The sequence below is a fragment of the Salvelinus alpinus genome, chromosome 8, assembly GCF_045679555.1.
Source record: "Salvelinus alpinus chromosome 8, SLU_Salpinus.1, whole genome shotgun sequence".
In the NCBI taxonomy this organism is placed as follows: Eukaryota; Metazoa; Chordata; class Actinopteri; order Salmoniformes; family Salmonidae; genus Salvelinus; species Salvelinus alpinus.
In genome coordinates, this window is record NC_092093.1 from 50,013,755 (window position 1) to 50,085,843 (window position 72,089).

Genomic DNA, 72,089 nt, shown 5'->3' on the forward strand with positions numbered 1-72,089 from the left:
GTGCATTTATTTCTCATTTGCCTGAACGAGAGCCAGTCAGCCTGAGTATGCGTGTGCAGAGCCTTTCGCCAAATGGAATTCTTGAGGTGGAGTAACTCTGCCAGATAGCGGTCGAACCAGGGGCTGAACCTGTTTTTAATTCTCATTTTCTTTATGGGGGCGTGTTTGTTAACAATACCACTGAAAATATAAAAAACAAGGTCCAAGCGTCTTCGACAGATTCTATACCATTTTACAGAGGCCAGTTCATGAAGGAAGGCTTGCTCATTAAAGTGTTTTATCAAGCGTCTATGACAAAATCAGGATAGGTCAGACTTTGTGGAGACAACCGAGCACTGAAGGTGATCCTTGGTAAAGATTGCCACTCCACCACCTTTGGAAGATCTGTCTTGCCAAAAAAGGTTGTAACCTGAAAGGTTAACATCAATGTTCAAAACTCGCTTTATTAACCACGTCTCAGTAATGACCAACACATCTGGATTGGAGCTGTGAACCCACACTTTCAATTGATCCCTTTTAGGTAGTAGGCTTCTAGTGTTAACGTGCAGAAAACCCAGGCTTTTACGAGAGCAGAAATCAGTGAAACAGATATCAGAGCACAAGTCAGAATTGGGGCTAGCAACAGTAGATGGGCCAGGGTGTACACGCACATTTCCAGATATAATCAGCAGTAATACAATCAGGGCACGGCAGAGGACAGGGAGAGCTCTGCAGTGCTGATTTATGACATCAATGTGCATCAGATGGCAACAAGATCACATTGTACAGCAATTTCATCAGGTTACATGAATACAAAGCCGGCGAGAGGTGGTTAGAATAGGATGGGAGGCCAAGAGTCTGTGTAACCAATAGAGAGTCAGAGTCCCGAGTGTGGGAACAAACATAGTCTGTCCCACGGTTGGGTAAACAAGCAAGTTCATAGTTGATAAAGCATGCAGGAGTCATGAGGCAAATAGCATAAAGCACAAGACAAAAATATAACGACTTCGGGCTTCCATTGTAAGTTCAAAGAGTCAGTCGTCCCAACAACATAAGTTGAGATAGGAACTCTCTATCAGCCCAGTAGGCTATAAAAGTCTGAGATAAAATAAATAAATTGTGGGCCTATACTAGCTAATTAAAGCCTTTCTGAGTAAGCTCACATAATAAGCTTTACAAGTTAATTAGCCTACCTATAATTCAGATCAGTCCAAAGTCTACAGTGCGTGTGTAAGTGCGTGTGTGCTGGAGGGGATCGAAAGCTCGGGAGAGAGAGTGGAGTGTGGCAGGGGTACCTGTACCAGACAGTTTGCTGAGACTCTAGCGATCTCCCTCAGCCATCACACATATTGACATTTCAAAATGCTTAATACACACATTCACCACCCTCTCTCTCCCTCTCTTCCCCTTCTCTCTCTCTCTCTCTCAATTTCAATTCAATTTAAGCTTTATTGGCATGGGAAACATATGTTAACATTGCCAAAGCAAGTGAAGTAGATAAACAAAAGTGAAATAAACAATAAAATATTAACAAACATTACCCTCACAAACGTTCCAAAAGAATAAAGGCATTTCAAATGTCATATTATGTCTAAACAGTGTTGTAATGATATGCAAATAGTTAAAGTACACAATGGAAAATAAATAAACATAAATATGGGTTGTACTTACAATGGTGTTTGTTCTTCACTAGTTGCCCCTTTTCTTGTGGCAACAGGTCACACATCTTGCTGCTGTGATGTCACACTGTGGTATTTCACCCAGTAGATTTGGGAGTTTATCAAAATTGGATTTGTTTTAGAATTCTTTGTGGATCTGTGTAATCTGAGGGGAATATGTGTCTCTAATATGGTCATACATTTGGCAGGAGGTTAGAAAGAGCAGCTCAGTTTCCACCTCATTTTGTGGGCAGGGTGCACATAGCCTGTCTTCTCTTGAGAGCCAGGTCTGTCTACGGCGGCCTTTCTCAATAGCAAGGCTATGCTCACTGAGTCTGTACATAGTCAAAGCTTTCCTTAAGTTTGGGTCAGTCACAGTGGTCAGGTATTCTGCCACTGTGTACTCTCTGTTTAGGGACAAATAGCATTCTAGTTTGCTCGTTTTTTTGTTAATTCTTTACAATGTGTCAAGTAATTGTCTTTATGTTTTCTCCTGATTTGGTTGGGTCTAATCGTGTTGTCCAATTTGGTGTTTGTCCCATTTTGTGAATTCTTGGTTGGTGAGCGGACCCCAGACCTCACAACCATAAAGGGCAATGGGTTCTGTAACTAAGTATTTTTAGCCAAATCCTAATTGGTATGCCGAATTTTATGTTCCTTTTGATGGTGTAGAAGGCCCTTCTTGCCTTGTCTCTCAGCTCGTTCACAGCTTTGTGGAAGTTACCTGTGCTGATGTTTAGGCCGAGGTATGTATTGTTTTTTCTCTTTCTCTCTCTCTATCCTCTCTTTCTCGTCCCTCTTCCCTCTCCCCCTCTCTCTATATCTCCTTCTCTTTTTCCCTCTCTCTCATTTGCTCTCCTCTCTGTCTCTGTCTTCCCCTCTATCTCTGTCTCCCTCTCTCTACTTCTCTCCTCTCTCTCTCTCTCAGGGCTAGATTGATAGGGGCTTTGGTTAGGTACGGGGCTGTGGGATCGTGTGTCTGTCCACCAGCAGCTGCTCTCCCCTGTCATGACCGAGGCTGACAGGCCTGGACAGCAGTACTAGTGCTACATTAGCGTGTTAGCGTAGCCAGACCAAGGCTACGTCCCACGTGACACCCTATTCCTTTTACAGTGCACTACTTTTGACCAGGGTCCATAGGGCTTAGTGCCCTATGTAGGGAATAGGGTGTCATTTGGAATGGACACCAAGCCCTCTCGGAGTATAGCAGCAGCCTAAGGCGCCCCCTGGATAGACGGCAGGATTATCAATCCTACTACTGCACTGCAGCACAGTTTAATTAAATTGTGACATATAGGGGGTACTGAAATGAAACAAACTTGGATAAACCATATTGATGGTCTAATGAAGGACATTTCTTCTAATCATATGGAGACAACTGTTACAGGGAATAACTAGTATACCGTTTCCTGCGGTGTAATACAGTGTTGAAATATTACTTTTGTCCACAAAGAGGCAGTGTTGTCCCATTCTTCATTGCAAAACCATGCAACAGATACTGACTGTATTTTGAAATGAAGTTGAAAAGTGAGACCCTACTTTGTATTGTAATGAAACAGGCAGGGAGCAGGTCTCGAACCCTCGACCTTCTAGCCCGAAGTCCAGCGCGCGATCGACAGTGCCCCAAAAGCATGCTCGAGCGGCAAAGTCGATATCCACGCTTATAAACCCAGGGTCGTTACAGTATGTACATCTCTATTAAAGATATTTCATAAATTCACCACCAGATTAGGTTTATATCAGCCCTCGACAAAAGTCAGACAGGAACTAATGTAAGCGGAACGTCATTACGTACTGTGTGGTATCCTGCGGAAGGGATTACAAACGGCGCACTGCTGTTTGCCAGAACTGTTTCCTGTGTCAACATATCTTGCTAGCCGGAGCGAAAAGTACCCACATTCAACTATTGTATGGTAATGACAATAAGTATCATTTTATGACACTCTCTCAGTAATATTGTGTATGTCACTATATTGTAAGGTGTATTGGTAATCTGATTATGTAGTGGACTGGATTTTTTTTTTGGTACGTTGATTGTTCGTCAAACTGTAAGGCAACGACTGGTTAGCTAGCTAGCTAACAAGCTATTTTAGTGGACAGCTAGCTAGCTAATAGCTTCCGATAGCTTGGTGCTTCAGCTGTTATTTGTACGGTTAGAGACTTGATGATGGGCGCGTTTCTGATTTCAGGGTTTCAAGTACATGTTAAAGATGTATTATAATGTCTAACGCTGTTCCCAATAACTAGTTAGCTAGCTAGTCACCTGACATTAGACATTTAGAATTGTGGCCGAAGTGATTTGAATAAATGTCGCTTTGTTTCAGGGACAAGAGTTTCGGATTTCAAGACAAAATGGGTGAGTGAATGTTAAGCTGACTTTAAAAATGTCACCAACATAATGGCAAAATTACCAATGAATTGAAACGCAGTTTAACAGTCTCACTTTTTCCTCTTCCCATCATCAGATGGTGAAGAGAAGGCCTATGGTGGCTGTGAAGGCCCAGATGCCATGTATGTGAAGCTGATCTCCTCTGATGGCCATGAGTTTATAGTGAAGAGGGAACACGCCTTGACTTCAGGGACCATCAAAGCCATGTTGAGTGGACCAGGTAAGTAGTGTTTGATATAGCAAAGAATCTACTGGTGTCCAGACGTAGAGCTGCTCCCTGGAGGCAGTGGTTCAATCCCCTGGTCTTCCACTCAATTTCTCTCCTGTAACCCTTTCATCCATCTCATATTCTGTTTGGTTGAGAGGGCCAGGAAAGCAGACATTCAAACTGTTGAGGCAGGGCGGGACAACATGTTTGATTTACATAAATAATACAAAAGGGTAATGCGATTGAAAAAGCCCATGATTGAATCAGCTTGCTAGTCCAATGAATCACATACTGTATATCCGTTGAACTAGCTGTATATCCGTTGAACCAGCTGTATATCCGTTGAACCAGCTGTATATCCGTTGAACTAGCTGTACACACATGTTCACTCATGCTCATAATAGGATCCTTTTCCCAACTTGCTCTCAATGCTTGTAGGCAGGAAGTGCCAGCGGTTAATCATTTTGAATAAACAGAAATGTTACTTCTGAACCACATCTCAGATCTATAAATCCTCATTCTGTGTATCAAACTAACAACGTTTCTTTCTTTTCTTCCCCCAGGTCAGTTTGCAGAGAATGAAACCAACGAAGTGAACTTCAGAGAGATCCCTTCCCATGTCCTGTCCAAGGTGTGCATGTACTTCACCTACAAGGTCCGCTACACCAACAGTTCCACAGAAATACCAGAGTTCCCCATCGCCCCTGAGATTGCCCTGGAACTACTCATGGCTGCAAACTTCTTGGATTGTTAACTCAAAGAAATGTAGCTACTGAAACTCTTTTTTAAAAATATTTGTTTTGACTATTTAACTTGTTTGCCATGTTGCTTCAGATATAAAACAAAACCGTGAATGATGAGTACTTTGTCAGTATGCTTTTAAGCTTTTGTTTATTTATATATATTTTTTTGCTACAGGCTTTATGTCCACCTTTTTTATTGGTTAGTAACGACTTTCATTTGAATATAATAAACACATATGGCTGCACCAGTTGCTCCAGAATGTGGCTAGCCCCTGGTAAACAATCGTTCCTTACCTCCCCACCACAATAAAGGATGTTTGAGTGTTTTGGTGCTTAATGGGTCCCTTGTGTGATAAGCATTTACAGGTTTATATTCAATTAGAACAGAATAGCTGTTGGAAGAGTTCATCACATCCATTTATCTTGCCTAATATAACGGTGTTGAATGACAGTTTTGGTCCATTGGGCCAACAACCTTTGTAATTTTTCACCACAGGGAGTTGGGAGTTATCTACTTCTGATGAGATATTCATTAGGTCATACCTGTGAACCTAACTGAATGAACCTACATCAACAGTAAAGTATCATGTCCAATCTCTATTCACAAAGCCTCAGAGTAGAAGTGCTGAGCTGGGAGACTCCAGTGGCGTAGGGGTCTAAGGCTGTGTCACAGCAAGCTGCGACCGGGAGACCAATGAGGTGGCGCGCAATTCACCCAGCGTCGTCCGGGTTAGAGGATGGTTTGGCTGGCCGGGATGTCCTTGTCCCATCGCGTTCTAGCGACTCCTTGTGGCGGGCCGGGCGCAATGCACGCTGACTTCAGTTGCCAGTAGTACTGTGTTTCCTCAGACACGTCGGTGCGGCTGGCTTTCGGGTTAAGCGTGCAGTGTGTCAGGAAGCAGTGCGGCTTGGCAGGGTCATGTTTCTGAGGACGCATGGCTCTCGACATACGGCTCTCCCGAGTCCGTACGGGCGTTGCAGCGATGGGACAAGACTGTGACTACCAATTGGATACCACGAAATTGGGGAGAAAAGGGTGGTATCTAGGATCAGTTTTGCATTTTAGTTCAAAATGAATGTCTGATCATGGATTTGCACGCTCCCTCCTTTTCGTTTTAAAACATGTGGATTTGTTTACAAAGGAGATGATTGTGGACTACAGGAAAAAGAGGACCGAGCATGCCCCCATTCTCATTGATGGGGCTGTAGTGGAGCAGGTTGAGAGCTTCAAGTTCCGGTAAGACGTAGCAGCATAGATGGATCAGTGGGTCTGTGTAAAGACCTGTTTAAAAGCCCCCCCCCCTGTCATCACATGATCACCTGCATTCAAAAGACCACCGACCACAATCTAAATCACAATAAGGTTCAGTTGTGGAACAACAGGGGGTTGGGGGAGGGGGGTGGTCTGCTCAGTGCTGTTTCAATAGGCTAGAATCACATTGTCACTCTTATTTTGTCTTCTAAACCAATCATTTGTCACTTTTTGTGAAGAGCCATTTAGGAGGAGCTGCTTGGCAAATTGAAAGGGGGTGATTATGTGATGACGGTGGGCCTTTAATGAAATAATGTCAAAAGTAAGGCCATGTTTAGTAAAGCTGAGAACATGGTCTGGCTCTGTAGACCTTCTGCATAGCATAAGGATATTTAGATCGATGTTAATTTTGAGGTACTTCTCCTTGGCGTCCCGCCACCAGATTCCAACCCACTTCCTCAAAATCTTGCTTTTGAGGTCCAGGATGTATCCATGTGTATTCTTAGTAGTCTTTAGTGAGTCCACTCCAAATTTCAGCCTTTTTTACACAGTCTTCTGTAGCTATAAACCAACATAATTTGAGAGTATTCATTGTGTTATAAAAAATATTTGTACTTTACAATGGTGTACTTTCAAGGACAATTAGTAAGGTCAAAGATCTTGTAATCTGAGAACATCAGAACAAATAAGGTTGTGTATCACTTCCCTCATTGGTTTAGAGAAAGGAGATATACACTGAGAAGTTCCTGTTTATATTCAATCACTCACAGTTTCTTGAATCCCACGTCCTTGCCTACTTCTCAATCGTATGGTAGAAAAAAGGCCAGGGTCACGCCCCTCGGACCCTCTTCTCCAATAGGTTTTGAGAAGGAGGCAAAAGAGATAGGATGTAAGCAATTCAGGAAATGAATTTAGATAGACCTTGTGTTTGGACAATGTGTGAGTGTGAACAGGTGTGGGTGGGGCAGACTTGAGAAATTCTGTTGTTCAAAACGTCCTTCTCTAACCTCGACTTCAAATAGAGTGGGGACTTACACTATACAACGCCTTCAGGGAGTATTCACACCCCTCGACTTCAAATAGAGTGGGGACTTACACTATACAACGCCTTCAGGGAGTATTCACACCCCTCGACTTCAAATAGAGTGGGGACTTACACTATACAACGCCTTCAGGGAGTATTCACACCCCTCGACTTCAAATAGAGTGGGGACATACACTATACAACGTCTTCAGGGAGTATTCACACCCCTCGACTTCAAATAGAGTGGGGACTTACACTATACACCGTCTTCAGGGAGTATTCACACCCCTCGACTTCAAATAGAGTGGGGACTTACACTATACAACGCCTTCAGGGAGTATTCACACCCCTCGACTTCAAATAGAGTGGGGACTTACACTATACAACGCCTTCAGGGAGTATTCACACCCCTCGACTTCAAATAGAGTGGGGACTTACACTATACAACGCCTTCAGGGAGTATTCACACCCCTCGACTTCAAATAGAGTGGGGACTTACACTATACAACGCCTTCAGGGAGTATTCACACCCCTCGACTTCAAATAGAGTGGGGACTTACACTATACAACGCCTTCAGGGAGTATTCACACCCCTCGACTTCAAATAGAGTGGGGACTTACACTATACAACGCCTTCAGGGAGTATTCACACCCCTCGACTTCAAATAGAGTGGGGACATACACTATACAACGTCTTCAGGGAGTATTCACACCCCTCGACTTCAAATAGAGTGGGGACTTACACTATACACCGTCTTCAGGGAGTATTCACACCCCTCGACTTCAAATAGAGTGGGGACTTACACTATACAACGCCTTCAGGGAGTATTCACACCCCTCGACTTCAAATAGAGTGGGGACTTACACTATACAACGCCTTCAGGGAGTATTCACACCCCTCGACTTCAAATAGAGTGGGGACTTACACTATACAACGCCTTCAGGGAGTATTCACACCCCTCGACTTCAAATAGAGTGGGGACTTACACTATACAACGCCTTCAGGGAGTATTCACACCCCTCGACTTCAAATAGAGTGGGGACTTACACTATACAACGCCTTCAGGGAGTATTCACACCCCTCGACTTCAAATAGAGTGGGGACTTACACTGTACAACGCCTTCAGGGAGTATTCACACCCCTCGACTTCAAATAGAGTGGGGACTTACACTGTACAACGCCTTCAGGAAGTATTCACACCCCTCGACTTCAAATAGAGTGGGGACTTACACTATACAACGCCTTCAGGGAGTATTCACACCCCTCGACTTCAAATAGAGTGGGGACTTACACTATACAACGCCTTCAGGGAGTATTCACACCCCTCGACTTCAAATAGAGTGGGGACTTACACTATACAACGCCTTCAGGGAGTATTCACACCCCTCGACTTCAAATAGAGTGGGGACTTACACTGTACAACGCCTTCAGGGAGTATTCACACCCCTCGACTTCAAATAGAGTGGGGACTTACACTGTACAACGCCTTCAGGAAGTATTCACACCCCTCGACTTCAAATAGAGTGGGGACTTACACTGTACAATGCCTTCAGGAAGTATTCACACCCCTCGACTTCAAATAGAGTGGGGACTTACACTATACAACGCCTTCAGGGAGTATTCAGACCCATTGACTTTCCCCCCCCAAAAAACAATTGTGTTACAGCATGATTTTAGAATGGATTAAATTGAATTTTCATGTCACCGGCCTACACACAATACCCCATAATGACAAAGCGATAACAGGTGTTTAGAATTGTTTGCAAATGTATTAAAAAAAGAAAAACAGAAATGCCTTATTTACATAAGTATTCAGACCCTTTTCTATGAGACTCAAAATTGAGCTCAGGTAAATCATTGATTATCCTTGAGATATTTCTACAACTTGATTGGAATCCACCTGTGATAAATTATATTGATTTGGACATGATTTGGAAAGGCACACACCTGTCGTAATGAGCATCACAAAATCAAGTCGTAATGAGCATCATGAAATCATGTCGTAATGAGCATCATGAAATCAACTAAATTGTAATCCTCCTTTGGCTGTCTGCATGTCAAACAAACCCCTAATGCAGGGTTTCCCAACCCTCTCCTCTGTGACCAATAGACCAATATGTGTAAACATGTTCTGGTGGTCCCTGAGGACAGTACTGGAGTAATGTACAATGGACCATTATCTGTAACCAATTGCTAAATAGGGGGAAGTATCCTTGAGAAAATACGTAACCCTCCTGAAGTTGAGGTATTTACGAAGCTCCTTCAGTCACCTTGTGTTGAGGACGATGTCTGTGAGAGCCCTTTGTGATCCATTCCTTGGTGTGGTTGTCCCCCAGGCAGTCATGTTCACAATGTCCCAGTTGTCCATGTGTGTTCATTCCCCGCATGGTGAGTAACACCCTTCCACAGGTCCTGACACATACAATCGCAATGCATGCATTCCCCACTTTGCCTATTGCAGAAATTATTTCAGCAACTCAGGGACGAGTGCTAGCTTCACAGCTAAGCATAATACAAGAGTAATAAATAAGACAAGATAAATATGACTGACAATAAATAAATAAACTCCTCGTACAACACCACCACAAGTGGTTGACAACCTCATTTGTCCACAGCATGACTTCTGCCTTTAATCTGTGGTTGACAACCTCCTTTGTCCACAGCATGACTTCTGCCTTTAATCTGTGGTTGACAACCTCCTTTGTCCACAGGATGAGTTCTGCCTTTAATCTGTGGTTGACAACCTCCTTTGTCCACAGCATGACTTCTGCCTTTAATCTGTGGTTGACAACCTCCTTTGTCCACAGCATGACTTCTGCCTTTAATCTGTGGTTGACAACCTCCTTTGTCCACAGCATGACTTCTGCCTTTAATCTGTGGTTGACAACCTCCTTTGTCCACAGCATGACTTCTGCCTTTAATCTGTGGTTGACAACCTCCTTTGTCCACAGCATGACTTCTGCCTTTAATCTGTGGTTGACAACCTCCTTTGTCCACAGCATGACTTCTGCCTTTAATCTGTGGTTGACAACCTCCTTTGTCCACAGCATGACTTCTGCCTTTAATCTGTGGTTGACAACCTCCTTTGTCCACAGCATGACTTCTGCCTTTAATCTGTGGTTGACAACCTCCTTTGTCCACAGCATGACTTCTGCCTTTAATCTGTGGTTGACAACCTCCTTTGTCCACAGGATGAACCTGGATGTTAAAAAAATACTATTACCAAATTACAGTTTTTTTTAAACAAATAGATTTGTGTAAGCATGCGTACTTTAGTAGATGCCAACCAATGTCTAAATAACATAAGAAGTTCAAAGATACAAGTCTGTGACATCCTTCATTGCATGTAGAGAAATACAACAAACCCATGATAGGATTGGATTAACTCACACATTCAATGATGCTTGCTGTGCTTCTCAAACTGATTTGGACCTCAAAGGGTGGAAGGACATGGCAATCTTTACATGTTCCCCCCCGGTTGTGGAACGGGCACTGATCCACAGGCAGCACAAGAAAGTTTGTCAGATGTATTAAAATGTCTTCATAAGTGACAGATGCATGCTTGCCAATGATGTCAGCCTCGCAAATCACTTGAAGTGGGTCTGACGTGTCTGTGGATGGAGGTGCGTCTGTGGATGGAGGTGCGTCTGTGGATGGAGGCGCGTCTGTGGATGGAGGTGCGTCTGTGGATGGAGGCGCGTCTGTGAATGGAGGTGCGTCTGTGGATGGAGGCGCGTCTGTGGATGGAGGCGTGTCTGTGGATGGAGGTGTGTCTGTGGATGGAGGCGTGTCTGTGGATGGAGGCGTGTCTGTGGATGGAGGCGTGTCTGTGGATGGAGGTGCGTCTGTGGATGGAGGTGCGTCTGTGGATGGAGGCGTGTCTGTGGATGGAGGCGTGTCTGTGGATGGAGGCGTGTCTGTGGATGGAGGCGTTGTTGGAGGCATTGTTACCATGCACCTGCAGTAAGATAGCAGAAGCAGTGTGTGAGTTATCTCATTGTTACCAGGCACCTGCAGTAAGATAGCAGAAGCAGTGTGTGAGTTCTCTCATTGTTACCAGGCACCTGCAGTAAGATAGCAGAAGCAGTGTGTGAGTTATCTCATTGTTACCATGCACCTGCAGTAAGATAGCAGAAGCAGTGTGTGAGTTATCTCATTGTTACCATGCACCTGCAGTAAGATAGCAGAAGCAGTGTGTGAGTTATCTCATTGTTACCATGCACCTGCAGTAAGATAGCAGAAGCAGTGTGTGAGTTATCTCATTGTTACCATGCACCTGCAGTAAGATAGCAGAAGCAGTGTGTGAGTTATCTCATTGTTACCAGGCACCTGCAGTAAGATAGCAGAAGCAGTGTGTGAGTTATCTCATTGTTACCAGGCACCTGCAGTAAGATAGCAGAAGCAGTGTGTGAGTTATCTCATTGTTACCAGGCACCTGCAGTAAGATAGCAGAAGCAGTGTGTGAGTTATCTCATTGTTACCATGCACCTGCAGTAAGATAGCAGAAGCAGTGTGTGAGTTATCTCATTGTTACCATGCACCTGCAGTAAGATAGCAGAAGCAGTGTGTGAGTTATCTCATTGTTACCATGCACCTGCAGTAAGATAGCAGAAGCAGTGTGTGAGTTATCTCATTGTTACCATGCACCTGCAGTAAGATAGCAGAAGCAGTGTGTGAGTTATCTCATTGTTACCAGGCACCTGCAGTAAGATAGCAGAAGCAGTGTGTGAGTTATCTCATTGTTACCATGCACCTGCAATAAGATAGCTCACATGTGCAGGTGCCTTTTTGAATTTATGAGGCAATGAAAATGTCAAACGGATCATGATAATTCCTTTTATGTGAGAGGAAGAATATGCTATTCGTCGTTGTAGTGATCGGGTAGTGTTTTATCCCTGCACCAATTTCACTGAAGCCTCTCAGGCATCTGGCCAGCTCTCCTGGCTCCCTCCCAGCAGTGGAGAGGCTGTGTCTATGACCTAAAAAGGTTATTTGGGAGTCAGATTACCAGGCGCTCTGCAATAACCCTGCTGACATGGATCCATTTTGCTCACGGGGACATGAATAGGAGGAATAATATCTAAACACACGGGTTCATCCAGAAAATCTATCTGTTCAGAATGAAACAATATAACACCTGGTATGTGTGAATGTCACCCAAAACTGATTTTTTGTTGTTGTGGAAATTGTAATAATAAAAAATGTCTCAGTGTGTGCTGACTGAGGTACAGTGTGACAATGAGTGTGTTGTTGGGCTGGTATTCAACAGCCTGTAATACGAGCATCAATGTTATTCACTTTTCCACACCTAAAAGTGGTTATGATTATCTACAGGAAAATCTGCGGAATTTGAGAAACAGTTTGAAAGGGCCCTTTATCTTGATGCAACTACTAGAGGTCATTGGGCTTTTTTTCAGTACAGTTTCTAGTCCACCAAGTGACATCTCAATTGAATTCACGTTTCCGATTAAATGCGCTGCTCAAGGATTCAATACAAGAGTCGTTGGTTCGCTTTTCTGTTGCCCAGCACAGTACATACTGGGAAGGGAAATAATTGTCTCACTACATTTTCACAACGCTTACCGCAATCAGCGCACTTTTGTTTTGTTTTTGTTCCGTCAACACAACGCTTCCCCCATCCCATGTGATACCCTGACGTAGCGTTTCGTTCTGCGTTGCCCTGATGCAGGGGGTTTCCATCATGGCGTCGATGCAGGTAGGAATTCTACAGACAGTGATCACCTTCTATTGTGTTTATCTTTTCTTCTGTTATTTCAACACATTTTTTAAATCAGTATGTGTATATAACTAACATAAGTCTGTTTAAGATGCGAGTTGTCGTTTTAACCGTTATTTTATAGTTCAACGCCTGCATCTAGTTATCATGAACAGCTAGGAAGAACAGAGTTGCTAACGACGTTAGCAAGCTAACGTTAGCTAGTTAGAACCTTGGAGTTGGACTCTCAGTTTCACGTTTTAAATAGTTAGCTAGCAAACTTAACTGACAAACATAGCAACCGGTAGTTATGGGTACAGTGACATGGCGACGAGCAACATAAGCAGCTAGCTAGCATACTAACGTTAGCTAGCTAAAGTTCGCGATGTCAGGTGGCTGACTGGGTCAGCTTGTCTGAATTCATGAAGTGGATTAGCTAGCTCTGTGTTCTGAGTATCCAGGCAACTGGTTGTCCAAATTTTAGCTAGCTGTTATGATCGTAAACACTTCTAAGCTAATAGCTGTGAAACGTTAGTTATATTACTGCTAGTGTAGACACAGAGTTAATGCTAGTATCAGACGCAAGGTTAAGGCGTCCGTATACATACACTATATATTCAAAAGTATATGGACACGATTTCAAATGAGTGGATTCGGCTATTTCAGCCACAAACGTTGCTGACAGGTATGAAATCAAACACACCGCCATGCAATCTCCATAGACAAACATTGTCAGTAGAATGCCCTTACTGAAGCGCTCAGTGACTTTCAATGTGGCACCGTCATAGGATGCCACCTTTCCAACAAGTCAGTTTATCAAATTTCTGCACTGCTAGAGCTGCACCCAGTGTTGTTATTATTGTGAAGTGGAAACATTAACGAGCAACAACGGCGCAGCCACGAAGTGGTAGGCCACACAAGCTCACAGAACGGAACCGCCGAGTGCTGAAGCCCGTAGCACGTAAAAATCGTCTGTCCTCAGTTGCAACACTCACTACCAAGTTCCAAACTGCCTCTGGAAGCAACGTCAGCACAAGAACTGTTCGTTGAGAGCTTCGGGATATGGGTTTCCATGGCCGAGCAGCCGCACACATGCGCAATGCCAAGCCTTGGCTGTAGTGGTGTAAAGCTCACCTTTATTGGAGCAGTGGAAACACGTTCTCTGAATTACGCTTCTGGCAGTCCGACGAACAAATCTGGGTTTGGCGGACGCCAGGAGAACGCTACTGCCGACTACATAGTGCCAACTATAAAGTTTGGAGGAGGAGGAATAATGGTCTGGGGCTTTTTTTCATGGTTCGGGCCCCTTAGTTCTAGTGAAGGGAAATCTTATCGCTACAGCATACAATGACATTCCAGATGATTCTGTGCTTCCAACTTTACATCAAATGTATTTATAAAGTCCTTTTTACATCAGCAGTGATGTCACAAAGTGCTGAACAGAAACCCAGCCTAAAACCCCCAAACAGCAAGCAATGCAGAGGTAGGAGCACGGTGGCTAGGAAAAACTCCCTAGAAAAGCCAGAACCTAGTGTCATGACGTGGCCCTTTCTGGGTTTAGATTGTGGCTTTCCCCTCTCTCATTCTCTCCTACACCCAGGTTCTGTTATCTCAAGTTGTAAATTCCTGGCAGAGACTGTCTCCCCCTGGCCATGCAGAAAGAGAGAATATGGAGAGAGAACAAGGGATTTCACTTGTCCGAACTCCTAAATCCCCAAAATGGCCGAACTCCTAAATCCCCAAAATGGGAGAATTAAACTATGTGTCCACTTGTGGGAAGGGTCCGTGGACACGTAGGGGATCGATATGATGAGTGTGTTTCATTTGGTGACCTCATGGAAGACAGGAAACACACACAACTATCTCTGAATGTGTACATTTCTCAATTATGGGGTTTGCATCTAATTCTTGTAGAAAATGAATGAGTAAAGATTAAAGTATTTGTGAAATGTAATGTGATTTTAACCTTTTAGAATGAGAGGATTGTATTCCCTGTAAAGTTTAACTAGTCAGCGGCCACGCCCCCGTGAGCACAGACATGATCAGTCGTCATGGAACCGCCCTTTTCTATTGTTACGAATAAACCCCCTCCTGAGGAAATCCTCTTCAGACTTAGCAACCCCCCCCCCCCCAGTGGTTGCAATGGTTGAGTACCAAGACTAGAAAACCATACCACGTGGCGCATTGGCTACACGGCTGGGAATGGTTAAGCTCTGAGACTATCGATCCCTAAGGAATAAGAGCAAATCTTAGATACTAATTACTAGTCTGCAGCTAGAAATGTAAACCTGGGATGCGAATACCGACAACCGCCGAAACATCTACTCTAAGAGCAATGGACACCTGACGTATCCAATACAACAGACACTGTCAGGAGCCGCCGATAGAGCCACCACCATGAGTAGCCAGAGACTCTCTGATGAACTGACTCTCCCGCAGACGGACCCACGATTCCAACAGAGAAGACAACAACGAAAAAATGGGCGTAAATATATTGATTGCAATTATTCCAGAGTGAGCGAGCGTTTATGTTCAAAGGATTAGCATTTCAATGAATATAATTATCCACTGTGTGTAGTGATCCATTTAGTCTTTCCCGCTCATTAATCGGTCCACACCCACTTTTCTTTCTATACCAAGCCGTCATATCGGGAGACTAATTGATCAGATATTAAAGTATCTGAAGAGTTATATTCGGAAAATGATATCTTTGTAACCTGAACATTTTCCATGGTGCCCCGACTTCCTAGTTAATTAAATGTACATGATTAGTTTAATCACGTAATAATAATTACAGAGATTTGATTTGATAAAATAACAGTCTTCACCTTTAATGATACTGAAGACATGACACTATGATGAAACCTAGAGCGGAACCAGGCTCTGAGGGGTGACCAGTCCTCTACTGGCTGTACTGGGTAGACCAGAGGAACCAGGCTCTGAGGGGTGACCAGTCCTCTACTGGCTGTACTGGGTAGAGAGGAACCAGGCTCTGAGGGGTGACCAGTCCTCTACTGGCTGTACTGGGTAGAGAGGAACCAGGCTCTGAGGGGTGACCAGTCCTCTACTGGCTGTACTGGGTAGAGAGGAACCAGGCTCTGAGGGGTGACCAGTCCTCTACTGGCTGTACTGGGTAGAGAGGAACCAGGCTCTGAGGGGTGACCAGTCCTCTACTGGCTGTACTGGGTAGAGAGGACCCAGGCTCTGAGGGGTGACCAGTCCTCTACCGACTGTACTGGGTAGACCAGAGGAACCAGGCTCTGAGGGGTGACCAGTCCTCTACTGGCTGTACTGGGTAGAGAGGAACCAGGCTCTGAGGGGTGACCAGTCCTCTACTGGCTGTACTGGGTAGAGAGGACCCAGGCTCTGAGGGGTGACCAGTCCTCTACCGGCTGTACTGGGTAGACCAGAGGAACCAGGCTCTGAGGGGTGACCAGTCCTCTACTGGCTGTACTGGGTAGACCAGAGGAACCAGGCTCTGAGGGGTGACCAGTCCTCTACTGGCTGTACTGGGTAGAGAGGACCCAGGCTCTGAGGGGTGACCAGTCCTCTACTGGCTGTACTGGGTAGACCAGAGGAACCAGGCTCTGAGGGGTGACCAGTCCTCTACTGGCTGTACTGGGTAGACCAGAGGAACCAGGCTCTGAGGGGTGACCAGTCCTCTACTGGCTGTACTGGGTAGAGAGGAACCAGGCTCTGAGGGGTGACCAGTCCTCTACTGGCTGTACTGGGTAGACCAGAGGAACCAGGCTCTGAGGGGTGACCAGTCCTCTACTGGCTGTACTGGGTAGAGAGGAACCAGGCTCTGAGGGGTGACCAGTCCTCTACTGGCTGTACTGGGTAGAGAGGAACCAGGCTCTGAGGGGTGACCAGTCCTCTACTGGCTGTACTGGGTAGAGAGGAACCAGGCTCTGAGGGGTGACCAGTCCTCTACTGGCTGTACTGGGTAGAGAGGACCCAGGCTCTGAGGGGTGACCAGTCCTCTACCGGCTGTACTGGGTAGACCAGAGGAACCAGGCTCTGAGGGGTGACCAGTCCTCTACTGGCTGTACTGGGTAGACCAGAGGAACCAGGCTCTGAGGGGTGACCAGTCCTCTACTGGCTGTACTGGGTAGACCAGAGGAACCAGGCTCTGAGGGGTGACCAGTCCTCTACTGGCTGTACTGGGTAGAGAGGAACCAGGCTCTGAGGGGTGACCAGTCCTCTACTGGCTGTACTGGGTAGACCAGAGGAACCAGGCTCTGAGGGGTGACCAGTCCTCTACTGTCTGTACTGGTAGACCAGAGGAACCAGGCTCTGAGGGGTGACCAGTCCTCTACTGGCTGTACTGGGTAGAGAGGAACCAGGCTCTGAGGGGTGACCAGTCCTCTACTGGCTGTACTGGGTAGACCAGAGGAACCAGGCTCTGAGGGGTGACCAGTCCTCTACTGTCTGTACTGGTAGACCAGAGGAACCAGGCTCTGAGGGGTGACCAGTCCTCTACTGGCTGTACTGGGTAGAGAGGAACCAGGCTCTGAGGGGTGACCAGTCCTCTACTGGCTGTACTGGGTAGACCAGAGGAACCAGGCTCTGAGGGGTGACCAGTCCTCTACTGGCTGTACTGGGTAGAGAGGAACCAGGCTCTGAGGGGTGACCAGTCCTCTTCTGGCTGTGCCGGGTAGAGATTATAACAGAACATGGCCAAGATGTTCAAATGTTCATAGATGACCAGCAGGGTCAAATAATAATAATAATCATCACAGTGGTTGTAGAGGGTGCAACAAGTCAGCACCTCAGGAGTAAATGTCAGTTGGCTGTTCATAACCGATCATTCAGAGTTAGAGACAGCAGGTGCGGTAGAGAGAGAGTCCAAAACAGCAGGTCTGGGACAGGTAGCACGTCCAGTGAACAGGTCAGGGTTCCATGGCCACAGGCAGAACAGTTGAAACTGGAGCAGCAGCATGACCAGGTGGACTGGGGACAGCACGGAGTCATCAGGCCAGGTAGTCCTGAGGCATGGTCTCAGGTCCTCAGGGAGGGAGGGGGAGAGAGGGAATTAGAGGGAGCATACTTAAATTCACACAGGACACTGGTTAAGACCTGAGACAAACTCCAGATATAACAGACTGACCCTAGCCCCCCGACACACAAACTATTGCAGCGTAAATACTGGAGGCTGAGACAGGAGGGGTCGGAAGACACTGTGGCCCTGTCCGACAATACCCCTGGACAGGGCCAAACAGGCAGGATATAACCTCACCCACTTTGCCAAGGCACAGCCCCCACACCACTAGAGGGATATCTTCAGCCACCAACCTACTACCCTGAGACAAGGCTGAGTATAGCAATACAAGATGGCCTCGCAGTAGGACGTGTGTGTTTTGTCTTTGTCTTATCCCGTGTAAATAGCCGGGCTTTTTCGTATATATCCTCATCTCGCTTTCTATCTACGAACTAAATATACTTTCCTGCAACCCGCCTCACCCAATGTGGTACCGATCTGCTATTTTTATTCTTTATAACAGGAACTTCCATCAGGAGCTAGCCAGCAAACTAGCTACTAGTCTTTGTTAGCCACGGCTAGCGTTCTTCACCTTTTCCTCGGTCACCAGCCAGCCTTAGCCCGGACAACACCTGCCAGTCTGCACAGCGCGATATCAATCCCAGAGCATATCGTACTGCTTCTCTCTACCACATCACCGGATGCCTGCCGCTCTGGATCATTACACCGGATCATCGCAGCTAGCTAGCTGCAAACGAATGGCTACTGTTAGCTAAAGCCTCTGTCCCGAAGCAAGCACCAGCTAGCCTCGAGCTAGGCCCATATACCAGCTAATTCTAGGGCCACAATACCTCCTTTGCCAATTGGCCTGGACCCTTTATTGTCGACACAGAGTCCCGCCGATCCATCACGACTGGTCTGCCGACGTGATCGCCCGATGTGGTCTCAACAGGCTATTCTGTTACGATGTCGCCGAAGAACCATCTACTAGCCCCGGCCCGCTAGCTTTTCTGAACGCTGTGTTCCCTGCTCGCCTAGCGTAGTAGTGACGACCAAACGGCACCCTGTCTCACCTATTGCTGCTCTTTTGACCCTATGATCACTCGGCTACACAGCTGATGCCCCCTGGACTGTTTCAATAACACGGTACTTCATTTTGTTTACCTGTCGGTCCCAGCCTCGTACTCAGGTCCTGTCATTTACCCGTTGTTGTCTTAGCTCTCCTGATCAACACCTGTGATTGCTTTATGCCTCTCTCTAATGTCAATATGCCTTGTCTATTGCTGTCTTGGCTAGTTCTTAATGTTTTATTTCACTGTAGAGCCCTCAGTCCCGCTCAAAATGCCTTAGATAGGTAGGTCTTTCGTCCCACTCCACACACATGCGGGGACCTCACCTGGCTTAACTGGTGCCTCCAGAGACAAAACCTCTCATCACTCAACGCCTAGGTTTACCTCCACTGTACTCACATCCTACCATACCCTTGTCTGTACATTATAAATCTATTCTACCACGCCCAGAAATCTGCTCCTTTTATTCTCTGTCCCCAACGCACTAGACGACCAGTTCTTATAGCCTTTAGCCGTACCCTTATCCTGCTCCTCCTCTGTTTCTCTGATGTAGAGGTTAACCCAGGCCTTGTAGCCCCCAGTTCCACTCCTATTCCCCAGGTGCTCTCATTTGTTGACTTTGGTAACCGTAAAAGACTTGGTTTCATGCATGTTAACATCAGAAGCTTCCTCCCTAAGTTTGTTTTATTCACACCTTTAGCACACTGCCAACCCTGATATCCTAGCCTTGTCTGAATCCTGGCTTAGAAGGCCACCAAAAATTCTGAAATTTCCAACTACAACATTGTCCACCAAGATAGAACTGCCAAAGCGGGTGGAGTTGCAATCTACTGCAGAGATATCCCGCAGAGTTCTGTCATACTATCCAGGTCGGTACCCAAACAGTTCGAGCATCTATTTTTAAAAATCCACCTTTCCAGAAATAAGTCTCTCACTGTTGCCGCTTGTTATAGACCCCCCTCAGCCCCCAGCTGTGCCCTGGACACCTGCCCTGGACACCATATGTGAATTAATTGCCCCCATTTATCTTCAAAGTTTGTACTGTTAGGGGACCTAAACTGGGATATGCTTAACATCCGGCCGTCCTACAATCTAAGTTAGATGCTCTCAATCTCACACAAATTATCAAGGAACCTACCAGGTACAACCCTTAATCCATAAACACGGGCACCTTCATATCATCCTGACCAACCTCCCCTCTAAATACACCTCTGCTGTCTTCAACCAGGATCTCAATGATCACTGCCTGCGTCCGCAATGGATCCGCGGTCAAACGACCACCCCACATCACTGTCAAACGCTCCCTAAAACACTTCAGCGAGCAGGCCTTTTCTAATCAACCTGGCCCGGGTATCCTGGAAGGATTTTGACCTCATTCCGTCAGTAGAGGATGCCTGGTTATTCTTTTAAAAGTGCTTTCCTCACCATCTTAAATAAGCCCCTTTCGAGAAATGTAGAACTAAGGTAAAACAAACGCCAACAAAACAAAAACAGGAACGCCACAAAATGTCGTCATATGAACTGGGAAGCTACAGGCTTTTATTTAGCACTACTCTCCAAGCTAGAGGATATTACGACACATCCAGCTGGCTTGATTTGTATCTAGTCTATGAGCACTGACAGGTCTTTGGAGATTTGTTACATCAGTTTAGCTACACGTTTCATGTTTACAGTTTTAAACATTTTTTTAAATGAAAATCTGAAATTGGACCTCCCAATATTATAATCTGGCTACATCTTAAACATGTTTTTTCTTCTCTTACAGAAAAGGCTACAAAAGGAACTAATGGCTTTGCAAAATGATCCGCCCCCTGGAATGACGCTCAATGAGAAAAGTGTACAGAACACAATCACACAGTGAGTGTACATCAGCTTGCTGACTCTTATGTGTCCTAGTGTGGATATGCATGTCTTGCTTTGTTGCACAGATCTATAACATTTCCCACTGGCTCATTTCATTGTGAAGAAGATGAACACACACCAAGTACCTGCTCAGTACTCAGGGGCGTCAGTATGGATCCATCATGTATAGAAGATAACACAGTACACACCAAGTACCTGCTCAGTACTCAGGGGCGTCAGTATGGATCCATCATGTATAGAAGATAACACAGTACACACCAAGTACCTGCTCAGTACTCAGGGGCGTCAGTATGGATCCATCATGTATAGAAGAAAATACAGTACACACCAAGTACCTGCTCAGTACTCAGGGGCGTCAGTATGGATCCATCATGTATAGAAGATAAAACAGTACACACCAAGTACCTGCTCAGTACTCAGGGGCGTCAGTATGGATCCATCATGTATAGAAGATAACACAGTACACACCAAGTACCTGCTCAGTACTCAGGGGCGTCAGTATGGATCCATCATGTATAGAAGATAACACAGTACACACCAAGTACCTGCTCAGTACTCAGGGGCGTCAGTATGGATCCATCATGTATAGAAGAAAATACAGTACACACCAAGTACCTGCTCAGTACTCAGGGGCGTCAGTATGGATCCATCATGTATAGAAGAAAACACAGTACACACCAAGTACAGGTGGTTAGATAGCTTTTTACAATGTATTTAACAAGGGAGGACAGTTGAGCACAAATTCTTATTTACAATGACGGCCTACTAAAAGGCAAAAGGCCTCCTGCGGGGGCTGGGATTAAAAATACAATAAAATATAGGTCAAAACAGACATCACGACAAGAGAGACAACACTACATAAAGAGAGACCTAAGACGACGACAACAGCATGGTAGCAACACATGACAACAACATAACATGGCAGCAGCGCAAAACATGGTACAAACATTATTGGGCACAGTCAACAGCACAAAGGGCAAGAAGGTAGAGGCAACAGTTGTTATTTTTTATTTAACTAGGCAAGTCAGTTAAGAACAAATTCTTAACTACAATGAAGGCCTGCACCCGGCCAAACTCGGACGACGCTGGCCTAATTGTGCGGTGCCCTATGGGACTCCCAATCACGGCCGGATGTGATACAGCCTGGATTCGAACCAGGGACTACTGTAGTGACGCTTCTTGCATTGAGATGCAGTGCCTTAGACCTCTGCGCCTCTTGGGAACAATACATCACGCGAAGCAGCCACAACTGTCAGTAAGGGTGTCCATGATTGAGTCTTTGAATAAAGAGATGGAGATAAAACTGTCCAGTTTGAGTGTTTGTTGCAGCTCGTTCCAGTCGCTAGCTGCAGAGAACTGAAAAGAGGAGCGACCCAGGGATGTGTGTGCTTTGGGGACCTTTAACAGAATGTGACTGGCAGAACGGGTGTTGTATGTGGAGGATGAGGGCTGCAGTAGATATCTCAGATAGGGGGGAATGAGGTCTAAGAGGGTTTTATAAATAAGCATCAACCAGTGGGTCTTGGAACGGGTATACAGCGATGACCAGTTTACAGAGGAGTACAGAGTGCACTGATGTGTCCTATAAGGAGCATTGGTGGCATATCTGATGGCCAAATGGTAAAGAACATCAAGCCGCTCGAGAGCACCCTTACCGGCCGTTCTATAAATTACGTCTCCGTAATCTAGCACGGGTAGAATGGTCGTCTGAATCAGGGTTAGTTTGGCAGCTGCGGTGAAAGAGGAGCGGTTACGATAGAGGAAACCAAGTCTAGATTTAACTTTAGCCTGCAGCTTTGATATGTGCTGAGAGAAGGACAGTGTACAGTCTAGCCATACTCCCAAGTACTTGTATGAGGTGAACACCTCAAGCTCTAAACCCTCAGAGGTAGTAATCACACCGGTGGGGAGAGGGGCATTCTTCTTACCAAACCACATGACATTTGTTTTGGAGGTGTTCAGAGCTCCCATTCCCCCATCCTTCACAGTAGAAGCATCAAACAAGGGTCTAAAGACTGTTGACATCTAGTGGAAGCCTTAGGAAGTGCAATATGACCCCATTTCCACTCTATCTTGGATAGGCAAAGAGTTGAAAGACTACAAACCTCAGATTTCCCACTTCCTGGTTGGATATTTTCTCAGGTTTTTGCCTGCCATATAAGTTCTGTTATACTCACAGACATCATTCAACCAGTTTTAGAAACTTCAGAGTGTAACTAATTATATGCATATTCTAGCTTTTAGGACTGAGTAGCAGGCAGTTTACTCTGGGCACTTTTTTTATCCAATCTACTCAATACTGCCCTCCTGTCCCAAAGAAGTTAATGAAGTGGTGATTAAAGAGCTCAGCAATGTCCTTCTTGTCAGTAACAACCACATCATCAACATTAAGGGACATGGGCAGCTGTGAGGAGGAGTGTTTATCCTCCAGGTCTTTAACCGTTTTCCAGAACTTCTTGGGGTTAGACCCACAGAGAGAGAACTGCTCCTAAAGTAACTAACTTTGGCCTTCCGGATAGCCTGAGTGCACTTATTTCTCATTTGCCTGAACGAGAGCCAGTCAGCCTGAGTATGCGTGTGCAGAGCCTATCGCCAAATGGAATTCTTGATGTGGAGTAACTCTGCCAGATCACGGTCGAACCAGGGGCTGAACCTGTTTTTAATTCTAATTTTCTTTATGGGGGCGTGTTTGTTAACAATACCACTAAAAATATTTTTAAAAGCAAGGTCCAAGCGTCTTCGACGGAGGGGATCAAGCTGATTCTATACCAATTTACAGAGGCCAGGACATGAAGGAAGGCTTGCTCATTTAAGTTGTTTTTTAATAGTGACAAAGTCTAATGTCCTCTTCAGATACACCCAGAGATAAGGAAGCTGACTGCCTCTCTAGCCACGGCCATCCTGCTGGGCTGTGGATCAAACAAGGTCATCCCAGACCCACTGACTGGTACACTAGCTATTGTCGCATTCACGTGCTAGTCGGAACTAGGAAACTTGGAAATGTCAGACTTGCTTACTGGTTGTAGTTATACACGTACCGCGTTCAACCAGTTAGCAAGTTGGACATTTCCTAGTTCCGACTAGCACATGAACACGACATAAAGCATATAAAGGGTAGATTAACAGTGTAGTGTCAGGGTTGTGTAACGGTGTAGTGTGACAGTGTAGTGTGAGGGTAGTGTAACAGGGTAGGGTAACAGTGTGTCATGGTAGGGTAGTTTGTCAGGTTAGGATAACAGTGTGGTGTGGGTAGTGTGTGAGGGTAGTGTGTCAGGGTAGTGTAGTGAGGGTAGTGTGACAGTGTAGTGAGGGTAGTGTGACAGTGTAGTGAGGGTAGTGTGACAGTGTAGTGAGGGTAGTGTAACAGTGTAGTGTGGGTAGTGTAACCGTGTGAGGGTAGTGTGTCAGGGTAGATTAACAGTGTGGTGTGAGGGTAGTGTAACAGTGTAGTGAGGGTAGTGTAACAGGGTAGATTAACAGTGTGGTGTGAGGGTAGTGTAACGGTGTAGTGTCAGGGTAGATTAACAGTGTAGTGAGGGTAGTGTAACAGTGGAGTGTCAGGGTAGTGTGTCAGGGTAGATTAACAGTGTGGTGTGAGTGTAGATTAACAGTTTGGTGTGAGGGTAGTGTAACGGTGTAGTGTGACGGTGTAGTGTCAGGGTAGATTAACAGTGTGGTGTGAGGGTAGTGTAACAGTGTAGAGTCAGGGTAGATTAACAGTGTGGTGTGAGGGTAGTGTAACGGTGTAGTGTGACGGTGTAGTGTCAGGGTAGATTAACAGTGTTGTGTGAGGGTAGTGTAACGGTGTAGTGTGACGGTGTAGTGTCAGGGTAGATTAACAGTGTGGTGTGAGGGTAGTGTAACGGTGTAGTGTCAGGGTAGATTAACAGTGTGGTGTGAGGGTAGTGTAACGGTGTAGTGTCAGGGTAGATTAACAGTGTGGTGTGAGGGTAGTGTAACGGTGTAGTGTCAGGGTAGATTAACAGTGTGGTGTGAGGGTAGTGTAACGGTGTAGAGTCAGGGTAGATTAACAGTGTGGTGTGAGGGTAGTGTAACAGTGTAGTGAGGGTAGACCTTTGGACTTAATTAGTAGTAATAATTAGTGAAGGTCAGTTTTGTGGTGGTAGGCATAGTTGTGCAGACATGCGATGACGGTGCAAGGTGGACATGCGGTGACGGTGCAAGGCGGACATGCGATGACGGTGCAAGGTGGACATGCGGTGACGGTGCAAGGCGGACATGCGATGACGGTGCAAGGCAGACATGCGGTGACGGTGCAAGGTGGACATGCGGTGACGGTGCAAGGCGGACATGCGATGACGGTGCAAGGCAGACATGCGGTGACGGTGCAAGGTGGACATGCGGTGACGGTGCAAGGCAGACATGCGGTGACGGTGCAAGGTGGACATGCGATGACGGTGCAAGGCGGACATGCGATGACGGTGCAAGGCAGACATGCGGTGACGGTGCAAGGTGGACATGCGGTGACGGTGCAAGGCGGACATGCGATGACGGTGCAAGGCAGACATGCGGTGACGGTGCAAGGCGGACATGCGGTGACGGTGCAAGGCGGACATGCGATGACGGTGCAAGGCAGACATGCGGTGACGGTTTAAGGCAGACATGCGGTGACGGTGCAAGGCGGACATGCGGTGACGGTGCAAGGCGGACATGCGATGACGGTGCAAGGCAGACATGCGGTGACGGTGTAAGGCAGACATGCGGTGACGGTGTAATGGCGGTGTAAGGCAGACATGCGGTGACGGTGCAAGGCGGACATGCGGTGACGGTGTAATGGCGGTGTAAGGCAGACATGCGGTGACGGTGTTTCCTCGTGCAGTCTGGTGATTTAGCCGTACAAGGGCTTGAATAGGCATTATCCCTCTACTCTTGATTGTAGCCGTCGTCCCGATTCATTCAAGTGTGAGAAATATTGTAGCCTAACCAAATGTGGTGTTATGTTATTGTGTTTAGAAAGCGATGGTGTGTACTGAGGAAATTAGGTTGACGATATCCAGGTTAGGACAACCTAATAATTCCATGGGGAAGCTTTAGGAAAATATAACAGATTCATTGGATTAGCGACGTTGTTAACTAGCATCACTCGTCATGTAGTTTAGACTTATTTTCTAGTTTAAGCAGAGTTTTGGGATATTAGAATTCTCTTTTCTGAAACTAGCGAGGAATGAGGATGTGAACTGAACAGTTGTGGGTTCGATTCCCATGGGGGACTAGTAAGAAAATGTATGACTTATTACTGTAGTGTCTCTGGATAAGACAGTCTGCTAAATGACTCACTACTGTAGTATCTCTGGATCAGAGAGTCTGCTAAATGACTCACTACTGTAGTATCTCTGGATAAGACAGTCTGCTAAATGACTCACTACTGTAGTATCTCTGGATAAGACAGTCTGCTAAATGACTCACTACTGTAGTATCTCTGGATCAGAGAGTCTGCTAAATGACTCACTACTGTAGTATCTCTGGATCAGAGAGTCTGCTAAATGACTCACTACTGTAGTGGCTCTGGATCAGAGAGTCTGTTAAATGACTCACTACTGTAGTGGCTCTGGATAAGAGAGTCTGCTAAATGACTCACTACTGTAGTGGCTCTGGATCAGAGAGTCTGCTAAATGACTCACTACTGTAGTATCTCTGGATCAGAGAGTCTGCTAAATGACTCACTACTGTAGTGGCTCTGGATCAGAGAGTCTGTTAAATGACTCACTACTGTAGTATCTCTGGATCAGAGAGTCTGCTAAATGACTCACTACTGTAGTATCTCTGGATCAGAGAGTCTGCTAAATGACTCACTACTGTAGTATCTCTGGATAAGACAGTCTGCTAAATGACTCACTACTGTAGTATCTCTGGATCAGAGAGTCTGCTAAATGACTCACTACTGTAGTATCTCTGGATCAGAGAGTCTGCTAAATGACTCACTACTGTAGTGGCTCTGGATCAGAGAGTCTGTTAAATGACTCACTACTGTAGTGGCTCTGGATAAGAGAGTCTGCTAAATGACTCACTACTGTAGTGGCTCTGGATCAGAGAGTCTGCTAAATGACTCACTACTGTAGTATCTCTGGATCAGAGAGTCTGCTAAATGACTCACTACTGTAGTGGCTCTGGATCAGAGAGTCTGTTAAATGACTCACTACTGTAGTATCTCTGGATCAGAGAGTCTGCTAAATGACTCACTACTGTAGTATCTCTGGATCAGAGAGTCTGCTAAATGACTCACTACTGTAGTATCTCTGGATAAGAGAGTCTGCTAAATGACTCACTACTGTAGTGTCTCTGGATAAGAGTCTGTTAAATGACTCACTACTGTGTGGCTCTGGATCAGAGCGTCTGCTAAATGACTCACTACTGTAGTAACTCTGGATAAGAGATTCTGCTAAATGACTCACTACTGTGGTAACTCTGGATAAGAGAGTCTGCTAAATGACTCACTACTGTAGTGTCTCTGGATAAGAGAGTCTGCTAAATGACTCACTACTGTAGTAACTCTGGATAAGAGAGTCTGCTAAATGACTCACTACTGTAGTAACTCTGGATAAGAGATTCTGCTAAATGACTCCCTACTGCAGTATCTCTGGATAAGAGAGTCTGCTAAATGACTCACTACTGTAGTGTCTCTGGATCAGAGATTCTGCTAAATGACTCACTACTGTAGTATCTCTGGATCAGAGAGTCTGCTAAATGATTCACTACTGTAGTATCTCTGGATAAGAGCGTCTGCTAAATGACTCACTACTGGTAGTGTCTCTGGATAAGAGAGTCTGTTAAATGATTCACTACTGTAGTCTCTCTGGATAAGAGAGTCTGCTAAATGACTCACTACTGTAGTATCTCTGGATCAGAGAGTCTGCTAAATGATTCACTACTGTAGTATCTCTGGATAAGAGCGTCTGCTAAATGACTCACTACTGGTAGTGTCTCTGGATAAGAGAGTCTGTTAAATGATTCACTACTGTAGTCTCTCTGGATAAGAGAGTCTGCTAAATGACTCACTGCTGTAGTGGCTCTGGATCAGAGAGTCTATTAAATGACTCCCTACTGTAGTAACTCTGGATAAGAGCATCTGCTTAATGACACAAATACAGAAGTGGATAGACTGAAAGCTGCTGGGCAGAATGAGCTCAGTAGTAGTTTCAACTGTTCTGCATTGCATAAGGCAACACGCTCTTCTCCTTTCCTACTTACCTGAATTTATCCAATAGAAACTCTTTATTTTCATTGCAAAACGTTTTGCTACGATGTGCGTTGCAACAATGAATACACCCCAGATCTCTGTCTGTCAGGAATGGCATAAGTCACTGGAATGAGAACCTTCCAGAACCTGTTGAGTTGGATCTTATCCTTGTTTTTAGGGCGCTACGGCCCGGGGTGTGGCTTTGCTAGTAGAGCTTCAGCTTGACAATACTCTGCGTGCCTGGCGGAATGTTTTTCTCTGTTGTGTAATGGTTACTATGACGATTTAATTTTGATTTATTCACAGACTTGACTGAAAGACACAAGCAGCATACTTTTTGGTTTTGTTCCATATGATGTCATTTTTTTTGGGGGGGGGATTGTGTAACAGCCGTTCTTGTCTGATACGTAGATTATAACATTTTGAGTGTCTTTCTCAATAAACAACAGCACCAAAAACAAATCAATGCGTTTCCATGTGACAGAGTGAAATATCAGGCCCATACTCGGCGTCTCAGCGTGCCCGTGTGTTAGCGTTTAGTATCTGTTGTTGATGGAAGAGCAGTCATATCGTAACTTTTTTGCTCGATAACAACCAATACAATGATGAGCAGTTCTTGTGTTAACAATATTTTAAGTCGTCATTTTCTGCTCATTCATTTTTTATCTTTATTACTCTGCCATTTTTTTTTGGTCAAGCCCCCTCCGTTCTTGACACATCTATAACGCATTGTTATAAACCTTAGTATCACAAAGAGAACTGGAGTTATAACCAGTTTTATGATTTTCCCTACTAGGGCCTGCTCTGCTCAGTCTCCTGACACTAGGGCCTGCTCTGCTCAGTCTCCTGACACTAGGGCCTGCTCTGCTCAGTCTCCTGACACTAGGGCCTGCTCTGCTCAGTCTCCTGACACTAGGGCCTGCTCTGCTCAGTCTCCCGACACTAGGGCCTGCTCTGATCAGTCTCCTGACACTAGGGCCTGCTCTGATCAGTCTCCCGACACTAGGGCCTGCTCTGTACAGTCTCCCGACACTAGGGCCTGCTCTGTACAGTCTCCCGACACTAGGGCCTGCTCTGATCAGTCTCCCGACACTAGGGCCTGCTCTGATCAGTCTCCCGACACTAGGGCCTGCTCTGATCGGTCTCCCGACACTAGGGCCTGCTCTGATCGGTCTCCTGACACTAGGGCCTGCTCTGATCGGTCTCCTGACACTAGGGCCTGCTCTGATCGGTCTCCTGACACTAGGGCCTGCTCTGATCAGTCTCCTGACACTAGGGCCTGCTCTGATCAGTCTCCCGACAGTGGAATATGCGGTGCCCAGTCTCCCGACAGTGGAATATGCGGTGCCCAGTCTCCCGACACTAGGGCCTGATCAGTCTCCCGACACTAGGGCCTGCTCTGATCAGTCTCCCGACAGTGGAATATGTGGTGCCCAGTTGATAATTGCCTCAAAACTGAACCTAAACTATTTCTAAACTAATTTCACACATTTAACAACAGATTAAGTAATGTATACTAATATATAAAAGTATGTGGACACCTCTTCAGCATGTTGCCTGTAAAAATTGTCTGTCCTTGGTTGCAACACTCACTACCGAGTTCCAAACTGCCTCTGGAAGCAACGTCAGCACAATAATTGTTCGTCGGGAGCTTCATGATATGGGTTTCCATGGCTGAGCAGCTGCACACAAGCCTAATATCACCATGCGCAATGCCAAGCGTCGGCTGGAGGGGTGTGAAGCTTGCCACCATTGGACTCTTGGAAACGCATTTTAGGTTATTGTCCTGCTGAAAGGTGAATTAATCTCTGTGTCTGGTGGAAAGCAGACAACCAGGTTTTACTCCAGGATTTTGCCTGTGGTCCATTTATTTTTTATCCTGAAAAACTCCCCAGTCCTTAGCGATTACAAGCATACCCATAACATGATGCAGACGCCACTATGCTTGTTGTGTTGGATTTGCACTTTGATTTCAGGGCAAAAAGTTAATTTCTTTGCCACATTTTTTGCAGTATTACTTTAGTGCTTTGTTGTAAACAGGATGCATGTTTTGGAATATTTTCATTCTGTGCTTCTTACTTTTCACTCTGTTAATTAGGTTAGTATTGTGGAGTAACTACAATGTTGTTGATCCATCCTCAGTTTTCTCCTGTCACAGCCATTAAACTCGGTAACTGTTTTAAAGTCACCATTGGCCATGGTCATGGTGAAATCCCTGAGCCAGTTTCCTTCCTCATCCGCCAACTGAGTTATGAAGGACGCCTGTATCTTTGTAGTGACTAACTTCACCGTGCTCAAAGGGATATTCAATGTCTGCTTTTTTAATTTTAGTTTTACCCATCTACCAATTGGTGCCCTTTTTTACGAGGCATTGAAAAACCTCCCTGGTCTTTGGTTGAATCGGTGTTTTGAAATTCACTACTCGACTGAGGGACCTTACAGATAATTGCATGTGTGGGGTACAGAGATTTATTTTGATTTTTAATTTAACCTTTATTTAACCAGGCAAGTCCGTTAAGAACAAATTCTTATTTACAATGACGGGGATTCGACGGGGATAGCTCGGGGATTCGATCTAGCAACCTTTTGGTTACTGGCCACCTCTACCTCTACACTCTAACCACTAGGCTACCTGCCGACCCCTAATGAGGTAGCCATTTAAAAATATATATGTTATTAAACACTTATTGCACACAGAGTTCATGCAACTTATTATGTGACTTGTTAAGCACATGTTTACCCCTGAGCTTCTTTAGGCCATAACAAAGGGGTTGAGTAGTTATTGACTCAAGACATTTCAGCTTTTCATTTTTAATTAATTATTACCAATTTTGAAAAACAGATGTTCGGTTCAGTTTTCATCCCAACTCTATGATGAACCAAGTTGTCTTTTAAGTTATGCCCTTTTGAAAATGTATTGATTCAGAGTTCACACTGAAAATAGTGTTTTACACCCATCCAGACTTGACACTGACATACACACAGGAGTTGGGGGAGGGGAAGCAGCTAGAGAATGTCCACTCACTGTTTGCTGCCGAGTGCCTGTCCTGGTCCCACAAATCATCTGGTTTGACTGGGGAGGACCGCTAAGGACTGTGGGAGTTCAAAACCCGTGTTTCTGTCTGAGTGTGTGTCTCTCTCTCTCCTGTGGGAGAGGCAACAAACGGTGAGGAGGGGACAGACGTGACCTGATCCTCAGAGGTCATCGGAACGATCTGCTGTACTGGACAGACGTGACCTGATGCTCAGGATGTCTAACTCCTACTGGGTCTTCTATAAGGACGCATCATGACAGGGCTTTATCGTTGGGTCTTCTATAAGGACGCATCATGACAGGGCTTTATCGTTGGGTCTTCTATAAGGACGCATCATGACAGGGCTTTATCGTTGGGTCTTCTATAAGGACGCATCATGACAGGGCTTTATCGTTGAGTCTTTCTATAAGGACGCATCATGACAGGGCTTTATCGTTGGGTCTTTCTATAAGGACGCATCATGACAGGGCTTTATCGTTGGGTCTTTCTATAAGGACGCATCATGACAGGGCTTTATCGTTGGGTCTTTCTATAAGGACGCATCATGACAGGGCTTTATCGTTGGGTCTTCTATAAGGACGCATCATGACAGGGCTTTATCGTTGGGTCTTCTATAAGGACGCATCATGACAGGGCTTTATCGTTGAGTCTTTCTATAAGGACGCATCATGACAGGGCTTTATCGTTGGGTCTTTCTATAAGGACGCATCATGACAGGGCTTTATCGTTGGGTCTTTCTATAAGGACGCATCATGATGGGGCTTTATCGTTGGGTCTTTCTATAAGGACGCATCATGACGGGGCTTTATCGTTGGGTCTTTCTATAAGGAAGCATCATGACAGGGCTTTATCGTTGGGTCTTTCTATAAGGAAGCATCATGACAGGGCTTTATCGTTGAGTCTTTCTATAAGGACACATCATGACAGGGCTTTATCGTTGGTTCTTCTATAAGGACACATCATGACAGGGCTTTATCGTTGGTTCTTCTATAAGGACACATCATGACAGGGCTTTATCGTTGGTTCTTCTATAAGGACGCATCATGACAGGGCTTTATCGTTGGTTCTTCTATAAGGACGCATCATGACAGGGCTTTATCGTTGGTTCTTCTATAAGGACGCATCATGACAGGGCTTTATCGTTGGTTCTTCTATAAGGACGCATCATGACATGGCTTTATCGTTGGTTCTTCTATAAGGACGCATCATGACAGGGCTTTATCGTTGGTTCTTCTATAAGGACGCATCATGACAGGGCTTTATCGTTGGTTCTTCTATAAGGACGCATCATGACAGGGCTTTATCGTTGGTTCTTCTATAAGGACGCATCATGACAGGGCTTTATCGTTGGTTCTTCTATAAGGACGCATCATGACAGGGCTTTATCGTTGGGTCTTTCTATAAGGACGCATCATGACAGGGCTTTATCGTTGGTTCTTCTATAAGGACGCATCATGACAGGGCTTTATCGTTGGTTCTTCTATAAGGACGCATCATGACAGGGCTTTATCGTTGGTTCTTCTATAAGGACGCATCATGACAGGGCTTTATCGTTGGGTCTTTCTATAAGGACGCATCATGACAGGGCTTTATCGTTGGGTCTTCTATAAGGACGCATCATGACAGGGCTTTATCGTTGGTTCTTCTATAAGGACGCATCATGACAGGGCTTTATCGTTGGTTCTTCTATAAGGACGCATCATGACAGGGCTTTATCGTTGGGTCTTTCTATAAGGACGCATCATGACAGGGCTTTATCGTTGGGTCTTCTATAAGGACGCATCATGACAGGGCTTTATCGTTGGGTCTTTCTATAAGGACGCATCATGACGGGGCTTTATCGTTGGGTCTTCTATAAGGACGCATCATGACAGGGCTTTATCGTTGGGTCTTTCTATAAGGACGCATCATGACAGGGCTTTATCGTTGGGTCTTTCTATAAGGATGCATCATGACAGGGCTTTATCGTTGGGTCTTCTATAAGGACGCATCATGACAGGGCTTTATCGTTGGGTCTTTCAATAAGGATGCATCATGACAGGGCTTTATCGTTGGGTCTTTCTATAAGGACGCATCATGACAGGGCTTTATCGTTGGGTCTTTCTATAAGGACGCATCATGACAGGGCTTTATCGTTGGGTCTTTCTATAAGGACGCATCATGACAGGGCTTTATCGTTGGGTCTTTCTATAAGGACGCATCATGACAGGGCTTTATCGTTGGGTCTTTCTATAAGGACGCATCATGACGGGGCTTTATCGTTGGGTCTTTCTATAAGGACGCATCATGACAGGGCTTTATCGTTGGGTCTTTCTATAAGGACGCATCATGACGGGGCTTTATCGTTGGGTCTTTCTATAAGGACGCATCATGACAGGGCTTTATCGTTGGGTCTTTCTATAAGGACGCATCATGACAGGGCTTTATCGTTGGGTCTTTCTATAAGGACGCATCATGACAGGGCTTTATCGTTGGGTCTTTCTATAAGGACGCATCATGACAGGGCTTTATCGTTGGGTCTTTCTATAAGGATGCATCATGACAGGGCTTTATCGTTGGGTCTTTCTATAAGGACGCATCATGACAGGGCTTTATCGTTGGGTCTTTCTGTCAGAATGAGAAATAAGTGAATGCATTATCCTCAGGCATGTTGACCAGGCCAGGGACCAATCCTCTCCATCTCTGATTGACCTACGACCCAGACCATACATGAACACACACACACTTGTTTGTTTATATTGGAGAATGAAATATAAAGTAATATATAATAATTTAATATGGCATTTGTTGTGTCTTGTCTTCCAGATGGATTGTAGATATGGAAGGAGCCACGGGCACACTCTATGAAGGAGAGAAATTTCAGTTGCTTTTCAAATTCAGTGGTCGGTATCCTTTCGATTCACCTCAGGTAAGTAGCTAGCCTAGCGCCTCTTCATTGAGTACTGTAGCTACTAGCTCGCTAGCTAGCTTAGCACCTCCTCGTTGTTGAGTACTGTTGCTACTAGCTAGCCTTGCGCCACCGCGTTGATGAGTACTGTTGCTACTAGCTAGCCTTGCGCCACCTCGTTGATGAGTACTGTAGCTACTGGCTAGCCTATCACCTCCTCGTTGATGAGTACTGTTGCTACTAGCTAGCCTTGCGCCACCTCATTGATGAGTACTGTAGCTACTGGCTAGCCTAGCGCCACCTCGTTGATGAGTACTGTAGCTACTAGCTAGCCTAGCGCTGCCTCATTGAGTCCTGGTGTTACGAGCTAGTCTAGCGCCTCCTCATTTAGTACTATAGCTACCAGCTAGCCTAGCGGCTCCTCATTGAGTACTATAGCTACTAGCTAGCCTAGCGCCTCCTCATTGAGTACTATAGCTACTAGCTAGCCTAGCGGCTCCTCATTGATGGGTCCTGGTGCTACGAGCTAGCCTAGCGCCTCCTCATTGAGTACTATAGCTACTAGCTAGCCTAGCGGCTCCTCATTGATGAATAGTACTGTATAGCTTAGTAACTATTGAATCAGCAAGCTAGGACACTGTCAAGATCCATCCATGCTCTGTGAGTACGCTGAGTGGGCATGTTGCTTAGTAACAGGTCATTTATCAAACTGAATGAAGAGGGTGGATATCATTCTGTAAGGTAGAGAGGGTTCCAGTCTACTGGTCTGAAGAGGGTAGATATCATTCTGTAAGGCAGAGATTCCAGTCTACGGCGCTATTTTAAACACATAGCATATCTTCCACATTTTTTAAAGACAATAATTGCTTCAATTACACCAGAGGTATGCCCTTCAACTGAATATTTTAAAATGTCACAGAAGACGTGATGAGAATATTTTTGTTGCTAATGGCAGCCTGCAGTACCCTGGACAGCCTTCAACTTGAGTTATTCAATCAGAGGGGGAACACTGAGCTAGCATGCAACGTCACTTCCTAGCGTAGCTTAAACTGTGCATGTTATGTCTCCGTGACACGCCATCTTAACCGACTTCCTTTGGCTTCAATGCGCTCTTGAGTCTTCACATAGAAGTGAATGATGTCACGTGATCCATGGCTTTGTCCATTCATATATACAGTCATTGGCTACGCACATACCAGTCGACGCTCTAGCTCTGGTCCAATGCGTTATATTAGTACGTTTGTATCAAAGTGGTCAAAGTTGGGAGATCTAGCTAGCTAGCTATGTGTTGGGGATGGTTTGAGTTTTGATCATTGTTTAATACAATGTTAATGACAAAATCAATACAACCAAGAAACTACTGTTGATTTAGCTGTCACCTGCTAGCTAGAAATACTAACGTTAGCTAGCTAGCTAGAAATACTAACGTTAGCTAGCTAGCTAGAAATACTAACGTTAGCTAACTAGCTAGAAATACTAACGTTAGCTAGCTAGCTAGAAATACTAACGTTAGCTAGCTAGCTAGAAATACTAACGTTAGCTAGCTAGCTAGAAATACTAACGTTAGCTAGCTAGCTAGAAATACTAACGTTAGCTAGCTAGCTAGAAATACTAACGTTAGCTAGCTAGCTAGAAATACTAACGTTAGCTAGCTAGCTAGAAATACTAACGTTAGCTAGCTAGCTAGAAATACTAACGTTAGCTAGCTAGCTAGAAATACTAACGTTAGCTAGCTAGCTAGAAATACTAACGTTAGCTAGCTAGCTAGAAATACTAACGTTAGCTAGCTAGCTAGAACTACTAACGATAGCTAGCTAGCTAGAACTACTAACGATAGCTAGCTGGAACTACTAACGATAGCTAGCTATCTGGAACTACTAACGATAGCTAGCTAGCTGGAACTACTAACGATAGCTAGCTAGCTAGCTGGAACTACTAACGATAGCTAGCTAGCTAGCTGGAACTACTAACGATAGCTAGCTAGCTAGCTGGAACTACTAACGATAGCTAGCTAGTAGCGTAGTGGTATCTGCTGGAGCTGCTGGAGAAGGTATCTGTTAGAGCCAACTCTATTGAGCAGGGCTAGTGTTAGTGATTCATCCTTGCATTGTGGTTTTGATACAAAGTAACTTGAGACGAACTGTCAAGATGAACAATAGTTGTGTTGATGTTTTGTTTACATGATTTCCTGCAGTTTCTGACCAAAATATGATGTAACTCACTAGCCTGTGTCTTATTCATTAGTGCACACTAGAAATACGTTGAAAAAAGGTGTGCAAATAAAATAACGCGGTTTTCATTAGACAAGTTTGGGTAGTCCCTTCTCCATTTTGATCCATGTTCTTTTGTTTGGTGTCTTGTGAATACGACCCTGATGTCTAACACCATAAAAATCCAATCAAATGTTATTGGTCACATACATACATACATACATACATACATACATACATATTTAGCAGATGTTATGGCGGGTGTAGTGAAATGCTTGTACAGAACAATACACACTAATCGAAAGTAAAATAATGGAATTTTAGAAATATATAAATATTAGATCGAGCAATGTCAGCGTGGCATTGACTAGAATACGGTAGAATATAAAACAGTATATACATATGAGATGAGTAAATCAGTATGTAAACATTATTAAAGTGGCCAGTGATTCCAAGTCTATATATAGGGCACCACACTCCCAGGGCCCTCACCTCCTCCCTGTAGGCTGTCTCATCATTGTTGGTAGTCAGACCTAATATGGTTGTGTCCTTTGCAAACTTGATGATTGAGTTGGAGGCGTGCGTGGCCACGCGGTCGTGGGTGAACAGGGAGTACAAGAGGGGACTGAGCACCTTCACCACCTGGGTGCGGCCTGCCAGGAAGTCCAGGACCCAGTTGCACAGGGCGGGGTTCAGACTTAGGGCCCCAAGCTTAATGATGAGCTTGGAGGGTACTATGGTGTTGAATGCTGAGCTATAGTCAATGAACAGCATTCTTATATAGGTATTCCTCTTGTCCAGATGGGATAGGGCAGTGTGAAATGCGATGCCGATTGCATCATCTGTGGACCTATTGGGTCGGAAAGCAAATTGGAGTGGGTCCAGGGTGTCAGGTAGGGTGGAGGTGATATGATCCTTGACTAGTCTCTGAAAGCACTTCATGATGACAGAAGTGAGTGCTACGGGGCGATAGTCATTTAGTTCAGTTACCTTAGCTTTCTTGGGAACAGGAACAATGGTGGACATCTTGAAGCAAGTGGGGACAGCAGACCGGGATCGGTGACAATGTGTTATCCTCAAAGCCGGCGAAGGAGGGGTTTTAGCTTGTCCCTTTTGTAGTCCGTGATTGTCTGTAGACCCTGCCGTTGAATTGCGACTGTCTGATTTGCCTTAGAGGGAATAACTACACTGTTTGTATTCTGTCATATTCTCAGTCACCTTTCCATGGTTAAATGCAGTGGTTCGAGCTTTCAGTTTTCTGCAAATGCTGCCGTCTATCCACCGTTTCTGGTTTGGGTTGGTTTTACTAGTCACAGTGGGAACAACATCTCCTATACACTTCCTGATGAACTCTGTCACCGTATCATTGTATTCGGCGATGTTATTCTCAGAGGCTACCCGGATTAAACACCACATTCTGATGAGATTGGGTGAATCAATACCGTACTATTCAACCTCTCCCGCCCTGCTTAATGCTGATGCCATGATCCCATCTGTACCTGGATGCCAACACAGTATGGCCGACACATTGGCTTTGTGGCTCCTAATGCCATCATGGATTGCCTAGGACACAGTGGAGACGGACAGCTCTCCCTCTCTCTCTTTTCTCTTTTATCTAGCAGAGTATGGGAGCTGGAGTGGAGCTGTAGCAGAGTGAGGAGTGGAGCTTGCCCTATTTAACTGGAGCATGGAGCGAGATTCCCAAAGGCTGGAGCGTCGGCCTTTTGGCCCGCTGTAATTTCGCTCCAGTAACGCTCTCTTCACCAGCTCAGGTCATGCCCGGCCCAGCATGCATTTGTAGTGTGCTGCTAATAGCCCCTTGATTTAGATACTGTCATGGCGTTTGTTGAATATTTTCATAAAGAAACTGATAAATCACACAGGTGACTTACAAAGATGAAGACCAAGAGCAGGAGAGGGAGTGTGGTGATGTAGTGTACACTACTAAAGAAGAGAGGGAGTGTGGTGATGTAGTGTCCACAACTAAAAAGAGAGGGAGTGTGGTGATGTAGTGTCCACTACTAAAGAAGAGAGGGAGTGTGGTGATGTAGTGTCCACTACTAAAGAAGAGAGGGAGTGTGGTGATGTAGTGTCCACTACTAAAGAAGAGAGGGAGTGTGGTGATGTAGTGTCCACAACTAAAGAAGAGAGGGAGTGTGGTGATGTAGTGTCCACAACTAAAGAAGAGAGGGAGTGTGGTGATGTAGTGTCCACTACTAAAGAAGAGAGGGAGTGTAGTGTCCACAACTAAAGAGAGGGAGTGTGGTGATGTAGTGTCCACTACTAAAGAAGAGAGGGAGTGTGGTGATGTAGTGTTCACTACTAAAGCAGAGAGGGAGTGTGGTGATGTAGTGTCCACTACTAAAGAAGAGAGGGAGTGTGGTGATGTAGTGTCCACTACTAAAGAAGAGAGGGAGTGTGGTGATGTAGTGTCCACAACTAAAGAAGAGAGGGAGTGTGGTGATGTAGTGTCCACTACTAAAGAAGAGAGGGAGTGTGGTGATGTAGTGTCCACAACTAAAGAAGAGAGGGAGTGTGGTGATGTAGTGTCCACTACTAAAGAAGAGAGGGAGTGTGGTGATGTAGTGTCCACAACTAAAGAAGAGAGGGAGTGTGGTGATGTAGTGTCCACAACTAAAGAAGAGAGGGAGTGTGGTGATGTAGTGTCCACAACTAAAGAAGAGAGGGAGTGTGGTGATGTAGTGTCCACTACTAAAGAAGAGAGAGAGTGTGGTGATGTAGTGTCCACTACTAAAGAGAGGGAGTGTGGTGATGTAGTGTCCACATCTAAAGAATCTGAAAAGTTACATATTTATTTTTATTTTACATTTATGTATCTAGGCAAGTCAGTAAAGAACAAATTCTTATTTACAATGACGGCCTAGAAACAGTGGGTGAACTGCCTTAGAACGACAGATTTTTACCTTGTCAGCTCGGGGATTTGATCTAGCAACCTTTCGGTTACTGGCCCAACGCTCTAACCACTAGGCTACCTGCTGCTACGTATCCTGAAAGCATGGTGTACTTACTACGTGGACATGCTAAAAGAAAGGAACGAGGTGGGTAGATAACTGTGCCATTGTAGCAAAATATTTACAAACTAAAAATCAGATCTCTTAAAGGTTTCGTTCATTTTTGTTCCTTTTATCTATACAATGGGCCATTAATTGATTTTTGTCCCAATAAGCCTGGCATATTCCCACGTTCAAGAAGCTTTCATTTTGTTCGGGTTATTTGTTTGGCAAGAGGGGCCAAAAAGGGTGTTTCTCATGCCCAGTGGCTCTGCCAGTGTGGAGAGGATGTTCTCTGCTGTGTCATCGCATGACCCGGAAGTGACACAGGGTGAACACGCGTTTCTAAAAAATAAATGCTAAAAATGATTTCAGAGGCACTAATACGTCAATTTGTTTAATTTTGTATTTAATTCTAAGTAAGTCACCGCCTATATGCGCAATTTATAGACTATACTGATTTAATATAGCGAAATGTTTTTTTTTAAAGGTTTAGTGCTTTATGTTCCTACCAGCCTATTGTGTCACACTCGCAAATGCTTCACAATGTATTTCTTTGTAGGCTATAGCCTTGAAGTAATTCAAAAGTATAGCCTAAAAAAATCATTTTCATTCCTTCTTAGACTCCCTGTCTGGCTCCTATTTAGTGTTTATATGCTGTTTAATATGACATGTAGCCTATTTGAAATGATGAGTGCTTACAGTCACCTTTTTTATGTTTATTCAAATACTTTTCATTCAAATCCATATGGTTTGGTTTCAATATTTCAAAAACCAAATGTATGTCCAGGTAGTCACAAAAATAGGTGGGTGTTGGGTAATTGGCGGTTTTAGGTGGGTGTTGGGTAATTGGTGGTTTTAGGTGGGTGTTGGGTAATTGGCGGTTTTAGGTGGGTGTTGGGTAAATGGCGGTTTTAGGTGGGTGTTGGGTAAATGGTGGTTTTACATTTACATTTAAGTCATTTAGCAGACGCTCTTATCCAGAGCGACTTACAAATTGGATTTAGGTGGGTGTTGGGTAAATGGTGGTTTTAGGTGGGTGTTGGGTAATTGGCGGTTTTAGGTGGGTGTTGGGTAATTGGCGGTTTTAGGTGGGTGTTGGGTAATTGGCGGTTTTAGGTGGGTGTTGGATAATTGGTGGTTTTAGGTGGGTGTTGGGTAATTGGTGGTTTTAGGTGGGTGTTGGGTAAATGGCGGTTTTAGGTGGGTGTTGGGTAAATGGTGGGTGTTGGGTAATTGGTGGTTTTAGGTGGGTGTTGGGTAAATGGCGGTTTTAGGTGGGTGTTGGGTAAATGGCGGTTTTAGGTGGGTGTTGGGTAAATGGCGGTTTTAGGTGGGTGTTGGGTAAATGGCGGTTTTAGGTGGGTGTTGGGTAAATGGTGGTTTTAGGTGGGTGTTGGGTAAATGGTGGTTTTAGGTGGGTGTTGGGTAAATGGCGGTTTTAGGTGGGTGTTGGGTAATTGGTGGTTTTAGGTGGGTGTTGGGTAATTGGCGGTTTTAGGTGGGTGTTGGGTAAATGGCGGTTTTAGGTGGGTGTTGGGTAAATGGTGGTTTTACATTTACATTTAAGTCATTTAGCAGACGCTCTTATCCAGAGCGACTTACAAATTGGATTTAGGTGGGTGTTGGGTAAATGGTGGTTTTAGGTGGGTGTTGGATAATTGGTGGTTTTAGGTGGGTGTTGGGTAATTGGTGGTTTTAGGTGGGTGTTGGGTAAATGCCGGTTTTAGGTGGGTGTTGGGTAAATGGTGGGTGTTGGGTAATTGGTGGTTTTAGGTGGGTGTTGGGTAAATGGCGGTTTTAGGTGGATGTTGGGTAAATGGCGGTTTTAGGTGGGTGTTGGGTAAATGGCGGTTTTAGGTGGGTGTTGGGTAAATGGTGGTTTTAGGTGGGTGTTGGGTAAATGGTGGTTTTAGGTGGGTGTTGGGTAATTGGCGGTTTTAGGTGGGTGTTGGGTAAATGGTGGTTTTAGGTGGGTGTTGGGTAAATGGTGGTTTTAGGTGGGTGTTGGGTAAATGGTGGTTTTAGGTGGGTGTTGGGTAAATGGTGGTTTATAATGAATGGAGTGAATATGGAGCAGCAGTCATTTTTTGTGGGGGGGTTGGAAAGGACATGGAGCTCTCAACTCACACTATCTAGAGCTCCCTCTTCTCTCTCTATCTGTCTCTCTCTCTCTAGCTGTCTCTCTCTCTCTAGCTGTCTCTCTAGCTGTCTCTCTCTGTCTCTCTAGCTGTCTCTCTCTCTCTCTAGCTGTCTCTCTCTCTCTAGCTGTCTCTCGCTCTCTCTAGCTGTCTCTCGCTCTCTCTAGCTGTCTCTCTCTCTCTAGCTGTCTCTCTCTCTCTCTCTCTCTCTCTAGCTGTCTCTTTCTCTCTCTCTAGCTGTCTCTTTCTCTCTCTCTAGCTGTCTCTCTCTCTAGCTGTCTCTATGTCTCTAGCTGTCTCTCTCTCTAGCTCTCTCTCTCTCTCTCTGGCTGTCTCTCTGTCTCTCTCTCTCTCTCTCTCTAGCTGTCTCTCTCTCTCTAGCGGTCTCTCTCTCTCTAGCTGTCTTTCTCTCTCTAGCTGTCTCTCTCTCTCTAGCGGTCTCTCTGTCTCTCTCTCTCTCTAGCTGTCTCTCTCTCTCTCTCTCTCTCTAGCTGTCTCTCTCTCTCTCTCTCTCTAGCTGTCTCTCCCGATCTGTCTCTCTCTCTCTCTCTCTAGCTGTCTCTGTCTCTCTCTAGCTCTCTCTCTCTCTCTCTGTCTCTCTCTCTAGCTGTCTCTCTGTCTCTCTTTACGCTAGCGTATTAAAGCCCATGGGCCAGGTTTGAGGGGATTAGTTTATGGTGACAATCTTGTCAGCAGCAGCCCTGCCTATAAATAGGAGGTTGGTTGGTGGTACAGAGAGAATATTAGATAAACAGTCAGGCTGCTCCTACCAGCACGTACCCCAGCACTGCAGATAACTACCAGCACAGCAACACAACACAGACCTGATAGGAACACTTGTCATGATAGGTGTCAGTGGCCACAGGAATGACAGGAACCCGCTGGCACCCGGGGGCTACCCAACTGCTTCTAACTACAAGTTAAGTAGAACTATAAGAAATCGAAGATGTGTCAAATAAACGATGTCCAGCTCAGAGCTCCAGCTTTGCATTTGGTTGGCTAACTTGCTCGCTAGATGTCAAGATCAAGCTTGATGGTGACAGCTGAGATATTCTAGTCTGAGTAACCAGTCTCTTAAACTAACATTCTCCTTGTCATTGGCAAAGAGACTGGCCTTTCTGCCATCTTCAAATATGAACATTCTATCATTTTATTGAGCTCGAGGCTCCGTCTAGACCGCCTCCCAGTCAATTTTTTTATCACATTTGCATAAGTATTCAGACCCTTTACTCAGTATTTTGTTGAAGACAAACTTTGGCCGCGAATACAACCTTGAGTCTTCTTGGGTATGACGGTACAAGCTTGGCACACCTGTATTTGAGGAGTTTCTCCCATTCTTCTCTGCAGATCCTCTCAATCTCTGTCAGGTTGGATGGGGAGCGTTGCTGCACAGCTATTTCAGGTCTCTCCAGAGATGTTAGATCGGGTTCATGTCTGGCTGGGCCACTCCTGCGTTGTCTGTGTGCTTAGGGTTGTTGTCCTAATGGAAGGTGAACCTTTGCCCCAGTCTGAGGTCCTGAGTGCTCTGGAGCTGGTTTTCATCAAGGATCTCTCTGTACTTTGCTCCATTCAATGGCAAAGATTTGCATTATGGGGTATTGTGTGTAGGTTGATGAGGATTTTTATTTATTTAATCCATTTTAGAATAAGGCTTTAACGTAACAAAATGTGGAAAATGCACTGTATATAGTAGATGGAACTCAACCAAGGAAAATTGATTCGATTTAAGTAATTATTGAGAAATGTGTCTGATCACGTTGTTGGTTTTCCATTTCAGGTAATGTTCATGGGAGAGAATATACCTGTCCATCCTCACGTTTATAGCAACGGTCACATCTGTCTTTCAATACTAACAGAAGACTGGTCGCCAGCCCTGTCAGTGCAGTCAGTCTGTCTCAGCATCATCAGCATGCTGTCCAGCTGCAAAGAAAAGGTAAGGGGGCGACAACGGACACTTGGGGAACGCCAAATCGTATAAAATGACAAAAGCCTGGCATAATGTTACTTGTTACAGGGGTTAGTTCATTATACACTGAACAAAAATATAAACACAACATGTAAAAAGTGTTGGTCCCATTTTTTTCATGACCTGAAAAAATATCTGAGAAATGTTCCATACGCACAAAAAAGCTTATTTCTCAATGTTTTTAGCAATTTAGTTTACATCCCTGTTAGTGAGCATTTCTCCTTTGCCAAGATAATCCATCCACCTGACAGGTGTGGCATATCAAGAAGCTGATTAAACAACAGGATCATTACACAGGTGCACCTTGTGCTGGGGACAATAAAAGGCCACTCAAAAGTTTTGTTACAACACAATGTTACAGATGCTTCAAGTTTTGAGGGAGCGTGTAATTGGCATGCTTACTGCAGGAATGTCCACCAGAGTGTCCAACCGGCCTCACCACCGCAAACCTGACGTAAACGCCATGCCCCATGGTGGCGGTGGGGTTATGGTATCGGCAAGCATAAGCTACGGACAACGAACACAATTGCATTTTATCGATGGCAATTTGAATGCACAGAGGTACGTGAGGACATCCTGAGGTCCATTGTCGTGCCATTCATCTGCCGCCATCACCTCATGTTTCAGCATGATAATGCACAGCCCTGTGTCGCAAGGATCAGTACGCAATTCCTGGAAGCTAAAAATGTCCCAGTTCTTCCATGGCCTGCATACTCACCAGACGTGTCACCCATTGAGCATGTTTGGGATGCTCTGGATTGACATGTACGATAACGTGTTCCAGTTCCCTCCAATATCCAGCAACTTCGGACAGCCATTGAAGAGGAGTAAGACAACATTCCACAGTCCACAATCAACAGCCTGATCAACTCTATGTGAAGGAGATGTGTCGTGCAGCATGAGGCAAATGGTGGTCACACCAGATACTGACTGGTTTTCTGATCCACGTCCCTACTTTCCTTTTTTGACGGTATCTGTGACCAACAGATGCATATCTGTATTCCCAGTCATGTGAAATCCAGAGATGAGGACCTAATGAATTTATTTCAATTGACTGATTTCCTTATGAACTGTAACTCAGTAAAATCTTTGTAATTGTTGCACGTTGCGTTTTATATTTTTGTTCAGTAGACATCATTTTAAACACGCCCCATTTTAATACAGAAGGGCTGTCACTGTCACGCCATAGAGGACCCAGTGTCTGCTGGTTTTAGACTTCTCCTTTCAATCTGTGTCTTATTAAGACCTTAAGAACCAGGCGAGGGGAGGTCCTACCTACTCAATGACCTTTAGAACCGGGCGAGGGGAGGTCCTACCTACTCAATGACCTTTAGAACCAGGCGAGGGGAGGTCCTACCTACTCAATGACCTTTAGAACCAGGCGAGGGGAGGTCCTAACTACTCAATGACCTTTAGAACCAGGCGAGGGGAGGCCCTAACTACTCAATGACCTTTAGAACCAGGCGAGGGGAGGTCCTAACTACTCAATGACCTTTAGAACCAGGCGAGGGGAGGCCCTAACTACTCAATGACCTTTAGAACCAGGCGAGGGGAGGCCCTAACTACTCAATGACCTTTAGTTCATCAATCATGTACAAGGGATGAGAAAAAAACCTGCAGACACACGGCCCTCTGGAATGAGTTTGACACGTGAGGTAGAGGGGGACTAAGAATAAATCTCTGCACTATTGAACCTCAATCTAAATGACTGTCTAGAGGCAACTTCACCCTACTCTGAATGAGGTTACCTCTACACTATTGAACCTCAATCTAAATGACTGTCTAGAGGCAACTTCACCCTACTCTGAAGGAGGTTACCTCTACACTATTGAACCTCAATCTAAATGACTGTCTAGAGGAAACTTCACCCTACTCTGAAGGAGGTTACCTCTACACTATTGAACCTCAATCTAAATGACTGTCTAGAGGAAACTTCACCCTACTCTGAATGAGGTTACCTCTACACTATTGAACCTCAATCTAAATGACTGTCTGGAGGAAACTTCACCCTACTCTGAATGAGGTTGCCTCTACACTATTGAACCTCAATCTAAATGACTGTCTAGAGGCAACTTCACCCTACTCTGAATGAGGTTGCCTCTACACTATTGGACCTCAATCTAAATGACTGTCGAGAGGCAACTTCACCCTACTCTGAAGGAGGTTACCTCTACACTATTGAACCTCAATCTAAATGACTGTCTAGAGGCAACTTCACCCTACTCTGAATGAGGTTGCCTCTACACTATTGAACCTCAATCTAAATGACTGTCTGGAGGCAACTTCACCCTACTCTGAATGAGGTTGCCTCTACACTATTGAACCTCAATCTAGAGGCAACTTCACCCTACTCTGAAGGAGGTTGCCTCTACATGTTTATACCAGCACTTCTCTGATGATGACGGTTGTCTCTCTCTGTCTCTCTGCAGAGACGGCCCCCCGATAACTCCTTTTACGTAAAAACATGTAACAAAAACCCAAAGAAGACAAAATGGTGGTATCACGGTGAGTAGTTACGTCCTCTGTAGCCAGGTATAAGATAACAATGTTAATACGTAAAGGGTTAAACCGTTCCATCCTCACACAGATGTTATGTTTACCTACTAGAATGGTTATCCACTCTAGTTAATGGGAATGTACAGAAATCCAACACTTGACTACAGATTATATTAGGAAGAATCAATATTTAAACACGTTAAAATATTTAATAGTGAAATTGTATATGTGTGTTTATGCGCTCACGTACGTGCTTGTGTTTTCTTTCCCAGATGATACATGCTAATTAACTTTCTAATAGTCCTACTGTCCCACATAAAGCACTTTTGAATCATACAGTCACTGAACTCTGACCTTTTGACTGGAGCAATGGACACCGTGATGCGCTGGGGAGACTTTTTTTTTTGAACTGCATTTCCCAGAGGGCAGTTGGGTGCATGTTTTAGCCGGTTGTAATATACAAAATGAGAAAATAAAGTTATATGTCCCAACAATGGATTGTTTTGGCCAAAAGATCGTTATGCAGCCAGCAAAATAAATGGTTTTGGAGTGAGATTATTATATTATTATTGTTTTAAAATGATTCTTGTTTCCTTTTGTGTTTGTTTGAGTACATTTAAAAGGTTGTCATCGTGTGTAATAATAATAATAATAACAGCAACGGTGGATGCATACTTGGGCATACAAAGAGACTTCAATAGGTTATACCAGGAAGAGGATCTGAGCACCTTATACCAGGAAGAGGATCTGAGCCTCTTATACCAGGAAGAGGATCTGAGCATCTTATACCAGGAAGAGGATCTGAACACCTTATACCAGGAAGAGGATCTGAGCATCTTATACCAGGAAGAGGATCTGAGCATCTTATACCAGGAAGAGGATCTGAGCCTCTTATACCAGGAAGAGGATCTGAGCCTCTTATACCAGGAAGAGGATCTGAGCCTCTTATACCAGGAAGAGGATCTGAGCCTCTTATACCAGGAAGAGGATCTGAGCATCTTATACCAGGAAGAGGATCTGAGCATCTTATACCAGGAAGAGGATCTGAGCATCTTAAACCAGGAAGAGGATCTGTGCATCTTAAACCAGGAAGAGGATCTGAACATCTTGTACCAGGAAGAGGATCTGAACATCTTGTACCAGGAAGAGGATCTGAACATCTTGTACCAGGAAGAGGATCTGAACATCTTATAACAGGAAGAGGATCTGAGCACCTTAAACCCCAAAAACAAAAATATTTTTGTTTTTACTGAAATTCAATGCACTGTGAAAAAAATCTAAAAATCTAGGTACAACTAACTCAATGTCGGTTATTCCAGACATGCAGTTAACTTCTACTGTAAAACCACAAACATCACCACTTCCTGTTTTCAGGCGATAATCGGGTTTTAAATGGCTTTACTTTTAACCCTTTAATCAAGAGCAGTACTTCCCCTCTGCCTTCCATCTTCCAAGGACTTGATTTCAGACGTTGTGAATTTGTCTGGTTTGTTGTGTTGGCTACAATGTTGGTACTGACCAGGTTGAGACAACGACGGTTAGAACTCTTTAATTCGCTGAGACTGTTACATACCTCTCTAGAATAATACAGGCTCAACTCATATAATGGTGTTTGCTAGTCCATTCGGCAAAGCCCAGCGGTGTGTGAAAACATCACCTCCGTGTAAAGCCTAGCGGTGTGTGAAAACATCACCTCCATGTAAAGCCCAGCGGTGTGTGTGAAAACATCACCTCCGTGTAAAGCCTAGCGGTGTGTGAAAACATCACCTCCGTGTAAAGCCCAGAGGTGTGTGAAAACATCACCTCCGTGTAAAGCCCAGAGGTGTGTGAAAACATCCCCTCCGTGTAAAGCCCAGAGGTGTGTGAACATCACCTCCGTGTAAAGGCCAGAGGTGTGTGAAAACATCCCCTCCGTGTAAAGCCCAGAGGTGTGTGAACATCACCTCCGTGTAAAGGCCAGAGGTGTGTGAAAACATCCCCTCCGTGTAAAGCCCAGAGGTGTCTATCTGTTGTTGTGATCCATTTGTATGATACGTTGGTTTGGTTTGTTTTTGATGAGATGAGTGCTTTAATCTCCTAAAAACATGATCTGATTTGATGATGTTTGTCTTGTTGTTTTTTTGTACTGTTTTTCAGCTAGCTGAAAGGGGGAGTTACAGGGGGAGTTGTGTATTTAATGAACATCTTTATGTCCATCTCCAGAGTGGTAGTAACAGGGAAAGGAATCGGTTCAGAACTGTTGTTAATGACTCGGCTAGACTGATTCCCTGGTCAGAGATTGGCTAAGGTACTTCTTTTTTTTTTTCAATACGAGCTCACCTTGGAAAAAGACATCCTGTCAGATATTTAGCATTTAACTATATTTTCACCAAAAAAAGAGACTTTTGTGTTGTGAAATTACAGCGTATGAAACTTCTATATAAATCTTAAAACGTTTTAGAAGTTAGAAATGAGTGCGTTCATATGTTATTTTATTAATTAGAGTGATTTAATATGAGTGTTTTATTACTTTGAGTTTCTCTGCAATGTTTCTGGTCAATAGGATGTGTACAGCTACTTGGTTGTCATCAACACACAACTACTGTTGTTCTGACGAGGTTGGTCTGCTTGCTGAGTTTATATGGACTTTTTGTGCCATTTTAAATATCAAGCGAAACTAATGAAGTCTAAAACAGATGTCTTAGTTTTGCAAACAAATTATATTGCAAAAAATAAATAAATAAATAAATGTATTGAGAAAAAAAAATTGCAAGGAAATCATTTTGAAGTGTGTGAACAAATTAATTCAGATTTTTTTTTTTTTTGTGAAACATTTTCCATTATAACTATTGTGATTAAATGCCTACTGCATTATATTTTTTTGTGTGCAAGTTTTGGCACCTTCATTCCAGCAACATAGCACCCTGCATCCCACTGCTGGTTTGCCTCTGAAGCTAAGCAGGGTCGGTCCTGGTTAGTCCCTGGATGGGAGAACGGCTGGAAGTGGTGATGGAGGGTTAGTAGGACAAAGAGGGAGGCGTTTCAACACAATCAAGTTATCATTGAAAGTGTTTCACTGAAAACTATTTTTTTATTTTTTATTCATTTGTTCACGCATTTCAAAATTATTTCCTTGCTATATATAGATATATTGCACTCAATACTTTTGGGTTTATTTTGCTTTCCATTTTGTTCTCCGACTTAAGAAGTTTTGCTTGATATTAATGGCACAAAATGAACTCCGTCAATTTAAACTTGTTATTTCTATATCTACACCTTTTACTATGGGATTGAATCAGCAGCCCTCAACTGTGACTAAGAGGCTGTAGGGTTTACGTTCCAAATGGCATCCTATTCCCTATATAGAGCACCACTTTTGACCAGAGTGCCCTATGTACGGTGGTCAAAAGCAGGGCACCGTAAAGAGAACAATAGGGATCCATTTTGGGACGCGCCCAGCCAATGTGTTGCGGCAGCTCTCACTCCACTCCTATAGTTGTGTCCTGTAATTATTCCCGTCATTGGGTTGATTTTTTTGTATTGTATCTGGTTGTCTTTTCCTTTTTGGCTCCACAGAGAAGTTTATTTCTGTCACAATATGAAACCGCTTGACTCAGTGAATGTGTTTGTTATAGATATGACCGTGGCACACTGGTGTCTAGGAACCGTATTTATGACTATATATAAAGGAGTCTTATCTATTTAAAACAAATGCTTTTGTATGACACTGTAGAAGGGTTATCTGGTGTTGACCAAAACCCTATCTTCCTACATAGTGCACTACTTTTAGACCAGAGTATGGGCCCTGGTCAAAAGTAGTGCACTACCCTATGGGTCCTGGTCAAAAGTAGTGCACTACCCTATGGGCCCTGGTCAAAAGTAGTGCACTACCCTATGGGCCCTGGTCAAAAGTAGTGCACTACCCTATGGGCCCTGGTCAAAAGTAGTGCACTACTTAGGGAATAGGGTTCCATTTGGGAAAGTATGTCACAGTATGACATTTAGTGCAGGGACAAAAAGCCTTCATTCACAGACCAGCAGACATGTTAAAACCAGGAGTGGATCTGTCAACAGGATTTGGATCTCTCTCTTTTTGATTTCTACTTTTATTTTCCTGGTTTCTATTTAGTTATATATTTTTTCCTTTTTAATGTGGTTTGGATTCTTGGCCTGCAGATTGTTGTGATTGATCACCATGGGGATGGTAATATTATTATATTTGTAATATATTTTGAGATGTACAAGCTCCATGTCAGAGATGCCTGTTCATTTTAATAATCAATAATAAAAAGCAGCGGTTCACTTCTAATTCATCGTTGTCTCTCTCTCTCGCGTTGATGATCTGATTCCTTTAGGGAATAAGGTGAGACAAACTTTTGTTATTATGGCACAGAATGCTGTGGTAGCCATGCTGGCCACATTTGTGAGCTACTATCATAGACTTTTACAGTTTATACAATGCCTTCAGCAAGTATTCACACCCTTTTACTTTTCCCACATAGTGGGATTAAAATGGGTTATATTGTAAAAAAAAAAATATATATATATATATAATAATATATTGATTTAGATAAGTATTCAACCTCCTGAGTCAATACATGTTAGAATCACCTTTGGCAGTGATTACAGCTGTGAGTCTTTCTGGGTAAGTCTCTAAGAGCTTTCCACACCTGGATTGTACAATATTTGCTAATTACTCTTAAAAATTCTTCAAGCTCTCAAGTTGGTTGTTGATCATTGCTAGACAGCCCATTTTCAGATCTTGCCATAGATTTTCAAGCCGATTTAAGTCAAAACTGTAACTCGGCCACTCAGGAACATTCAATGTCTTCTTGGTAAGCAACTCCAGTGTAGATTTGGCCTTGTGTTTTAGGTTATTGTCCTGCTGAAAGGTGAATTTATCTCCCAGTGTCTGGTGGAAAGCAGACTTAACCAGGTTTACGCCTGTGTGTAACAGTGCTCTTCTTGCATTGTGTACAATCATCGACACGAACTCCAACGTGTAGCAACAGTCAAGGAGATTTATTCGGATAAAAACAGTACCAAATTGCACGTCATACAATGCACGGCTCACCATCCAACTCTGGCACTCGCGCACGCTGGTTTGGTGCTTGTTCCCTGGGACGATTCTAACTGAAACACCAATAAGATGCCATGTTGAGTAGGTGAAGGCAACACCAAACTAAAACCAAAAACCCATTGGCTTAACAAAGTGGCAAGGGGAATATTCCTCTTGCCACTTTATTGTTAAGGCATTGGGTTTTAGTTTGGTCTTGCCTTCACCTACTCAACAGGGCATCTTATTGGCTGGTTTGCGTGGCTTGTATAACCCTGTTACACTCCCCCCTACTGAATTCCACTTGCAAAAAAAAAAAATGACAAATACAAAACTGCACTGTACAAACATACAGGTACTCAACATATGTACAGAATAATCCAGAGGAAAAAAACTATATATTTAGTCTAACTAATAGAGAAAACTAAAAGGTAAATCTGTGTATGTCAAGGATGCAGAGCCTTGTTTAAAACACTCACTAAATATTCCATTCATTAGATTATTCTCCACGAGAATTAGAGTGAAAAGTGGTTGATCAATCCCCATAGGTAAACGTGCCTGTTACATGTTAAATACACTCAGCGACTTTAAAACATCCAAGTAATAAAATAAACCACCATAAGAGACTTCATCACATCCGTCACGTTACCATCCTGCAACCTCTATTCACGGTCACAATGATGTAAAAACAAAACAAATAAAAGATGTCAATACCATTGATCCTCTATTCACATATTAACCTTCAACTTCCTGCTGGTTCATAATCTCAATCAGTCTAGACACTGGTTTAAATAGTCTTCCTGTCCTTGACCTAATACGACCCCGACTACCTTCAACTGCATAAGGAGTGACAGTGTTGTGTACGGCTGCAATAGTGGGTCTGTCAACACAGTCAGTGCGTAACCGATCAGGTAAGGAATGGTCCGAGTTTTGTAGGTCAGTACGGATATTGTAAGCAGACTGGTCAATTAGCTCACTCACTACACTGTTACGGTCTCGGTCAGATTCTTGAAGACTCTGATCCAGGCAGACCTTCCAGCTGCAGTACATCATCCACAGATTACAAAGGTGGAATATCCTGAGCATCCAGGGATCGCACATCACCCTCCAGGCTTGTGTCACCTGTTCCTTCAGAAGGCAACTCTGACACCCACACTTTTGTTCTGTACTCTGCATCATCATCCACTGCAGTGTCCATGGCAGCTGAGACCACAAGGCCGTCATTCATGTCCTCAGACTCTGTTAATCCAGACATGTCTGTGCCATCATCAACGGCAGCATGGGGAAGAGGAAGAAAGTTGACTGGCATTATCAGGTTGCGATGTACCGTCTTCCGTCCAGTGGAGCTGTTCTGAATCTTAAAAGTGTGACTGTCGGCATTCAATCCAGTGACAAGGTAGACCGTATCCTCCCAACAGTCAGTGAGCTTCCGCTTTCCCCGCTCCCCCTTGTTAGCCAGCAACACTCGATCCCCAACCTCCACTGGTGCTCCTCTGACTCTTCTGTCATAAAGGTCAGCATGCCTCTTCAACTGCTTCGCTGCAGATGCCTGTGCTGCATTCATGGCTTCTTTCAGATCTCTCCTCAAAGACTGAACAAACTGGTCATAGTCGACGACTTCTGGGTTCTCTATGACAGAGCCAAAGACTACGGCAACAGGCAGTCTTGGGGTCCTCCACAAACATTAGCAGGAAAGGGGTAAACGCCTGTGGTCTCGTGAATTGTACGCAAACGTGAGGGGACTTCAGCGCCTGAGGCCATCTGTGCTTTGCGCTTGTCGGCAGGGCCCGGATCATGTTTCCCAAAGTCCTATTCATTCTTTCACAGGACCCATTCCACATTGGATGGTATGGCGTGGTGTGAGTCTTATGAACACCTGCAACACTCAACAGTTCGGCTATGAGAGCACTCTCAAAGTTTGCTCCCTGATATGAGTGTCCCGTAGACACAGAAATAGTTGTTCCACAACTGATGAGCTACTGACTTAGCAGACTGGTTCGGACACAAGAAGGCATGAGCCAATTTGGTAAAGTGGTCAGTAACAACGAGCACATCCAGGGACTTGTTTGTAGAATCTTCTGCAGACCAAAAGTCTCTGCACACTAGTTCAAGAGGCTCGGTTGTTATTATGCTCTCAAGAGGAGCTCTTGCCTCCGGATCAGGAGTTTTGCTCACGACGCATCTCCTGCAGTACTTCACATATTGCTTTTACCTCTCTCTCCAGGCCATGCCAGAAGAACCTCTGTCTAGTCAGGTAGACTGTTCTCTGTTGGCCCTGGTGGCCAGCTTCATCATGGACACCCTTCAACACCATTGCTTTCATGGAGGCTGGAACCACATACAGATACGTTTTCCTCTTTTGTAACCACATTCTTCGAAACACGATACGGTACACCCATCTTCATGGTCAACTTGTCCCAACTTCTGAGAAGACACAAAACCTCCAACACTCTCGTGGACACGCTCTCTCCGGGATGGTCTTCTCCCCCTCTCCACAAAGAAGTTTACTCTGCTCATCAGTAGGTCGTGTGGCAGAACATCGACATCGGTCTGCTCTGATGGCATAACAGCCTGTGGAAGCTGTGGCAACAGCAGTTCATGTGAGCCCACTTCACCCACCCAGCACCTGTGTGAATGAAGAACAGCTGCAACTTCCATGTCTTGATAAAGCACCAGATGGGGGGTCAACAGTAGCCTGACAGCTAATGACCACTTCGTTGGAGTCAGAGGCTTTGTCAAAGGAGTGGCTGGACCAGCGAAACACATCTTGCACTCTGTCTGTGCGCACAGCGTTAGCTTCAGCTAGTAAGGTCTCGTACGGGATTCTTGTCAGGCGATGGAGGGCTCTCTACTCAAAACATCTGCAACAAAAAAGTTTGGCCCCAGGGAAGTACTTGATGTCAAACTCGTACGCCAGCTTGGCGACCCATCTCTGTGCACAAGCATCGAGATTTGCTTTGGTCAGGATGTATGTCAAGGGATTATTATCTGTCCATACCGTGGACCCGTAAACAGTGGTGGACCTTGTCACATCCCATTTCATTGCAAAGAACTCAAGCCTGTGCGCAGGATACCTCGACTGTGCATAACTGAGGGACTTGCTCGCAAAAGCTGTAGGTCTCGCTGTAGCACCCCGTTCCTGTACCTGGGACAGCACAGCACCTAAACCGTTACTGAACGCGTCCACCGAGAGTAGAAAAGGTTTGTCGAAATTGGGGTGGGCCAACAAAACCTGGTCCAGTAAGGCTTGTTTTAGCTGGAATAAGGCCTGTCTGCATTCTGCTGTCCAGTCGGCAGCCGTCAACTTCCTGACAGGTGAGCGTCACTTCTTTTTCCAGCGTGGAGCCTTGTGTCCAGTAGTCAATCCAAAGAGAGGCTTTACGATGTTCGAGCAACCTTCAATTAACTTTTCCATCCCAATGAATGACCTCAATTTCTTCTGAGATGGAATGTCAGTTCCATCTTCCATCAGATCAGCTTCTGTTACTCTTGTAAGGGCCCTCACCTTCTCAGGGTCTGTAGCTACACCATCCGCGCTAATGATATGCCCCAGAAACTTCACAGACCTCTGCAGAAAGTTACACTTTATTGGCGCCAACTTCAGGTTGTGAGCCTTGAGACGCTCCAAAACCATTTCCAGGCGCTGTATAGCCAGATCTTCAGTGGGCGCATAGACCAAGACGTCATCAAGGTAACACAGCAGGCTAAGAAAGTTCTGATCCCCAAAGATGTTTAGCATCATCCTCATAAAGGTTGCTGGGTTATTACATAACCCCTGTGGCATACGATTGTATTCGTACAATCCAAATGGCGACGTAAAAGCTGAGAATCTCCCGTCATCCTCATGCACTTCCACATTGTAGTAGCCAGAGGTAAGGTCCATTGTCGAAGGAAAAAGGCATTTCCACCTAAAGCAGCCATCGCATCAGCCTGGTGAGGGAGTGGGTGGGCGTCTTTGATGGTGCGAGCATTGAGCAAACGAGAATCGGTACAGAGTCTCCAGACTTCTTGCAGTTAAGGACAAGGGGTGAGGTGAATTCACTACTAGACTTCCTTATGATTTCACGTTCTTCCATCTCATTCAATGCTTGCTTGAGCTTCTCATAATGATTTGGTGAAAGGCGTCGGTAGGGCATCCGAAAGGGTTTCTCATCACTCAGTTGAATGCGATGAAGACATCCGGAAGCTTTTCCACAATCCACAATTGTGCCTTGAAAAATATAGACTAGTACTCAGCTATGAGCTGGATGAGTTTCTTCTTACCAGCAGGAGACACTTGACAGGAGTCAATATCAGTCAAACCTAAGTCACGTAAGACCTCAGGACTGCTTGAACTGTCAGGTCCATCAGTATCGCGAAGTCGGATGGAACCGTCATCAGTCGTCATCTTGGCAGCAGTGAGTATATCAGCCGTTCTCTGCACTCGCTGCTGTAAAGCTGCTGATGAATCATCATTCACACACAAACAGTCAAAGTCCTCTAGAGCCATGCAAGAAAAGACATCGGCTAGAGTGGCGTTTTGTCTCCATGTCACTGAGAAGGGTTTATCACTCTAACAGGGAGCCACCCATCCCCCCCGCAACAGAGCCACTGATCTCCCTACCAGTATTGACCTTGGTGTTGACCTTGAACTGCTGGGCTCAATGAGAACAGCACTGCCCGCTGATAGGCTCTGAGTGTTTCGTAGTCTGCCCCAGACTAAGTGCTCCTGCATAGGCTCTAGAGTCACAGCCCCCTTTCAGTCTCACAGTTCCAACTTTGTCAGGTATTTCACTGTCTCTCCATCTCTCCACATTAGCCATCATGTTGATTGTAGCTTGCTCTCCTCACCCTCGTCACACACAGGTGTATAAACCCTCTTCCAGATCTCCATTAGTCTTCAGGTGGCGAATCAAATGCTTTAGGAGATTTCTGCCCAAGATGAGGTCATCACTCTGGCCTTCAACCACCACTGTTGGCACGGCAACTCTACAGCCGTACACCTCCATCTCCAGCTCACATACTCCCAAAGGCCTCGTCTTCAACCAACCAAGACTACCACCTGTAGGACTCAATGATGGACTTTTCAACACTCCTGCACGCAACAGTTCAGGTAAGACCCTAGAGCTCAAGGGTACAAGCCATGGATCCACTGTCAAGCCTAGTTCTCACTTCTACTTCTTCTCCTATTAACACCTTAGCATAGAATAAATCATCATACGGGGAAAGTCTGTGTGTTCTGCATCATGATACTCTTCTCAGTCTCCATTTCATCACAAACACTTTTATATACAGACTCCAAATCAACAGCTCTCACCGATGGGGACTCTACAAAAGGCCCCAACACTCTCCCCTTCTACATGCAGGCCTAGTAGTTTTCCCGGGAGCTGAGCAGTGATTACTGTAGGGTCTCCCACCAGCTGTGCTCAGAGCTGCGGCCTTGGGGCACTGAGAGCGTGCGTGGCCAGCTACATGACAAAGAAAAAGCAGAGGTGATTGGCCCTGCAGTGAAAATAAGTATCATGTCCAGCATCTCCGCACATGTTACATGGCCCATTAGACCTCCATTAGCTCCTATTCCCTTTATGGAACGGACGGTCAGACTGTAGTGGCCTCTGCTACAGCACACGCTCCAGCATTGCAAGGATACGTTCCGTCGGCTCAGCTGAGCCCTGAATAGTCTGTGCTGGAGAAGGCAACGCATTAGGTGATTCCATGAGGCCTCACAGCAGGCATGGTGAGTGGCGTGGCAGCACCAACTTCCTGCTTCATTGTTGCGATTGGCCGGGGTGAGAATACCTCCGCCGCCTCCTGTATTCGTCCAATCGTGAACATCTGCAGCGATCCACTGCTGTAACGGCTTGCACTTAAAAGATAAGCGACAGTTCAGTGTTAGGTCTGATGAACATGACTGTGAGCTCACGAGAGAGAGAGAGAGTCTTCAACACTTTTTTTTCTGTCTCTTTTTAGATGATGTTCAGCAACCTCCATGTTTTAGTCTGAGCCAATAGTCGAACGGTTGTTCATCAGTCGGAGATAATGTGGCATAAAATTCAGCGAGGGGCTTGAAAAAAGCAGTGTCACTAAAATGTTTGTTTCAGTATGTCGAAGATGGGACTCGGGCCTTTAGATAGATCAACAGAGGGATTTCTGCGTATGCCCACTTTAACAACATCACAGGCCCTACCCATAAGCCTACCCATAACCTCATCTGCTTGGTCCATCACAGATACGCCCCTCTTACGCATGTAAACCATGACCATATTCTCCCACTCATGCACTGTCAAAGCCAATCCCCCCGAAAGGACACCGGCTCCCTGATATCAGACTTCAATACCAGGTTCAGGCCCGACACATCCATACCCCTAGAGCTGCATACATTCCACATAACATTGTCCCCAACATGTCCAACAATTGCCTTTGACTCCAAACAGGAGGCAATGTTCTCCCCAATGGGAATGACCAATCTGCTGTAGTATGTCTGCTATGAAATCCATGGAGACCTCCCCACTCCCTGTATTTGTCAAACCTCTTTCATTCACATCCTTGGCTGTTTCCATGGGTAAACTATTGTCAAAACCCTTCAGTTTAGGTATAGGTGTAGAAGCAACAGGAATTCTGGCTGAACCCCTACCAACAGATGGTGACAGATTAAATGAATTCTGGCTGAACCCCTACCAACAGATGGTGACAGATTAAATTAATTCTGGCTGAACCCCTACCAACAGATGGTGACAGATTAAATGAATTCTGGCTGAACCCCTACCAACAGATGGAGACAGATTAAATGAATTCTGGCTGAACCCCTACCAACAGATGGTGACAGATTAAATGAATTCTGGCTGAACCCCTACCAACAGATGGTGACAGATTAAATGAATTCTGGCTGAACCCCTACCAACAGATGGTGACAGATTAAATGAATTCTGGCTGAACCCCTACCAACAGATGGTGACAGATTAAATGAATTCTGGCTGAACCCCTACCAACAGATGGTGACAGATTAAATGAATTCTGGCTGAACCCCTACCAACAGATGGTGACAGATTAAATTAATTCTGGCTGAACCCCTACCAACAGATGGAGACAGATTAAATTAATTCTGGCTGAACCCCTACCAACAGATGGAGACATTAAACGTCAGGAAACCCCTACCTCTCCTCTCCCACCTCTCCCATCTTAATAATGGGAAATCAACACACTAAAACAAAAATGCAAATATAACTCAGCAAAAAAAGAAATGTCCCTTTTCAGGACCCTGTCTTTCAAAGATAATTTGTAAAAATCCAAATAACTTCACAGATCTTCATTGTAAAGGGTTTAAACCCTGTTTCGCATGCTTGTTCAATGAACCATAAACAATTAATGAACATGCACCTGTGGAACGGTCGTTAAGACACTAACAGCTTACAGACGGTAGGCATTTAAGGTCACAGTTATGAACATTTAGGACACTAAAGAGGCCTTTCAAATGACTCTGAAAAACATCCAAAAGAAAGATGCCCAGGGTCCCTGCTCATCTGCGTGAACGTGCCTTAGGCATGCTGCAAGGAGGCATGAGGACTGCAGATGTGGCCAGGGCAATATATTGCAATGTCCGTACTGTGAGACGCCTAAGACAGAGCTACAGGGAGACAGGACGGACAGCTGATCATCCTCACAGTGGCAGACCACGTGTAACACCTGCACAGGATCGGTACATCTGAACATCGCACCTGCGGGACAGGCACAGGATGGCAACAACAACTGCCCGAGTTACAACCAGAAACGCACATCCCTCCATCAGTGCTCAGACTGTCCGCAATAGGCTGAGAGAGGCTGGACTGAGGGCTTGTAGGCCTGTTGTAAGGCAGGTCTTCACCAAACATCACCGGCAACAACGTCGCTTATGGGCACAAACCCACCGTCCTCACAGTGGCAGACCACGTGTAACACCTGCACAGGATCGGTACATCTGAACATCGCACCTGCGGGACAGGCACAGGATGGCAACAACAACTGCCCGAGTTACAACCAGAAACGCACATCCCTCCATCAGTGCTCAGACTGTCCGCAATAGGCTGAGAGAGGCTGGACTGAGGGCTTGTAGGCCTGTTGTAAGGCAGGTCTTCACCAAACATCACCGGCAACAACGTCGCTTATGGGCACAAACCCACCGTCGTTGGACCAGACAGGACTGGCAAAAAGTGCTTTTCACTGACGAGTCGCGGTTTTGACTCACCAGGGGTGATGGTCGGATTCGCGTTTATCATCGAAGGAATGAGCGTTACACCGAGGCCTGTACTCTGGAGCGGGATCGATTTGGGGGTGGAGGGTCCGTCATGGTCTGGGGCAGTGAGTCACAGAATCATCAGACTGAGCTTGTTGTCATTGCAGGCAATCCCAACGCTGTGCGTTACAGGGACGACATCCTCCTCCCTCATGTGGTACCCTTCCTGCAGGCTCATCCTGACATGACCCTCCAGCATGACAATGCCACCAGCCGTACTGCTCGTTCTGCGCGTGATATCCTGCAAGACAGGACTGTCAGTGTTCTGCCATGGCCAGCGATGAGCCCGGGATCTCAATCCCATTGAGCACGTCTGGGACCTGTTGGATCGGAGGGTGAGGGCTAGGGCCATTCCCCACAGAAATGTTTGGGAACTTGCAGGTGCCTTGGTGGAAGAGTGGGGTAACATCTCACGGCAAGAACGGGCAAATCTGGTGCAGTCCATGAGGAGGAGATGCACTGCAGTACTTAATGCAGCTGGTGGCCACACCAGATACTGACTGTTACTTTTTATTTTGACCCCCCCTTTGTTCAGGGACACTATTCCATTTCTGTTAGTCACATGTCTATGGAATATTGTGTCCCTGAACATGTCTATTGTCTCAGTTGTTGAATCTTATGTTCATACAAATATTTACACGTTAAGTTTGCTGAAAATAAACGCAGTTGACAGTGAGAGGACATTTATTTTTTTGCTGAGTTATATATATATATATTTTTTTTAATAAATACTCGAATTAAAATGTAACCTTTATCTAGTACACTGGTAAAACTCACCCTAGTTATCAGATATACGTTACAATCGCAAATAAACAAGTAACACAAAAGTTAGATTGTTTATCCATGAAGAGAAAGTCTCAATCAGAGAAATCAAAAAATTGGGGTTGAATACTTTGACTCAAGACAGTTCAGTTAAAAAAAAAAAAAAATATTTGTAACATTTTGAAAAAAATAATTCTACTTTGACATTATGGAGTATTGTGTAGCCAGTGACACAAACTCTCAATTTAATCCATTTAAAATTCAGGCTGTAACAATGTTTAGTGGTGTAAACATACTTCTCTGAAGGCGCTATAGACCCAATGAGGGAAACGCTATATTTTGGCACCATCTGCTGGTCATGTCTAGAAAGTCCCAGGGTTCAGACCAACCAATCAGATCATTATCATGACAGTATTGCTGATGTTTTTGATCCATTTTTTCACCCATCATTCCAGTATGAGATACGTGCCTTTTTTAATTCAAACAGTTTGTTTGAATAAAATACTTTATTGATCCATTTTCCTTGAAACGTACACTACCAGTCAAACGTTTTAGAACACCTACTTATTCAAGGGTTTTTCTTTATTTTTAACTATTTTATACATTGTAGAATAATAGTGAAGCCATCAAAACTATGAAATAACACATATGGAATCATGTAGTAACCAAAAAAGTGTTAAACAAATCAAAATATATTTGAGATTTGAGATTCTTCAAAGTAGCCACCCCTTGCCTTGATGACAGCTTTGCACACTCTTGGCATTCTCTCAACCAGCTTCATGAGGTAGTCCCCTGGAATGCATTTCAATTAACAGGTGTGCCTTGTTCAAAGTTAATTTGTAGAATTGATTTATTTCCTAATACGTTTGAGTCAATCAGTTGTGTTGTGACAAGGTAGGGCTGGTATACAGAAGATATCCCTATTTGGTAAAATACCAAGTTCATATTATGGCAAGAACAGCTCAAATAAGCAAAGAGAAACGACAGTCCCTCATTACTTTAAGACATGAAGGTCCGTCAATACGCAACATTTCAAGAATTTTGAAATATTCTTGAAGTGCAGTCGCAAAAACCATCATACGCTATTTCGAAACTGGCTCTCGTGAGGACCGCCACAGGAAAGGAAGACCCAGAGTTACCTCTGCTGCAGAGGATAAGTTCATGAGAGTTAGCTGCACCTCAGATTGCAGCCGAAATAAATGCTTCACAGAGTTCAAGTAACAGACACATCTCAACATAAACTGTTCAGATGAGTGTGTGTGAATCAGGCTTTCATGGTCGAATTGCTGCAAAGCAACCACTACTAAAGGACACCAATAAGAAGAAGAGACTTGCTTGGGCCAAGAAACACAAGCAATGGACATTAGACCGGTGGAAATCTGTCCTTTTGGTCTGATGAGTCCAAATTTTGAGATTTTTGGTTCCAACCGCCATGTCTTTGTGAGACGCAGAGTAGGTGAACGAATGATCTCTGCATTTGTGGTTCCCACCGTGAAGCATGGAGGAGGAGGTGTGATGGTATGGGGGTGCTTTGCTGGTGGCACTGTCAGTGATTTATTTAGAATTCAAGGCACACTTATCCAGCATGGCTATTACAGCATTCTGCAGCGATACGCCATCCCATCTGGTTTGGGCTTAGTTCCACTATCATTTGTTTTTCAACAGGACAATTACCAAACAACTCCAGGCTGTGTAAGGGCTATTTGACTAAAAAGGAGAGTGATTGAGTGCTGCATCAGATGACCTGGCCTAGTCAATCAACTGACCTCATCCCAATTGAGATGGTTTGGGATGAGTTGAATGGCAGAGTGAAGGAAAAGCAGACAACAAGTACTCAGCATATGTGGGAACTCCTTCAAGACTGTTGGAAAATCATTCCAGGTGAAGCTGGTTGAGAAAATGCCAAGAGTGTGCAAAGCTGTCATCAAGGCAAAGGGTGGCTACTTTGAAGAATTGCAAATAAACAAATCAAAATATATTTTATAACACTTTTTTTGGTTACTACATGATTACATATGTGTTATTTCATAGTTTTGATGTCTACACTATTCTGTCATGTGGAAAATAGTAAAAATAAAGAAAAACCCTTGAATGAGTAGGTGTGTCCAAACTTTTAACTGATATTGTATAAAAAAACACGTTTCTTTAAATACGCTACATGACCAAAAGTATGTGGACACCTGCTCGTTGAACATCTCATTCCAAAATCATGGGCATTAATATGGAGTTGGTCCCCCCTTTTGCTGCTATAACAGCCTCCACTCTTCTGGGAAGGCTTTCCACTAGATGTTGGAACATTGCTGCAGGGACTTGCTTCCATTCAGCCACAAGAGCATTAGTGAGGTCGGGCATTGATGTTGGGCCATTAGCCCTGGCTCTCAGTCAGCGTTCCAATTCATCCCAAAGGTGTAAGATGTGGTTGAGATCAGGGCTCTGTGCAGGCCAGTCAAGTTCTTCCACACCGATCTCGACAAACCATTTCTGTATGATCCTCGCTTTGTGCATGGGAGTATTGTCATGCTGAAACAGGAAAGGGCCTTCCTCAAACTGTTGGCACAAAGTTGGAAGCACAGAATCGTCTAGAATGTCATTGTATGCTGTAGCTTTAAGATTTCCCTTCACTGGAACTAAGGGGCCCGAACCATGAAAAACAGCCCCAGACCATTATTCATCCTCCACCAAACTTTACAGTTGACACTATGAATTGGGGCAGGTAGCGTTCTCCTGGCATCCGCCAAACCCAGATTCTACCTTCGTACTGTCAGATGGTGAAGCGTGATTCAACACTCCAGAGAACGTATTTCCACAGTTTCCCGAGTCCTATGGCGGTGAGCTTTACACCACTCCAGCTGGCGCTTGGCATTGCGCATGGTGATATTAGGCTTTTGTGCGGCTGCTCGGCCATGGAAACCCATTTCATGAAGCTCCCGACGAACAGTTCTTGTGCTGACGTTGATTTCAGAGGCAGTTTGGAACTCGGTAGTGAGTGTTACAACCGAAGACGAATGCGCTTTACCACTCGGCAGTCCTGTTCTGGGAGATTGTGTGGCCTACCACTTAGTGGCTAAGCCGTTGTTGCTCTTAGACGTTTCCACTTCACAATAACAGCACTTACAGTTGAGTGGGGCAGCTCAAGCAGGGCAGAAATGTGAAGAACTTGTTGGAAAGGTGGCATCCTATGACCTGAGCTCTTCAGTAAGGCCATTCTACTGCCAATGTTTGTCTATGGAGATCGCATGGCGGTGTGCTCGTTTTTATACACCTGTCAGCAACGGGTGTTACTGAAATAGCAGAATCCACAAATTTGTGTGTGTATATATATATATTTATGTATTCTACTTCTACTACTAAAATTTGATTTGATTTGTAAAATGGTCAACGGACCAGCATAGGCTCCAATGAAGAGTTGATCTTCTCCTCCAGTCTTCAATTTCCAAGGAGGAAGCTTATCCCATTTCTTAGTCATCCTTATGCACAACAACAGACTGCATTAAGTTCCTGTGACATATTCCAAATGGCCGAATTCAAGTATTCTTTCTATTAGGCATATAAAGTTTCGTGAAAACGAAACCATTGCATTCGTGCTAAATCACGAGTCACTCAAAGTTGAAAATGTCTAACTAAAAATGAATAACATTTGGCCAATCATTAATAAATCACAATTCAATATTAGAATCATTCAGCTGACATTGCTATAAATATGATAACTCCATAACATGCACGGCTAAATGAACTTGATGACTACATTGATTGTGGCGGTCTCAGCTCGGCTGTGTTCCCCTCTGGAAGCAAGACTGAACCATTCTCACCGGAGAAACGGGTGTCCTCAAAAATATCACAACACTTCTATCAGTGCCTATGTAGCCCGTACGACCTAATGCAATGGCGACAACTTAACTTGCAATGTGCAGGTCTACTTACTGTGTGCATAAATCACATTTCCGGTGTCGAATATAATCATTTTTCCTGGAATTGTGACGTGGTCTGTTCCTAGATCCATCAGTTCTCTTTAGTGTTTGCCAATGTTGGAGGTGTAACTGGGGTCTGGCCCTGGACAAAGGTAAAGAATAGCCTATTTATTAGCGATCTATTCATGTTCAGATAACCCTTAGGTTTTTGTTCGACCTGTGTCACCTCTGAATACGTGTTGTCTTGGTGAATTATACTGGGCTGCTCTTGCAGCAGGGGCGAATGCGTTGTGGGGATGCAAACTAAAGGGGTGTTCGCTGTTCGGCCATGATGCCGACCGCACTGGAAGACTTCAGAACCGGTTAGCTAGCTTGCTAGCTAGCTAATTATCTAACCTAATGCAGAATAAATATGCATGCATTTAACCTATGCATGGTTACATCTGCAACATGTCTTTATATAGATACACGCTTACGGCACGTTTTGTATCCATTTTCATGGAATGGTTATTGCTGTCAATTGACATAGTTGGTGGCAGTCCGTGTCAATTGAGGCGACTTTGTAGTTAGCGAACGAACCGTTAGCACAGCAGAAGCAGCTACAGTTTGCTTAACTAGCTAGCATGGAATGTCATGCAATAATGTCAGAGTATATTGTTAGAATATAATTCTCGATGATTTTAGGCAGGTAGCAAGCTAGCTAGTGGTTGTTGGCAGCTAGCTCTGTTATTATAGCTAGGTAGTTAGCGTGCTAGTTAGGTAAATTGGCTAATAATAACACACATGCTAACTTACTAACGTTAGTTATATATTTTGCTTCTTGTCAGGACAGCTAACTACTAGCCATACATGGACAAAAAAAAAGTTGTATTGAAATTGTAATGTGACATGTTATGCTCAATATAGGCCAGCCAAAATAAACCATATGTTCAGATAAACGAATTACTGGATCATATGCTAGGCGTAACTACTGATGCGTGGGTTATTCTGTTTATTATAACTCACTTTGAAAACGTGTTATTCCATCCAACGATTATCTGACGCTTTCTACCCAGATCTCATTTGACGCTTTCAACCCAGACCATTAAATAAAGGGTTTCATTTGCACATAAGGTCATAGCATCAAACACACATAGAAGTACTGTGTAATATAGATTCACAAAGCTGATTCTACTGCAAAGACTATGTGGCCCTCAGGGACCTCCAGGGCCTCCTCCTGTAGGCTAATAGCCACTATATTGGGTAATCAAATAAAATACAAATTGTCACATGCGCTGACTACAACAGGTGAAATGCTTACTTACTACAAGCCCTTAACCAACAATGCAGTTCAAGAAATAGAGTTTAAGAAAATATTTACTAAATAAAGTAAAACATTTAATAAAAAGTAACAATTAATAAAATAACATTAACGAGGCTAAATACATGGGGTATCAGTACAGAGTCCGCGTGCGGGGATATAGGTTAGTCGAGATAATTTGTACATGTAGGTAGGGGTAAAGTGACTATGCATAGATAATAAACAGATGAGCAGCAGTGTAAAACAGCAAAAGGGGGGGGGTCAATGTAAATAGTCTAGGTGGCCATTTTGATTAATTCTTCAGCAGTCTTATGGCTTGGGGGGTAGAAGCAGTTAAGGATACTTTTGGTCCCAGACTTGGCGCTCCGGTTCCGCTTGCCGTGCGGTCGCAGAGAGAACAGTCTTATGACTAGGGTGACTGGAGTCTTTGACAATTTGTTTTGGGGGGGGGTGGCCTTCCGGCAGTTACAGAACCATCACAGCTAGCACAATTACTACCTATTCCATAAATGTTCAAACCTATTGGGAGAGACCATAAGTACTATGTTTTGCTAGTTAACATGTCCCCCACCGGCCCTGCGTTGTCTCTCTCTGGCAGCAATGACTCTGTGTGCCTCGAAAATGGCATCCAATGCAGTGCTATATAATATGGAATAGGGTAGCATTTGTTCCCTCGCTCCCTCGACGTTGAGCTTAGCAGCAGGGACACGAGCATAAAGGGTCATTGTGTGGTCGCATTAACTAACCACCAATGGATCAGAATGTGAGCTAGGCTACTCCATTTGGGTTCTGGTGATGTCATTTCCTGGCCGATTTACCTCAGTCAGTGCTGTCATAGGCTGTAAGGCTGCGTCCCAAATGGCTCCTCCCTATTCCTCATGTAGTGCACTTCTCTTGACCAGGGCTCTTAGGACTCTGGTGAAAAGTAGTGCACTTCTCTTGACCAGGGCTCTTAGGACTCTGGTGAAAAGTAGTGCACTTCTCTTGACCAGGGCTCTTAGGACTCTGGTGAAAAGTAGTGCACTTCTCTTGACCAGGGCTCTTAGGACTCTGGTGGAAAGTAGTGCACTACATGTGGGGGGAATAGGGTGTCGTTTGGGATGTGAAGAAGGTCACTGGACAAACAATGAACAGGGCTTTCATAAGAGACTTCTGTACTATGCTTATATGCATACTCTTGTTATATAGCCAGATGATACATGCTAGTGTCACAAGCTCACACATGTCATTTAGTTTTGTGTGTTTAATATATATTTGCTCCTCTGCTAGGTAAAGAGCATGGCTCAAGTGAAAGTGCAGACCTCAACGCCCCTGGCTGGCCCTGGCTTCTCCCCTCTCGGGGCCATGCCCAGTCCAGGACCCTTGGGTCTACAGCCCTCAGTCAATGGCCCTGGACCCACCCCCGGCTGCCCCGCTCCCTCAGCCGGGTATGGACCCACCCCCGGCTGCCCCGCTCCCTCAGCCGGGTATGGGCCCGACACCCCTGTGTCTGCCAACTCACCAGGTAGGTCAAATTCAAATCTGGACCTCTAAGTCATCTCCACTGCTTTTTTTCATTAATCAGGGACTGATTTATACCTGGGACACCAGGTGAATGATTCCCCCTCTAATCAGGGACTGATTTAGACCTGGGACACCAGGTGGATGATTCCCCCTCTAATCAGGGCCTGATTTAGACCTGAGTTACCAGGTGAATGATTCCCCCTCTAATCAGGGACTGATTTAGACCTGGGACACCAGGTGGGTGATTCCCCCTCTAATCAGGGACTGATTTAGACCTGGGACACCAGGTGGGTGATACCCCTCTAATCAGGGACTGATTTAGACCTGGGACACCAGGTGAATGATTCCCCCTCTAATCAGGGACTGATTTAGACCTGGGACACCAGGTGAATGATTCCCCCTCTAATCAGGGACTGATTTAGACCTGGGACACCAGGTGGGTGATCCCCCTCTAATCAGGGACTGATTTAGACCTGGGACACCAGGTGGGTGATTCCCCCTCTAATCAGGGACTGATTTAGACCTGGGACACCAGGTGGGTGATTCCCCCTCTAATCAGGGACTGGTTTAGACCTGGGACACCAGGTGGGTGATTCCCCTCTAATCAGGGACTGATTTAGACCTGGGACACCAGGTGGGTGATTCCCCCTCTAATCAGGGACTGATTTAGACCTGGGACACCAGGTGGGTGATTCCCCTCTAATCAGGGACTGATTTAGACCTGGGACACCAGGTGGGTGATTCCCCCTCTAATCAGGGACTGATTTAGACCTGGGACACCAGGTGGGTGATTCCCCCTCTAATCAGGGACTGATCTAGACCTGGGACACCAGGTGGGTGATTCCCCCTCTAACCAGGGACTGATTTAGACCTGGGACACATAGTGGGTGATTCCCCTCTAATCAGGGACTGATTTAGACCTGGGACACATAGTGGGTGATTCCCCCTCTAATCAGGGACTGATTTAGACCTGGGACACATAGTGGGTGATTCCCCTCTAATCAGGGACTGATTTAGACCTGGGACACATAGTGGGTGATTCCCCTCTAATCAGGGACTGATTTAGACCTGGGACACATAGTGGGTGATTCCCCTCTAATCAGGGACTGATTTAGACCTGGGACACATAGTGGGTGACTCCCCTCTAATCAGGGACTGATTTAGACCTGGGACACATAGTGGGTGATTCCCCTCTAATCAGGGACTGATTTAGACCTGGGACACATAGTGGGTGATTCCCCTCTAATCAGTGACTGATTTAGACCTGGGACACATAGTGGGTGATTCCCCTCTAATCAGGGACTGATTTAGACCTGGGACACCAGGTGGGTGATTCCCCCTCTAATCAGGGACTGATTTAGACCTGGGACACCAGGTGGGTGATTCCCCCTCTAATCAGGGACTGATTTAGACCTGGGCCACCAGGTGGGTGATTCCCCCTCTAATCAGGGACTGATTTAGACCTGGGACACCAGGTGGGTGATTCCCCCTCTAATCAGGGACTGATTTAGACCTGGGACACATAGTGGGTGATTCCCCTCTAATCAGGGACTGATTTAGACCTGGGACACATAGTGGGTGATTCCCCTCTAATCAGGGACTGATTTAGACCTGGGACACATAGTGGGTGACTATGCAGCACTCATGATCCAGTAGGGTCAGATTAGAATACCCCTGGTCTGTAGGCTAGTACTAGTTACTACCCCTGGTCTATAGGCTAGTACTAGTTACTACCCCTGGTCTGTAGGCTAGTACTAGTTACTACCCCTGGTCTATAGGCTAGTACTAGTTACTACCCCTGGTCTATAGGCTAGTACTAGTTACTACCCCTGGTCTGTAGGCTAGTACTAGTTACTACCCCTGGTCTATAGGCTAGTACTAGTTACTACCCCTGGTCTGTAGGCTAGTACTAGTTACTACCCCTGGTCTGTAGGCTAGTACTAGTTACTACCCCTGGTCTGTAGGCTAGTACTAGTTACTACCCCTGGTCTGTAGGCTAGTACTAGTTACTACCCCTGGTCTGTAGGCTAGTACTAGTTACTACCCCTGGTCTGTAGGCTAGTACTAGTTACTACCCCTGGTCTGTAGGCTAGTACTAGTTACTACCCCTGGTCTGTAGGCTAGTACTAGTTACTACCCCTGGTCTGTAGGCTAGTACTAGTTACTACCCCTGGTCTGTAGGCTAGTACTAGTTACTACCCCTGGTCTGTAGGCTAGTACTAGTTACTACCCCTGGTCTGTAGGCTAGTACTAGTTACTACCCCTGGTCTGTAGGCTAGTACTAGTTACTACCCCTGGTCTGTAGGCTAGTACTAGTTACTACCCCTGGTCTGTAGGCTAGTACTAGTTACTACCCCTGGTCTGTAGGCTAGTACTAGTTACTACCCCTGGTCTGTAGGCTAGTACTAGTTACTACCCCTGGTCTGTAGGCTAGTACTAGTTACTACCCCTGGTCTGTAGGCTAGTACTAGTTACTACCCCTGGTCTGTAGGCTAGTACTAGTTACTACCCCTGGTCTGTAGGCTAGTACTAGTTACTACCCCTGGTCTGTAGGCTAGTACTAGTTACTACCCCTGGTCTGTAGGCTAGTACTAGTTACTACCCCTGGTCTGTAGGCTAGTACTAGTTACTACCCCTGGTCTGTAGGCTAGTACTAGTTACTACCCCTGGTCTATAGGCTAGTACTAGTTACTACCCCTGGTCTATAGGCTAGTACTAGTTACTACCCCTGGTCTGTAGGCTAGTACTAGTTACTACCCCTGGTCTATAGGCTAGTACTAGTTACTACCCCTGGTCTGTAGGCTAGTACTAGTTACTACCCCTGGTCTGTGGGCTAGTACTAGTTACTACCCCTGGTCTGTAGGCTAGTACTAGTTACTACCCCTGGTCTATAGGCTAGTACTAGTTACTACCCCTGGTCTATAGGCTAGTACTAGTTACTACCCCTGGTTTATAGGCTAGTACTAGTTACTACCCCTGGTCTGTAGGCTAGTACTAGTTACTACCCCTGGTCTGTAGGCTAGTACTAGTTACTACCCCTGGTCTGTAGGCTAGTACTAGTTACTACCCCTGGTCTGTAGGCTAGTACTAGTTACTACCCCTGGTCTATAGGCTAGTACTAGTTACTACCCCTGGTCTGTAGGCTAGTACTAGTTACTACCCCTGGTCTGTAGGCTAGTACTAGTTACTACCCCTGGTCTGTAGGCTAGTACTAGTTACTACCCCTGGTCTGTAGGCTAGTACTAGTTACTACCCCTGGTCTGTGGGCTAGTACTAGTTACTACCCCTGGTCTGTAGGCTAGTACTAGTTACTACCCCTGGTCTGTAGGCTAGTACTAGTTACTACCCCTGGTCTGTAGGCTAGTACTAGTTACTACCCCTGGTCTGTAGGCTAGTACTAGTTACTACCCCTGGTCTGTGGGCTAGTACTAGTTACTACCCCTGGTCTGTAGGCTAGTACTAGTTACTACCCCTGGTCTGTAGGCTAGTACTAGTTACTACCCCTGGTCTATAGGCTAGTACTAGTTACTACCCCTGGTCTATAGGCTAGTACTAGTTACTACCCCTGGTCTGTAGGCTAGTACTAGTTACTACCCCTGGTCTGTAGGCTAGTACTAGTTACTACCCCTGGTCTGTAGGCTAGTACTAGTTACTACCCCTGGTCTGTAGGCTAGTACTAGTTACTACCCCTGGTCTATAGGCTAGTACTAGTTACTACCCCTGGTCTGTAGGCTAGTACTAGTTACTACCCCTGGTCTGTAGGCTAGTACTAGTTACTACCCCTGGTCTATAGGCTAGTACTAGTTACTACCCCTGTGTCTGCCTATATAGGCCTATACAATACTTGTTGTATTGGTCCATTTGCATGGAGTAATCCTTTTTGTTGTTGTTGCTGTCACAGTACCTAACCTGACACGCAACATGATATGTCATTATATTTGACATTTGAGTCATTTTGTCAGATGTTCTTGTCCAGAACGACTTACACTTAGTGCATTCATCCTAAGATCGCTAGATGAGACGACTACACGTCACAGTCGTATTGAGTAAATCTTCTCTCAACGAAGTAGCTATCAAGGAAAGTCAGTGTTAGTGGGGAAAAGAGAATTGACTTTTTGTTCTTCTACGGTATAGCTTAGTACTAGTTACTAGCATCGTGGTTTCTCCAGCCACTATACGTACAGTTCTTCCAGACAGACCGCTTGGGTCTCTAGGACCAGGAGTGGGAAAACAGACATCTCATCTTGGGTCTCTAGGACCAGGAGTGGGAAAACAGACATCTCATCTTGGGTCTCTAGGACCAGGAGTGGGAAAACAGACATCTCATCTTGGGTCTCTAGGACCAGGAGTGGGAAAACAGACATCTCATCTTGGGTCTCTAGGACCAGGAGTGGGAAAACAGACATCTCATCTTGGGTCTCTAGGACCAGGAGTGGGAAAACAGACATCTCATCTTGGGTCTCTAGGACCAGGAGTGGGAAAACAGACATCTCATCTTGGGTCTCTAGGACCAGGAGTGGGAAAACAGACATCTCATCTTGGGTCTCTAGGACCAGGAGTGGGAAAACAGACATCTCATCTTGGGTCTCTAGGACCAGGAGTGGGAAAACAGACATCTCATCTTGGGTCTCTAGGACCAGGAGTGGGAAAACAGACATCTCATCTCAGCCCAAAATCTGTTTTCATATCGTCAATGACAATAATGACTAATAGATGATTTATGGTTATTAACATGTTATTGTTTTTCTTCTTCTCCCCATAACAATGTAATAACACATCTGGTCCAGGCCCACCCCAGGAGAACATGGCAAACCCTAAAGAGAAAACTCCTATGTGTCTGGTGAATGAGTTAGCCCGTTTCAACAGGATCCAACCGCAGTACAAGCTGCTCAACGAGAGAGGCCCTGCACACGCTAAGGTACCCAGCCTTATGAAGCATGACTTCCCTGCTCCAAGTGACACGTCTAATGGTTTACACCATCACTGGTTTACACCATCACTGGTTTACACCAACACTGGTTTACACCATCACCGGTTTACACCATCACCGGTTTACACCATCACCGGTTTACACCAACACCGGTTTACACCATCACCGGTTTACACCTACACCGGTTTACACCTACACCGGTTTACACCAACACCGGTTTACACCATCGCTGGTTTACACCATCGCTGGTTTACACCATCGCTGGTTTACACCATCGCTGGTTTACACCATCGCTGGTTAACTCCATCGCTGGTTTACACCATCGCCGGTTTACACCATCGCCGGTTTACACCATCGCCGGTTTACTCCATCGCCGGTTTACACCATCGCTGGTTTACTCCATCGCTGGTTTACACCATCGCTGGTTTACTCCATCACTGTTTTACACCATCACCGGTTTACTCCACCGGTTTACACCATCACCGGGTTTACACCATCACCGGGTTTACACCATCACTGGTTTACACCAACACTGGTTTACACCAACACTGGTTTACACCATCACTGGTTTACAC

General features: G+C 45.0%; 3 protein-coding genes across 9 annotated transcripts in view; all 3 read left to right on the forward strand.

The window, feature by feature from the left end:
• Window positions 1-3,399: 3,399 nt before the first annotated feature.
• LOC139583245 (elongin-C-like) lies at window positions 3,400-5,303 on the forward strand. Its single transcript, XM_071414098.1, has 4 exons — window positions 3,400-3,550; window positions 3,962-3,993; window positions 4,103-4,246; window positions 4,798-5,303. Exons 2-4 carry the CDS (start codon window positions 3,990-3,992, stop codon window positions 4,986-4,988), a joined length of 339 nt encoding a protein of 112 aa, XP_071270199.1. The 5' UTR covers window positions 3,400-3,550; window positions 3,962-3,989; the 3' UTR covers window positions 4,989-5,303.
• A 7,359-nt stretch (window positions 5,304-12,662) lies between these two features.
• LOC139583246 (probable ubiquitin-conjugating enzyme E2 W-B) lies at window positions 12,663-50,116 on the forward strand. Its single transcript, XM_071414099.1, has 6 exons — window positions 12,663-12,970; window positions 20,787-20,878; window positions 33,923-34,025; window positions 43,144-43,299; window positions 45,762-45,837; window positions 46,101-50,116. The coding sequence occupies exons 1-6, from the start codon at window positions 12,938-12,940 to the stop codon at window positions 46,112-46,114; spliced, it is 474 nt and encodes a 157-aa protein (XP_071270200.1). The 5' UTR covers window positions 12,663-12,937; the 3' UTR covers window positions 46,115-50,116.
• Window positions 50,117-63,813: 13,697 nt separating this feature from the next.
• stau2 (staufen double-stranded RNA binding protein 2) overlaps window positions 63,814-72,089 on the forward strand; it is a 322,536-nt gene continuing 314,260 nt past the window's right edge. For 4 of the 7 annotated variants that reach the window (XM_071414103.1, XM_071414100.1, XM_071414106.1 and 1 more), the window contains exons 1-3: window positions 63,814-63,933; window positions 66,351-66,585; window positions 71,372-71,502. In XM_071414103.1, coding sequence (XP_071270204.1) covers window positions 66,360-66,585; window positions 71,372-71,502 — 357 coding nt within the window. In that variant the 5' untranslated portion in view covers window positions 63,814-63,933; window positions 66,351-66,359. Of the gene's footprint in view, window positions 63,934-64,103; window positions 64,144-66,350; window positions 66,586-71,371; window positions 71,503-72,089 lie in introns of those variants that run through there. The other 3 variants (XM_071414107.1, XM_071414104.1, XM_071414102.1) reach the window with 3 other exon arrangements.

What these genes read in the sequence shown, in the direction of transcription:
- LOC139583246 (XM_071414099.1), top strand. Translation starts at nt 12,938, where the DNA reads ATGCAGGGGGTTTCCATCATGGCGTCGATGCAG. An exon ending in CCATCATGGCGTCGATGCAG is followed by an intron (nt 12,971 to 20,786) that starts GTAGGAATTCTA and finishes CTTCTCTTACAG; the next exon opens with AAAAGGCTACAAAAGGAACT. An exon ending in TGTCCAGCTGCAAAGAAAAG is followed by an intron (nt 43,300 to 45,761) that starts GTAAGGGGGCGA and finishes GTCTCTCTGCAG; the next exon opens with AGACGGCCCCCCGATAACTC.
- LOC139583245 (XM_071414098.1), top strand. An exon ending in AGCCATGTTGAGTGGACCAG is followed by an intron (nt 4,247 to 4,797) that starts GTAAGTAGTGTT and finishes TTCTTCCCCCAG; the next exon opens with GTCAGTTTGCAGAGAATGAA.